Here is a 72,089-nt window from a genome sequence, read left to right on the forward strand (position 1 = left end):
TGATTGGGGAGTTATGTATACCAATATCAATTGTAACACATTATTTTTAATTCCTCTTTCATGACAGTTTATCAAAAGTTTCGGCTCGCAATTTGCGCTCGCATTATTTTTAAAGTATTTTTTAAAGTATATTAACCCATGCATCCTATTCATGATTACAAAATGTCCAGTTTTCTGACCCTGATATCAATTTCGCGACCTCATTGGGCTTATTAGATTAATAAGTGAGATAATAATATTTTCATTATTTCCTAATAATCGTTGTCCGTTTTTTTTTTTCAGAACGGAATATCGACAAGTTTCATCTCTCGACAAAAACAAAAATGTTCTTAAAATGTCCCGGTCGCAACTGGAAATATATGTATTGATAAAAATATCAACTTGCGCGTCGCACTCGCATCATTTATTAAGTGCGACCCATATCCAATTCGTAATTGCGCTTAAATTAAACTTTTTTTTAGATCGGAAAATCAAATATCTTTAGCTCGCGCATCGCGCTCTTATTGTTGATATTATGATAAAGAATGTAATTAGAATGTCCTGATTCTAGGTTTGAATCTAAACACACGCACGCATGTTTATTTTGATACGAATCTTGTTCCAGTTTCAGATCAGATTATCAAATTATTAATGTAGGAATGTTATCCACTTATCCATCCTTTTCCTGATTTACAAAACGTGAGATGTCGAATTTCGTTTCGTTTCGGCTCGCGCTTCGCGCTCACATCAAGTGTATAGTCATACCCCTATCCTGTTCGTGATTTTAAAAGGTGCTTAGAATGCCCTGTATTTAGCTGGGAATGTAAAAAATATTCAGCTCGCGCTTTGCGCTCACATTTTTTGATTGTTGAAATATGTAGGCTAAAAACAATTGTGTTTGTCGGTGTAATAGTATTCACTTTTTGAAAGCAGATTTTGTGCATTTTTATACATGACAATAAATTGTCTCGGATCTAAGATAACTTTAAAAAGACTGCATATGTTAATAGCAAAGTCGAGGCTCCCTTTATAACATTACTTTCTAATAGTTTTTCCACAAATTAATACATATCTTACAAAAGAGGAAGAAAACGGGAAGTTAGACAGGCACATGCAGACCAAGGGGCGAGGTGGTCTTGCTTCCCCCTTTAAAAAAGTACAAACAGAAGAAATATAAGTGAAATGGAAAGGGAAACTTAAAAAATGATATGGTGGAAAAGAAAAACAAGGGGGGATGCCGTGCTAATACGGCCCTCCTCTCCCTGCTGCTGGCTTACCCCTCCCAGTATTAAAGAGATATACAAACAGCACAAAAGAAATAGGAATAAACAAAGGAGATGAATGAAATGAGGTGAAATAGAATCAAGTAGGAAAAAAAATCGCGATAATGAACAGAAAATAATTGGCCAAGATTGTGAATGTGTAAGATTAGAAATATCAGTTTTAATTTTTGGACGAAATTGTGAATCCAGTGTCTAATCGCCTTTGCCTCCTCTTGTACCAATTAAAATATAAACTAAAAAAGAAAATGTAAATGGGCAATTCCAGGAGACCGAATGCGATCGCTACGCCCTATTGGCTGCGTAAAAAGGAAAAATTAAATAAATGCAAAGAAGAGTGGAAAAGAGGAAGAAGAGTGAAGAAATTGACAGACGGGGAGAATATCAGTGTTTCAGCTAGGTCAATTTTGTAAAAAATTAATGGTTCATTTCGCTTTTCATGCTTTTAATAGTTTAATTAAGAAGATTGTGCACGCTATTCATTTTTACGAAAAATACCTAGGTCTTTTCGTCTTTTCTTTTTCGTCCTTGATGTTTGAAAGAAGTTCGCGCTTCGCGCTCATATTTTATGTTTATGAGAAACATGTTCTGTGCACGACTTTTTTCAGGAAGGTCTTTTTTTAAGAGTCGTGGTGTAGTGGTTCTGACTCCCGCCTTGTAAACGGAGAGTCGTATGTTCGATTCCCACCGCGGTCTATATACCGTCCTTTGGCAAGACGTATTTTGCACACCTTGCCACTCTCGACCCAGGTGCTAAATGGGTACCCGGTTGGATGCGAAAGTTATTGTATGCTTGAATTTGCAAGTGCCACTTCGAGGCTGCGATGAATGCAAGGAATGCTTCCCAGGGTGTGGAAGTTGTGCACTTTTTATGCGGGATTGAAATGAATCATGGGGTAATAATATGCTGTAAATCGTTTTGAGCCGTTCTGAGAAAAGCGATATTTATAAACTTGCTATCATTTATTATTATTTCTTATCAATAAAATCTCATTCACGATCAAACAAAGTGCTTAAAATGCATTAGGAATATAAACTTGAATTTCAATTTGAAATCTTTACCTGTATTATTAATTTTGTTATGATATTTGTCCTATTCGTAAAGTCAAGCGCTGCCTATACTGTCCCTTTTTTTCGACCACAAATGGCTTTTGCTACTTGTGTACTCGTTCCATAAATATTACATTGGATGCACACATTCCTGAATCACTCCTCTTGCCTTCCTATTCCAATCCGAACGTTCCTGAAACAGTCCGCTTGCCTTCTTATTCCTGTCCGCACGTTCCGGAAACTGTCCGCTTGCCTTCTTATTCCAATCCGCAAGTTCCTGAAACATTCCGCATGGCTTCTTCTTTGCTACCTGAAGCTGACCTGATCGCGGATGGTTTCCGGAAGACGCGGAAGGGTTTAGGAAGGGCGGGACGCGCGTTTCCGTTTTACACCCTGGCGAAGGCATTTTCCGCAAAAATAGTCACAAAGCGACTAGTGAAGAGTCTACTCACGTCGCTGGTTGCATGCAGCTAGCGTGCGACACAGGCGAGTCCCATCTAGTCTACAACTGTAGACCCACATCTGCAGTGTGTGTATCACAGCTGATTCAAGGAGTCTGCATAGCAGACTAGGTCTACTAGAGCCTGAAATGGCTCGCTTCGCTCGCCCTTTCAGGCTGGTTTGCTTCGCAAACCAGCTGCAGATCCCACTTCACGAGCCATTCAGAGTCTGCATAGCAGACTAAGTCCCATCCCACACCACCGCATGCAATCTGCACAGTTACTGATCAGAGCATTTCATGTACAGAGAGCAGTCATATGAGTGAAATCCGAACATGCTTTTGCAGTTAGGTTTTTTTTATGAAAAGTTAAGAAAAAGTTTTTTTTCTAAATATAAATTATTAACTAAATGAATAGAATGACAGACAAAATAAAAATAAACAGATACATACAATAGAAAGAAAATTGAAGTTTGATGGAATGATACACTTAGATGCCGAAAGATAGATATAGAAGACTGATAAATAGATAGAGACATAGATAAATAGATAGAAGTAGAGAGAGAGAGAGAGAGAAAGACAGATATATAGACGGATAGAGAGAAAAAGACAGACATATGGATAGATAGAGAGAATTTGAGATCAAAGACTGAATTAAGTGAATGTTTACATACAAATAGAATCATAACACAATATAAAGTAAACATTATAAATATAAATATCAAATACAATACAAATTCATACAGATGCAAAAGAAATGTATCATAAATAAATACAAAGGGCCAAAAGTAATACAAAGTGTCACCAAAGAAGAAAAAAGCGGAATGAAAGATTAAGAAGAAAGAGGTGAGAGAAGGGAAAGAATTTGGGATAAGACAAAGAGAAGGGAAAGCAAGAGGGGGAATTTGAAAGAGAATAGGAGGCAACCTTCAGAAAAAAAACTCATTATGCAATACAAGACATTTAACAATGGTAACAAGTAAATAAAGTAGTAATTGAATCGAATCGAGCACAAAAAGGGAAAAGTAGAGCTGAGGAAATAGACTCCCGAAGGAAGTCGAGGCAGTGTTGATATTGCACATAAAAGAGAGACAGATGGATAGAGAGAGAATTTTAGAGATAGATGTTAGATGGATAGATAGATAGACAGATAGATAGGTAGATAGAGAATGAGAGAGACAGAGTAGATAGACAAATTAACATATAGATATATCATGTAGTTCCATAGATTGATTTATAAGATAGATAGTGGATAGACAGATATGATAGATATATAAGGATAGATATAATATGAAAAAAAGGTAATTATGTGTTTTATTTTTCAATATTTTAGCTATTATTCGTTTTCATTCATATAAACGATCATGTGCGATAAAGTAAAAAAAAAATCATGAAGCCAACGTATATAGTTCAGCGGAACAACCAAAATACAGAGACTGAAGCTTTTGGTCTATATTTTATGGAAGCAGGAGACCGTCAAAAACACGGATATACGTCGTGTCGTAATTCAATTTACTACACGACGTAAATAATTACGTAGTGTAGTAATTCGAATTACTACACGACGTAAATAATTACGTAGTGTAGTAATTCGAATTACTACACGACGCAATTCAGAATTACTGCCCAACGATTTAACGTCATGACGTTAAATGAATTAGTGTCGCTACATCAAATAATTAATGTCGTGTAGTAATTCGAATTACTACACGACGTAAACAATTACGTAGTGTAGTAATTCCAATTACTACACTACCTAAAGAATTACGTCGTGTAGTAAATAATTACTACACGACGTAATTCCGAATTACTGCTCAACTATTTAATGTCATGACGTTAAATCAACCAATGGGATCGTTCGTTATAAACCTACAAAGCAATGCCAGCGCGGGGGAACCATAGAGATGTATACTATACATCTCTATGGGGGGGGACTTGAATGCGGGGACTTTTGGATCGCGCGCCCAGCTGATTATGTAAACGTAGACGTAGACTCTTCACTAGTCGCTTTGTGGCTATTTTTCCGGAAAATGCCTTCGCCAGGGTGTAAAACGGAAACGCGCGGGCGGGACATCATCAGGACATCGTTAGGACAAGGTCCCAAAGGTGTCAGGAATTCAATATCCGCGTCGAAATTTTGGTCGAGACCAAAATTTAGATGCGGACAAATTTTGATTTCCCGAACACCAGGAAGGGTTTAGGACAGCGTGCGGACACTCCCAGGAATGTCCGGACAGGTTGCGGAAGGTTCGCGGATTGCAATTATTACATTCCGCGCCTTGTCCTGACGCTGTCCTGGCCCTAGTGGAAAAGGGGTATTAAGAAGACTATTATTATTTTAGAAGGAAGGAGAAGCGGGGCAGGGAAAGGACGCTGGGCCAATAGGAAAGACATTACTATTATCATTATTATCATTATTTTCTGCGTGAAGCGCAAGAAAAAGAAAAGGCGCCCCGCTTTGGTCTTTATTCCTTTATTATAGAGAAGATGGAGAAAATGCCTTCCCTATTCCACACTGATTTTCTTTTCCAATCGCTTTTCCTCATGTTTGTTCTTTTATTTGGGGGAAGTGAAATGTTCGCATGGCAACGCAGATGAAAATAGTCTAGTGCTAAACGATAATAAAATCGAATTGATGAGACAGATGCTCAGCTAAGGTTCGACATCCAAAATAGCATTAAATTGAACATTGGTTGGAGTTTCTTCATGAGCAATTGAAGAACCTGAAATGAGAGAGCATGCAATGAATAACCACGATCAATCGTTTTTAAGTCAGCTTAATGCTATATAACCTTCAACTTCAACATAATTATTCTGATACATCTATATTAAAAAGTCCGAATATACTGCCTTTGGATCCTGGATCGGGTTCAAATCACTTTTGTCACGGGACTTGGCCATGGAGGATCAGTATGTTGTTACTGTGTGTGCACAGGATTGTCAGTGGTCATCAGTCTCCTCAGTTGCATACCGATCAGGATGTGCATAAACTGTTTTGTGAAATTAAGCAAAACTTTAAAATGTCTTTCTTATTTTACATCCGATTTTGATGAAGTTGTTAGTGTTATGCTTATTGGATTTTTCTTTTTTTTATTCATTAAATCATTTTTTTTTATTGGGATATGGACTTGTCCTTTAAACAATGCACTATCCGAACGAAGGGAACAAGAACAATCATTATGAGAGGCTTGCTTGGTGTCGAAAATGGCATCAGTGGTATATTAAAGAAAGCCTATTTATTATTGTAAAATAATTACCAAAAAAAAAACACGCACATAAAAAAATGGGCTTACCTCTCTGGATACATGAACATTGTCCCCATTTATCACATCCTTCATGTATTTAACAATCTTATCATCATTTCTGGCATCCAGTGATCCTTCCTCTTGCAATGTCCGCCCAGCCGAGATGTTTAATCCCATAACTGAAGATTATTTAACGAAATAATCAACCCCAAAGTGTCACCGAGGGCACACCCCTGCTTGTAACTTCTCCTACCATTCCCGGAAAAGTTTGAGTGGCGTCGAAATAGAGTTTTGTCGTTTTCTTCTTCAAACAATCCTCGCGCACGGTTGAAGAGGTTATTCCAAAGTCACAGTGCTGTGCTTCAGAATACACTAGGCGTTTTTTGTACGGCCTGCCGACTGACTGAATCACTCGAGTTGAACTCGCTGTGGCATGCAAATGTATTTTTTAGAGGAGGCATTCGCAATTCGTGTTGCCGGCGTTTCCACTCTTGTTTGAAAAAAAATCTAAATCTTGCGAAAATATGGCACTCTTACGGCCGCGCAGTCTGTTCTTATGTAAACTGGCCAGGCTCGAATCCCCGATGACATAAAAACATAGGATATACCAGCGGAAAGATAAAAACCGGATCGTAAATTTGAATTGACATAAATGAGGACGAGGCGAGGGTAAGGTATCCATGTCGCAATTAACCCTGTTAATTGATTAAAAATTGACATGCCCATTAATCCTTCATGTCTAGTAGACAGTTGGAAATACCGTCACCTATTTCCGTCAAATTATTATGGGTAGATGACGTCTACTGAGAGGATTACAGGAAACGAACAAATCATACAATTTGTATAAGTTGTAAAATTACCTTGCAATAGTTCTTACCAATGGTGCAGTGAAGTACAAAAATTAGGGGGCAGAAAAGGGCGTAATTTGTTCTTAACAGTGGCAGTTTAGAGATTAGGAAGGCCCAGAAAACTCCGTATCGGCCGGTGGCGGATCCAGAGGGGGGAGGGGGGAGGGGTGCACATCCGGAACGTGCTCCCCCTCCCCTTGAGAGCAGAAACCCTGGATCCGTCACACCGAAACAATAATATATGTTCAGTTTTGTAGATGAGCGCGTGGAACCTACATGGGAAAATAGTCATTAGATATGATTTTGATATACGTAAATCACTATAGCTGTCCTGAAGTTTACGAAAAACATCAACTTTATACCACTGCCCACGACCAGCAAATCTCATAAACATAATAAATTAAATTTTATTCGGGCATAAATTTTTGTAGAAGAAGAGGGCTGTCTGTATAGTTAGTGTAAAATTGAAATATTCCATTGATAAAAGCATGGAGCTACTACAGAAAAGGAAGCACTCTCATATACTCTTACAACATATTTTATCATGAGCAATTTTTTATTTAGTTTGATAAAAACAGTTATATGCAAAAAAAAGGCGATAATGTAAATGGGTCAATCACACACTATTATACAATAAATGTTTTTTTTATATATGATGTAGGAAATATTCAAATGTTTTTCTCAATGTGTTTGAAGAACATATGTCATTATCATTATTGTAACCTATAATTGCGATCAAATTGCATGTTTTACGTTCAGCCGTTTGTTCAAATGATCTTGTTAATGTTGATATGACCTTCGAAAATACAAACCTTCCAACTGCTGATTATAAACAAATCCCCATTCAAAGGCATATTCATCGAGAGTTGGTGTTTGCGAATTTTTACCCTATTCTCAGAATACATGTGTCTCCATTTGTATCTTGATTAAATCATTTGATATACTTACTGAACATTTAAAAACTTCGTGGATCTTGTACCATGAACGTAAATTAAATTAGATTTAAGTAAAGTAAAGGAATATAAAGTAAAGTATAACGTGAGATAAGGATGAAGACAAGTGGGTATTTTCTCAAATGGCATGGACAGTGCGACATGGAAGTATAGCAACGTAAAGTTTTTTTTGCAGGAGTTTCTGCATTTTATTCATAAATCAATAACAAATAAAAAAAATTGATAAAATGACAATGACATAAATTAGTACATATTTGCATGACAATCTAAAAGTAAAATAATGTATAAGACTAAAAACTACATAAATGAAGCATGTAAAATAGTAAGGTGGGTAAAAATGCAGGGCCAGCTATAAGCAGGTAATTGCTTGAAACAATAGCAGCCATGAGGGAGGGCAACATGGGAACCGTAATAGGTTATAAATATAATTCGATAAAATGATGTCACGAAATAGAAAGTATGAAAGTTTAGATATTTAGTGGGGAGAGTAAAGTAAATAAAATTAAAAATAGTGTATTAAAGTAAAGTGACTCAGAGTAAAAAGTAAAATGAGAAGAAGTGAAGTGATTTGAAAAGGGAATTCAGACATGTGGTATTTTTTTTGTTGAATAATAATCATGGATTGTTAATCACCGACATGACTGAAGTAAAGCAAAGCCAAGTAAAATTATGTAAAGTTAAGTAAATCAGAGTAAAGTTGAGTGAAGCTGTGAAGTGAAGTTATGTGAAGCTAGATGAAGTGAAATGAAGTAAAGTAAAGTAAAGTGAATCTAACTGAAGCGAAGTGAAGAAAGTAAAGTGAAGTAAGATAAAGCGACGTAAAATAAAACTGAAGTAAAGCCAAGTGAGGTGACGTGAAGTAAGGTTGAGGTAAGTGAAGTTAAGTAAAAGTCCAGTAAAAGTAAAAATAAGTGAAGCATAGTGAAGTGAACTGAATTAACATTGTGAATTCAAGCTAGTGATTTGAAGTAACATACTTTAATATTAATCAAAATGAAGTGTGTATAAATAAAGAAGTGTAAAGGAAAGTACAAGGTATTATGAAATGCGGTTAATTGGAGTGAACTAAAGTGTAGTGAAGCGAATTGCAGTGAACTTAAATGAGAGTGAAGTAGTCTGCAAGAACAGACTCATATATGACACTTTAACCAATAACCGGTCTAGAGTAAAGACTAGAACCCGAAGACTCTGTATGTGTATAGAGTACATAGTTAATCTAGAACACAGTTAATCTAGTCTCCCTACTTCAGACTCTGCACTGTGCGTATTGTGAAAGACAAGGGTCTGTGCATGCAGATTAGAAGTGATGAGGAGTAAAGTTAGGAGTAAAGAAAGTGACACAAAGTCAGTAAACATGGTAAATTAAATCAATCTAATGTGAAGAAAAGTAAAAATGGAGTGAAATGACGAGAAGGAAGGTGAAATAAAGCAAGTAACATCAAAATGTAAAGTAAAATAAAATAAATAAAAGTGCAGTTTGAATAATCAGAAATGAAGAAAATTTCTAATACGAACCACTGTTATCAAGTTGTTTATCAATGTCGACGTCATCGAAGGAAAACAACGGTATGTAAAAAAAAAAAAAAGAACAAAGAGGGCAAATAAATTCCAGCCTCTTCTCCGAAGCATGCCTTGTAAATTATTTCATGTGGTGTTCATGGTGTTAGATACATTTCTAATCCCAAACCTGCCCCCCCCTTTCATGCCTTTTTTACCTGCATTATCCTTAGTTATTGAGATTTAAACCATTCTGGATCTCTGCCGGTATATGTACCTGGATCTATCACAAGTACTTTCAACTTTGCCATCCTTTGTTTTTCATATTATACATTGCAATACCAACGTTGATACCCAGATAGACTGACACATTTGATGGAAAGCCTTCAAGTCATTTCCCCAGACTTTTTGTAACTTTCTGCTCAGATCCCTGATTTTTTTTTTACATTTTGTTAACGCAAGTCAACTAAGTTTTTCCTTTTCTGCTTTATATGTTTACACGTGCATCTCTATAAGGGACCCTTTGTAAAACAGCGTTGGTATGTTATCATTGCTGAGTAGGGCAATCCCTCCGTCTTTTTACTGATCATCTTTGTTATGGTCAATATATATATTTATCATTGTTATCATTTTTGATTGATGGAAAATAAAAACAATACATTACAATGTCAGGAAGTGGAGTGGAATAGAAGCAGGCCAATTATTAATGTCAGGATTTGGATAAAAGCATGCTAAAACAATCCCGTATTGATGACTTGGCTAAAGACATGCAGTTATCATTATTGTACTCTGAAATGATATCTCAACAAGAAAAAGAGGGTATTGAAATGCTGAAAATGGCAATTTCTGAGAAATCAAGGCATTTTACTGGATAGAAGCTAAGAAGAGAAAGAAGAAAATGTAGAGTAGGAGGAGAAGATGATTACTATGATGATATTATGTAAAAAGCATTTTGCAAACACACAGTGAGCATGGTGATCAACTTATTGCCAATATATGAAAACATGAGACTGTTAAATCTTGTTCAAATAAGAGAGAGAGAGAGAGGGATTTTTCTTTTGAGAATTATGTCATTCAAATCTAAACTGAAGTCTTATCTTTTTTTAACAGTATTAGTTATTGGCACTTTGACACCCATCCAAACTTTCTTATTGCATTGACGCACAATGGCGACAATGCATTGTTCTTGTTCCGTATTCCTATTCCGTCGTCTTCTTCTTCTTCTTCTTCCACAAAATCCCATTTGTTTAACACATGGTTTTGTTAGCTCTACCCTGGCTCCGTCCCACATCCAAATTCATCCAAACTTTGTAAACATGTTGTCCAGCATCCCTAGTTGTGCACCTCGTCTTCCATTTTCCAAAATCACTCATGCATGACCATCAAGGCGCCATTTTGTAAATTTCAAGTCCATTTGCATACCATTACTAATCTCATCCTAACTCCCGCATCCTGCATGCTACAAACTTCTAACAAATTGCTATAGATAGTCAAAGAGTTGCTCCATCATTTGCGACGTATAACCTGACCTTCAAAATGCCATCTTCATGCCCTAAATTCAAATCCGAAATAGCCTTCCTTCAAAAACTTCATATTTATTGAAATGTAAAGTAAAAAAATCGTAAAATGGCCATAACTTTCTTGTTTTTATTCAATTCGAGCTCATATTATCAGGAATTAATACTGGCAACATGTCATACTTACGAATTAGTTTTCACGCATCATTGACCTTCCAGTATTGAAATAGCGCCCTCTAAAGTTTCAAAAACGCTTACCTTTGAATGCTCCTCATTGCGTCATGCATGGCCAAACCCGTACCCTTTTTTAGATTTAGGGTGTTCAAGATATGCCCTTTCATGCCATTTAGAAAAATATATACCTTACCACTGACGAAATATCTGAAAAATTCTCCCGAAAATCAGCAAAATACGCAAAAATGCACTTTAATGCCAGCACAACTTCAACTTGCTCTTATTTCCTTATTATTGAAGCTTATCCTTTCTAACGTGGAAGATATGAGTATTGATATATACTTTAACCGTTCGTCAACCTTTTGTAACGGAAACTGACATAGAGCTCACGTCAGCTTAAAATTATTGTGAAAAACTGTCATTTTTAATGTCTTTCTTTATATGGCATTTACTTCCGGTCTATTGGCTGCGCACAAATAAAAGTGGTATCAATGTCACCGCATTGGAATGTTCTTTCCACTGATACCAAATACGACATAGGTTACAACAGAAAATTTCAAGATAAGCCAATCTGCACACATGGTATACTACTCACAATGTACACATTATCAACATAGTCCAGGATAGGCCCCATAGACAAGGGGTCGAACCTTGTTTTTTTAGATATACAATGTTTTTTTATGGTTTCTTGTCAATTCGAGGGTGCTGATTCCGAATCTGAATGATGCCACTCTTGTAACCTTGAGCATTTTCCGCAAATTGGCAAAATCCAATATGGCCGCCAAAATATGCAAATTACCCATGAAAATCATAAAATTGCCCACACATTAGCTATAAAATGCATGTAGTTGTTGTGCAGAAGTGAAATACCAATTGGAAAAGCGATATTTCACAAAATATTTATTTCATTGATATTCAAAATGGCCGCCATAACCCCTGTATACTTTATTATGTAGAATATGAATGGGGAAAAGTTTTTTTTCAAACAAGAGCACTATTATTGCAGGTGATTGTGACCTGCGAGTGGACTACTGTCTGAAAACATGACTATTAACAAAACAAAATGTCATTTGTATGCTATCTAATGTGATAAATGCTGTATTATGATATTCAAAATGGCTGTCATATACCCCTTATACTGTGTACAATATATAAAAGGGGACAAATAATTTTCACAACCTTTGAATTCGTTTGACTTTAAAATGCCAATAACTGCGAAATATTGGTGTAACACTGTCTGACAAAAAGGATTTCTAACGAAACATATCATTTCCCTTGCAATTTCGGTAATTATGCTGCATGTTGACATTCAAAATGGCTGCTATAGGCCCTATCTGTATGATGAACAAAGCGAATGAAGAAACTAATTTTCACAAGAGTAAAAACAATAAAATGAATGTAATTGTAATCTACGAGCGAAATATTGTCTAAAAACATGTTTTCTGGCGAAACATATCATTTCCTTTTTCATGCATGAGATAAATGCTGGATTGTAAAATTCAAAATGGCCCCTATGGGCCCTTACAGTATTATCTAAAATGTAAATGGGGACAAATACTTTTGAAAGAATTAGGATTTGCCTGACTATGAAATCCATATAATTCTGTTGTATAAGGAAAATATTGTTTGAAAACGTGATTTTTTGTTAAATGAAATATAACATTTCCTCTCCCATGTAGGTGACAAATACTGTATTTTGACTTTCAAAACGGCCGCACAAGCCCCTACAAATTCTGTAACATGCATATAGGGAAACTAATCATCACCAGAATGAGAACCAAAAACGCACGTAACAATGTGATGTATAGGTAAAATTTGGTCTTGAACATGATTTCTGACTAAATACATCACATAATGGTTGAGAAGGTAATAAAGGCCTTACTTTGAAATTCAAAATTGCTGCCATAGCCCAAAGTAGTATGTACATTGTAACTGGGGACAGATAATTTTGACAACATTTTTACTATGAAAATGGCTTAATTTTGATGTAAGTGTTAAGTATGGTCTAAACCCAATGATTTTTAACGAAATATATCATAGCTTGTGTCATAAAGGTGATGAATGCAGCCTTTTAAAAATGAAAAATGGCCGCCATAGTCCCTTATCTTAATATGTAAAATTTGAATGGGGAAAGATAATTTCCACAAAGAAACATATTGCAGCCATTTTGAAATTTAAATATAGCATTTATCACCTAAATAACATAAGAAATGATCTATTTGGTTAGAAATCATATTTTCAGACGATATTTCACTCATACATGCAACACCATTTAGTCAAGCTAAGCCAAATTCTGTAAAAATTATATGTTCCCATTTACAAAGTACATAATAAGCCTACCGTTAGGGCCTGTAGCGGCCATTTTGACTTTCAAAATACATTATTTATCACCTACCTGGCAGAATGAATGATATATCTTGTTAGAAATTATGTTTTCAGACAATATTTTACTCTTAAATCACAATTATATGCATGTTATGGTGCTGACTCCTGTGAAAATTGGTTTCCCAGATCGATTGTACATAATACAGTCAATGTCTTTTGGCGGCCATTTTGAAAGTCAAAATACAATATTTAACACAAATATGAAATCCGAATAATATATTTCGTTGCAAATTATATTTGAAGACAGTATTCCACTAATTTACCACAAAAAATACGTTTTAGTGCTCACCTTGTGATTGTTTTTGTCCTCTCTCACATCGTAGATCATAATTTTAGGGCCTTTGGCGGCCATATTAATATCAAAATACAGGGTTTATCACATACATGGCATGTTAAATAATAAATTTCGTTAACAATAATGTTTTTAGTCAGTATTCCACTCGTTTATCTTAACAAAATGGATTTTAGTGCTCACTCTTGTGATTTTTTTGTGTCACCATTCACATTGTACATAATAGTGTTAGGGCTTTTGGAGGCCATTTTGACTTTCAAAATACATTATTTATCACCTACCTGGCAGAATGAATGATATATCTTGTTAGAAATTATGTTTTCAGACAATATTTTACTCTTAAATCACAATTATATGCATGTTATGGTGCTGACTCCTGTGAAAATTGGTTTCCCAGATCGATTGTACATAATACAGTCAATGTCTTTTGGCGGCCATTTTGAAAGTCAAAATACAATATTTAACACAAATATGAAATCCGAATAATATATTTCGTTGCAAATTATATTTGAAGACAGTATTCCACTAATTTACCACAAAAAAATACGTTTTAGTGCTCACCTTGTGATTGTTTTTGTCCTCTCTCACATCGTAGATCATAATTTTAGGGCCTTTGGCGGCCATAAATAATAAATTTCGTTAACAATAATGTTTTTAGTCAGTATTCCACTCGTTTATCTTAACAAAATGGATTTTAGTGCTCACTCTTGTGATTTTTTTGTGTCACCATTCACATTGTACATAATAGTGTTAGGGCTTTTGGAGGCCATTTTGACTTTCAAAATACATTATTTATCACCTACCTGGCAGAATGAATGATATATCTTGTTAGAAATTATGTTTTCAGACAATATTTTACTCTTAAATCACAATTATATGCATGTTATGGTGCTGACTCCTGTGAAAATTGGTTTCCCAGATCGATTGTACATAATACAGTCAATGTCTTTTGGCGGCCATTTTGAAAGTCAAAATACAATATTTAACACAAATATGAAATCCGAATAATATATTTCGTTGCAAATTATATTTGAAGACAGTATTCCACTAATTTACCACAAAAAAATACGTTTTAGTGCTCACCTTGTGATTGTTTTTGTCCTCTCTCACATCGTAGATCATAATTTTAGGGCCTTTGGCGGCCATAAATAATAAATTTCGTTAACAATAATGTTTTTAGTCAGTATTCCACTCGTTTATCTTAACAAAATGGATTTTAGTGCTCACTCTTGTGATTTTTTTGTGTCACCATTCACATTGTACATAATAGTGTTAGGGCTTTTGGAGGCCATTTTGAATATCAAAATACAGGATTTATCACATAACTGACATAACAAATGATATATATCGTTAGCAATCATGTTTTTAGACATTGCTTCACTCATAGATCATAATTACTTGCATTTTAGTGCTCAATTTTGTAAAAATTAATTTTCCCCAATCATATTGTACAGGGGTCTATGATGGCGGCCATTTTGATATCAAGAAATAAATATTTTGACAAAAATAATTTTTTCAGATATTATTTCACTCCGGCAGCACAATTGCATGTACTTTATAGCCAATGTGTGGACATTTTTATGATTTTCATGGGTAATTTGAATATTTTGGCGGCCATATTGGATTTTGCCAATTTGCAGAAAATGCTCAAGGTTACACGAGTGGCATCATTCAGATTCGGAATCAGCACCCTCAAATTGACAAGAAACCATCAAAAAACATTGTATATATAAAAAAACAAGGTTCGACCCCTTCTATCCTGGACTAACATCAGAATTGTACACAATGTCTATGGCATAACGTATTATGCATGCACATCGTTCTGCTATGTACTTTACACTGAGTTACGTTTATGAACTGTCAGGGAAATTTGTATGCTTATTCATATCACTCTCGCTCTTTGTCTTTCTCTCCCTTCTCTCTCTTTGTTGAGCGGCCATGGTCTTAGAATGGACGAAATCTGTTTGACTCGAGAATGTAACTTCCTATGGAGGGCAAAATGTACCAAAATCCACTTTGATTAACATGTAATTTTTCTTAGTCCTCCCTGCCTCTGCTCCTCATCCAAATTGATTCCAATTTGGTAGACATGTTGTCCATGATGCATTATTGTGTACCTCTTATTTCATTTTCTAAAATCATTCATGCATGACAGTGCATGCACCATTTTGAGTGAGTGACATCATCATCTCTCTCATTTGCATGTAACTGGCTCGTTCATATAACTGTTTTGTTAGAAATAAGCGAAACTTTGAAATGTCATAACTTTCTTATTTTAAATCCGATTTTGATGAAATTTTCAGCATTGCGCTTGTCTGATTTTTCCCTATTGATTCAAATCAACATTTTTCTGAGGTAGACTTGACTTTTCAATCAGACGCGTCAATGCATGCACATCGTTCTGAAACGATTGCAGTTCTAGTTCTTTCTTTTCTTGTGCGCCTCGCAGGGGCGGAAATCTCTCCCAAAAGGTAGGGGGGACAAGGGGCTGGAAAATTTGACAAGCAAAAAAAAAAAAAAAAGGGTTATCATCCCAAAAGTAAGGTCATCTCGTCCTAAAATACATGTTTTATTTCGTTTTTCAATGATGTATTTCTTACCATCATAAAAGACCACAAATAGTAGGGGGGACATTTATTGTGTCCCCCCTACTATTTTGAGTAGGGGGGGGGCACGTCCCCCCTGTCCCCCCTGGGATTTCCGCCCATGGCGCCTCGGAATAGAATATTTCTAGATAGATGGCGCTATATAAATGCCTATTTTTATTATTATCATTATTATTCTGTGAAACTAGAAAGTAGAAAAAATACGTCCAAATTCGACTTCAAATTGTAAATTTTTGGAAGAGATGAGCAGCAAGAATGAGCTTTCCTCTTTTCAGAGCACTAATTAAAATGATATTCAGAAAATAACCATATACCTTACATTTTCCTAGTCCCTTTATCTTCTTTTTGGTTCTTGGTCGTAGAACTTTTGGGGGCCAGGGCCCAAAACCATTCCATTTGTACGCCAGTGCCACGTATGTGGAGTCCGGGGCGGAGCCTCTCCCATTACCTCTCGAGATTCATTCAGCCATTATTAAAACTTGCCGTTATTTTCAATGAAATCGCGGGTATATAATTACAAAACATATTACTTCAGAGAGGGCACAACATGGGAAATGAGGGGGGAAAGCGGCACGAGCGAGCGAAGCGAACGAGAAAACTGTTGTTGTGAATTTTAAAAATATAATTACAGGGCATGTGTAGCCTTGCGCAGTTCTTGGGCGGTAGGTCAGGAACCTCTCAAAGTTTAAAATTTCCTGATTGGGAATGTTATTGCTGAAATTTAGCAAGCTTTTATGGACTTTATACGCCATCCTATTCTTTCTTCCCCTTCTTTATTTTCAATCCTCGGCAGCCCGAGTGTGTACCTAAATTCTTGTCTTTTTCATTTTCTTTTTTCTTCATAATTCGACTTTTCCCCTTTAGCTTTTTAGCCAATTTCATTCTACCTCATTTTCCAATTCTTTTTGCCTTTTTTCTATTTCCCGCCATAAAATCGAGTTCCAATTTGCCATCTCTTAATCTATGTCATCTATCTCACTCATTTATTAGTATTTCGGAACAATAATCTTTATCACCTGTTCTTTTCTTCATTTTCGTCCCCTTTCCTTCCGTTTTCCCCTTCTTTTTTTGTGATGTCCTTCCTTTCCTCCCTTTTCCGACTTTACTCCTTTTCTACCAGTCATGCGTCTGCCTTTTTGTTACTTTTCCTTTCCCTCTTCACACAAGATTGTCAACGAAGAATGGAAGCATTAATCATTTCGACAGTGTGTACAATCATACACGTGCCCTCCCACCCTCGCAAACACACATTATGATATTTCACAAAAAAAGACAATAAAAACATCGATTAGAATGATTCCATCAGAATGATTCCATGTATGAAAATGTAAACTCATAAATCATTATTTTCTCCACCACACTTATGGAGAATATGTACTGGGTTAATGGTATATACTTTCGCTTCTCGACATCCAAGACACCGGAGCCATAACTTCCACCATTTTCATTGGTTGTGTCGATACCGCCTTGGTGTTCGCCAGCCAATCAGCAGAGATCAACGAAAGGAGACCTCCACCTTTATGTAGCCATTTCGATCCCATATTTCTCACAATCACGCATACAGCTAGGCGCCACATGCCAGAAGTTTGTCAAAAGACAAAAAGGCCAATCAGAATCCGTCGTCGAAAAACGTTGCATTTTATTACGATCTGCATGCTCTATAACTACATCAGCGAGCGGGCTTGGTAACTTCGGGACGAATAAAGTCGACGTTCTGTGCAGAACGTTATTACAAAATACCTCCCCTTAAATCATCAGAAAGTTTTGCTAACGCGATGAACTTTTAGTCCTACTATAGCAAAATATTGCCAATCTCGCATATTTGTCTCAACATTCAGTTGCCGCTAGATCTACAAAAATGGCAAGTATACTCTAAGACCTACTCGGAGAATGTAGACATAATGCCTTCGTATGCCTTTCATACGAATTGATAAAGAGCGAAATGATATTCCTTTGATTTACAATGCTATGTATGTTTAAATTGTCACTTCCCACTCTATATTTTGGTGTTAATTGTTTCTGATGTTAGATATTTTGTATTTTGCATTTTTGATGTTGTTTGTTGTTGTTGTTCATAGTTATCTTGACATGTATTTTAAACTGCAGGGCGCCTTTGTAAAGCAGTTTTAAGAACTGAACAGGCCTACCCTGCAGTATAAAATAAATAAAACAAAATAAATAAATGAATAATAAATAAATAATGCCAGTTGATAATTATGGTTAAGATTCGCATACCCAAGCATGACTTTTTGATTATGTAGCGTCACCCATTTTTGCATAAAGCTTTTATGTCACAATCGTACATTTAATATATTTCTGCAAGAATTATTACCCTTCTAAGATCAAATGACTATGATAATTGGACATCACGATCTATATTGATTTTTGATGGTAACTTTGAAAGACGTTTCAATTTCAAGCGTTTACTTTTCATGTGTAAAAAGGACATTTAAACGTTGTCTGTAACCATACAATATATATATAAAAATTACAAGGATCGAGTTAAATTGGCAATAAAACTTTGATGCATAATTTTACAAAATCTATAGCGTGTTTACACATGATGTAGACAACATCAAAATTAGGCTCTGAAAAGAAACAGAGCTTGAAATGATAAGTACCTCTGTGATTGAATTCAATTTAGACCCCTGTTACACATGCGTCGGCTTTCAAAGCCGGCCCCGGAGGCGGCCTCACGCCTGCAATTTGAAGCCGCCTCAAAATCATCAAACCCCTGTTACACATAGTCTCGGGCCCGCAATTTTGCGTCTACACATAGGCCGGCCTCACGTCGCCTTTTCACGAGCTGACGTTGGGGCGCACTTCATGTAAACAAACGCTTAATATTTTCGCGCGGTTTGCAGGTCTTTTTAATTGCATTGGATCTCATCGACATCGCGACCGATCCGTACACATATCTTACCTCCATATTTTGTTTATATAATTGCATTATGAAGGTTAAGAATATCGTAACTATTATTTCTGATCGAAGGAGGGAATTTCGACGTGCTCAAAAAAGGCGATTCCGGGAGTTTGAAGCACGTCGTCGGCGAGTACGGTACTATTTTTTGTTATGTGCTATAACGTTTGCCTGCACCGTGGAAAGGAGTGTGTGGATGAAGGAGCGATCTGGACATTTCTGGGAGAGGATAGTGGAAGGGAGATTCACGGCAAGAGATTTTCGTGAAAATTTCCGTGTGAACAAGTCGACATTTGATTTTCTGTGTGGTGAGCTAGCACCGGCTATTCGTCGCCAAAACACACGATGGCGTAAAGCAGTTTGTGTCAGAAAGAGAGTTGCCATAACTCTGTGGCGTTTATCCACAAACTGCGAGTATCGAACAATCGGGCATCTTTTTGGGGTAGCGAGATGTACCGCCAATGTCATCGTCAACGACACCTGCCTTGTAATTGTACAAGAACTAATGAGAAGATATATTACCTTTCCTTCTGGAGATAGATTACGGGCAACTGTTCAGGGGTTCGAGGACATGGGGTTTCCCCAAGTTGCAGGTGCCATTGATGGAACCCATATCCCTATAATTGGACCTGTTAATTACCATGCTGATTATCATAATCGAAAGGGATGGTACTCTGTCATTCTCCAGGCAGTTTGTGACCATAAGTACATGTTCACAGATATCATGGTAGGATGGCCAGGACGCTGCCACGATGCCCGGGTGCTGGCAAACTCTTCTTTTCACCGAAGAGCGGAAAATGGAGAACTGCTTCCAAATGTACGTTTACTTTTAAATCTAATTTATAAAACTTGAATTAAATTTCATTTTATTATTAAAGATTTAAGCCACAAAAGATTATGATAGACTACAATCATTTAAAATCTCATAGATCTACAAGTCAATAGTAACATGCACATTTCATTTTTTTAAAGGGATAATATAAACAAAGGATTTAAAACAATAAATAAACCTAGAGAAATCAAGCCTAGAATAAGGGTAGATCTTCTTTTAAAATTTCATAAGTAATAATAGGCTACCATTAGTTTGCTCCACCTATTCATCTAAAAACACTGAGGTTTGTGTGATTTTGATATTTCATCAGCAGGGCCATAGCCAGTGTTTGATGTTTGGGGGGCACATACATGTAATTGATCAACGTCCTGGGGAGGGGTCTATAAGGATGGGTGTGTGATCTTGGGGGGGGGGGGGGGGGGGCACGTGCCCCCCCCCCCCTGGCTACGGGCCTGCATGTTCATCAGCATGATCAATGTGTATTTTAATGAATTAATTTTAATATATATTTTTCTAAACATCTTCATGATATTAAAATAGACCTCTACTTAGTATTGATGTTATTAATATTATTAAATGATTATATTTCATTATTATCATTTTCAATACATTGTTTTTGACCAGATGACAAGAAACATCAATGGCCAAGATGTTCCGCTGATGATACTTGGGGACCCTGCCTACCCACTGCTGCCATGGCTAATGAAAGGTTTTGCCGATAATGGTCGTCTGACTGAAGATCAGACTAACTTTAACTACAGGCTCAGCAGGGCGAGAATGGTCATCGAAGGTAGTTTTGGTAGACTGAAGGGGCGATGGAGATGCTTATTGAAGCGCAATGACAGCGCTCTTGAGAACGTAACTAATATTGTTGGAGCGTGTTGTACCTTGCATAACCTTTGTCAGATGCAGTCCGATGAGCCAGATGACGAGTGGCTTGATGTTGCTCATGAATTACGAGAGTTTCAGCCACCTTGTCCTTTGCCAAATCAAAGGCCTGCACCATCAGCATCTGTAGTGCGTGATGCTCTTGTTCAGTATGTTAGGTAACTTTTTTTATGCATTTCTTCAACCACTGTTAATGATATTCCACAGGTGTAAACAGAGCCTCAAATGAACTCATTCATTCGGTTAGTCAATGACCCCCCCCCCCCCCCAACCCCCGCCCTCATGATTGAAAATGTTATGTAGCCTCTGTTTTGTAATGTAAAACAGTTATCAAGAATAGAGTTTTCTCTCTTGGACATTTCTCTTTGTTTTTCCTTTTTAATTATTAATTTATGTTAATCATTCATAATAGACTATTGAGAAAATGCAAATCTGTTATTTTTTTATAATCCATTTTAAAGTAGATGGTTGGCCTTTTTGTAATGAATAATCTTTTTTTTTTTTAATAATATGCTTTTATTTCACCAAGTCATTTGTTTCATATTTTACTATACAGAGTGATGAAAAAGTAGTAAATTTAAGGTAGGCCTATGGCAGATAAGATTATCAGGGCCAGAAGATTGTCAATTAATTAGAATGATTTTTTTTTCTTCTTTGTATCAGTCTCTTTCCCAATCCATGGATACAGTAAGACTGGGTTTATGTTATTGTCAACCATAGCTGGGGGCTTTAGGTATGCATAGCAGAGGTTAATGTATGCACTGACATAGCAATGCATCTGACCAGTAGCATAGCACACTGCAATCTTCTTTTCATCTTGTGTTTCTTCCCTGTTATGACTGACATAAGTTTAAGTGTTTTAAAACCGAATATTCAAATTCAAATTCATTTGCCTATATGATCTACAAGTGATGAACACATTTTAACCATCTTATCCTGTGCCCATTCAAAAGCCAGTTTTGTGTTATGTTATTTCATTTGAGGTAAAATGCAGTTGTATTGTTATTTTTTCAAGCAAATATAGTGCCAGAAGCATTATTTTTTTTCTTGTTGTCCATGTGACTTTCTTGCTATTTCATCAATGCGATAATTTATATCAATCATTAATCTTAAAAGATGCACTTTAAACTTGACACCAGCATGCCTCATCATGGGAAGATGAATTAATTTTGTTTAGGGTTATGTAGGTCAAAGGACACAGAGGTTAATACACATGAAACATTACCTATTTGTAGTTCTTTTATCATAATATCTTGTACTATTTGCTTCTTGTATTCAATGTGCTAACAAGTATTCATTTGGAGAGGAATTTCAAACAAAGGTTACAGAGGTAAATGTATAATGTATATAAAACAATACCAGATAAACATGATTTATCTTCAAACCCATGTGGATAAGTAGTAATTGCTTGGGGGCAGGCGCAAGTGGTCATTATCTCTTTAGCTATGTGATTATATTGGATTGTATTCAACCACTATGAAATAGCTGTTTTGTACATATATGTCGTTTTTTCTTCTCTAACCACTTTTAGTTCAAAATTGTTAGGTATTTTCTGTGTATATGTTAAATACAACATGCCTCCGATAATGAATAAAAAGAAGAAAAAACATCAAGAATTCAGCTAAGGGTCTATCCTATTATTTCTGTATTATAACACTCTAAAAGCAAACCAATCTAAATTGGAATCAAATGGGGACATATTTGTTTCTATTCTTATTTAGAATAGATTCTATTCATCTTTTTCCTTCAGATTCTCTTCAATTCTGAGAATTTGAATAGAAACTAATATGTCCCCATTTGATTCCTATTCATATTTGATTAGTTTGTTTAGAAAACACATTAAGTACATGTCAGTGGCAGACACAGAAATCTTGGGGGGGGGGGGGGTACCCCAGGTGTTATAGTTTGTCTTGTTGATGTCCATTTTTTTCTGGGGGGGGGGGGGCTGGAACATGTATCATTGTCCATTTAACATTGTAGAATCAAAAGGTAATATTTTTTATTTAAAAAAAATTTAAACAAATTATGAAGTATAAAGATACAGAATTTAAACAAAAAGTTTCATAGTACATGTACCAAAAAGGCAATTTAGGTCACTATATTACAACATTATTTTGACTGACATGGGGTGTAATATAGAATTTTGTTGGGCCTGTAAATGCTTAAATATTCCAAGAGGGACTATTTTTCTGCAAAGCATGTAGTGTTTGGAAAATGTGATGTTTTCCAAAGAGGAGAAATTAATACCCGAGATGCCAAGATATGTTATCTTTCAACTCTTGCAAGATGACATATGGCACCTCTATTATTATATTCTCTTAGGATTAAATCACACTTTCCTTGACTCTATAAGCTTTGCAAATACATGTATATATAAGATAGTCTTTTTTGTTAAAGAGCCGATTTGCTTTGAACGATCAAAATAACATCCATATTTTGTTTGCATTGTTTCGCAAATCCCCATGAAAAGCATGCTCAGCCAATCATTTGACTGGATCTAGGTAGACAATGTATTAACAGAGGTAAAGGTATAGGGTTAGGTCACACATGCAATCAGGCAAGAAGACTGGAAATATACCAAACAAATTATTTATTATTCAGAGAATAATGAACACGTACATAAAAAGTAAAACATAAAAGTGCAATATTTGCATAATGCATTCACAAAGTGCAATTTTCTTTACATAGTAACTGAAAAGTTATAAAATATACCACAATTATGTCCTGAGTTTAAATTAGTTGGCACTATCGAAAGGCAGACTTTGGTAACGTTTTATTGCCAATATACAGTTTCTTTCTTAATAAATACAAAGAAAAGGGGGGAAAAGTTTTTGAAAAGTACTGCAAATGCAATGATGACAAACAAAAATGTAGACATGTGTGATAAAATAGCAAATAGACTTTGAAACTTTGTGTGAATGCATATGTATATAACCCATCTTATACATGTAATTGCAAGATAACAAGTACTGACAAAAACAAACAGTTAAAAAATATAATACTTTACACTTTCAAGTTGTGACTCAACTTTCTTTGGCAATATCACATTGGTACAAAATGAGGGTTGGCAGCGTTTGATATAGATCTTATTTAAGAACAATAAAACATAGTCATTTGAAAGGTATGTATATAATAGAAGATCAAAATAAAAATGGAATGTTTATATATATATACTGTATATGTACAAAAGTTCACATGTAGAAATGTGTGCTTAAATAGCAAACAGACTTTGTAACTTTGTGTGAATGCATATACCTGTTTTATACATGTACAGAAATTGCAAGATAACAAGTACTAACAAAAAGAGCAGTTAAAAAATATAATACTTTACACTTTCAAGTTGTGACTCAACTTTCTTTGGCAATATCAAATTGGTACAAAATGAGGGCTGGCAGCATTTGATATAGATCTTATTTAAGAACAATAAAACAGTCATTCGAAAAGGTATGTATATAATAGAAGACAAAATAAAAATGGAATGTTTATATATACTGTAGATGTACAAAAGTTCACATGTAGAAATGTGTGCTTAAATAGCAAATAGACTTTGTAACTTTGTGTGAATGCATATGTATATAACCTGTTTTATACATGTACAGTAATTGCAAGATAACAGGTACTGACAAAAATGAGCAGTAAAAAGATATAATACTTTACACTTTCAAGTTGTGACTCAACTTTCTTTGGCAATATCAAATTGGTACAAAATGAGGGTTGGCAGCGGTTGATATAGATCTTATTTAAGAACAACAATAAAACATAGTCCATTCAAAAGTTATGCATAGAATAGAAGAAAAAATAAAAATGAATGTTTATATACAGATGTACAAAAGTTCCAATAGCAAGTAAATGGTTACTTGATGTAAAAAAGAACTACATAAAAACAAAGTTATATGTTTATAAAAATCTATAAGTGCTAAGAACAAAAAGTACTAACATCTACAATTTACATGTAAATTCCCTTGCCCTTGGCAATGATTCTGGCAGCACTGAGATGGATGGCTAAGTAAAAACAAGGGTTTCAGCATGGCAAGAGTACAGGTGAATGATATGCAGCAACAAGTACTGAGGAAAGAAATTGTGATGAACAAAAATCCTGAAAAGTGTCATCTCATATGACAAATACATGTTTACCACCGTGGGAATTCCAAACACACACACTCCTCCACTTGAAGAATGCATTATGTTTGTAACAATTACAGTGGAGTGTAATCGTGATTGTAGGGCCAGGAATTTGGAGACCGCTCTGGACCGGACTGGGAGTTGTTTCCCTGTTGCTGCCACATTGAAGTTGACGACTGCCGCATACCAGCCATTAAGGCCTGAAGCATTTGGAGTTGATGCTGTCTATCACGTTCTTTTTCTTGCTCTCTATGCTCCCTCTCTTCTCTTCTCCTCCTCTCCTTCTCCTCTAGTTTTTTTTCTTCAGTACGCTGTGCCTTCATTAGGAGCTCACGCTCCCACTCCATTTGGCGCTGCATGAACCGATCCTCCCTAGCATTGAAGGCATTTGTACTGTCCTCCTCCAGTGTCTTTATCTCCTTGGCTATCAGTCCGAAGGACTCCTGCAGCTTTGATTTCTTCCGCTTTTCCCCTGTTATGAAGTAGGTAGTATAAAATACATCGTAAATAAAAAAAAATCAATCAAATGTGATAGCGGTAAGAAAGGTATACAATCATTTTATTTCTTTCAACTTGTTACACACATACTTTTCTGTATTTGACATAAGGCATGCAATATCACACTTCTAATAGCTAATACAACAAATCAAGTGAGAAAACCTTGAGTTGCAAAAAAAAATCATACTGCATGAAAGCAACATCAACGGGATGTAAAAGGCCCCTTTTCTTGAAAATTTGCTGAATCGAATTCAAATATCATATGAACTATAAATAAGCAAATGTATGGAAACAATCTGTTTATATTACCAGTTGCCTTACGTCCATTAGCAGATGATGTTGAAGGTCCCTCTAGATCCTCCGGTGGAAAATTGCCAACTAAAGAAAATGAGGGATAGAAAAGCGATTACAATAAGTGACTACAATAATAAACATTTCATTTTTATGCATAAAATGAAGGGGAACTAATTTTTATGTTGTTATGTGTCACTGAAGTAAAAACATTTTAAAACAAAGGCTAACTTTCAATACATTTTTATTTTATTAAATTCAAATCAGTTCCTTTCATATTACTCAGTATAAAATGATACATCAAGACAATATAATGATACCAATAATGTTTATTTTAAATGCTCACACTGAGAGGGTAAGAGCCAAAAAGGATTAGTCTTTATAATTACACATGTATATACAAATAAACATGTATATGTGATTACAAATGAAAAAAGGAAGAGGAATCCTTTACCCAATTCTGTTGGTGCTTCCACATCATTTTCCTCCAGTTCATCATCCGTTATACTTCTATCTTCTTCGGCTCCATCCTCCTCCTCCTCTCTCGGCAGTGAATCAGAGTCCACCGAGTCTAGCGACTCAGATTGATCCTCCTCCTCTGGTTGCGACGCCAGAATGGCAACTGGTGCAGTCTCTGGTCTGCCCCCAAAGATCTCCTGCAGTTCGCTATAGAATTTACATGTAATTCTCCCCCTGCCTGATCGATTGTTATTGTCCTCCGTCTTTCGGAAGGACGCTCTTAGTTGTTTAATTTTCCGCTTGATTTGGTCCTCTGCCCTTTCGAACCCCCTTTCTTTCATCAATTGGCATATCTTACGAAATACCGTTTTGTTCCTTACTGTGCCATCCATCTGTTCTTGAATGTTTTTCTCCCGCCAAATATTCAGGAGGCACAGCGTCTCCACATCTTCCCACAGACTCCCTCTCCCTGTTGGTGCCATTTTGATCTAAAATGAGAGAACAAATACAAATACAAATTAATAATGGTAACCACAAAGATTACGATGTGGTAAAATTATTATATAAAATTATGTGTAACATCTATTAATCACCTTTTAGGATTTTTGATCTTGTCAACAACTTCTCTTGTCAGGGGACAGTTGACATGAATATCATCAAAAATTCAAATTTAATGATTCAGATTGATCGACCACCTAGATATATGAAGGCCCTTCTCCCCCTGCTATGTAACATTTGATGATCGATGGACAAATTATTCCGCTAAAGTTCCATATGTACCCATCACTAAAATTGAATAAAACAATTGAAAAATATGGGTATGACTTAGAATGACATAACTAATATAAATAAAGTATACAAAATATGGGAAATCACTTTCTAAAATAACTATCTAGAAATCCATATAGTATACAAAATATGGGAAATAATATTCTAAAAATCTATCAAGTCCATCAAGATAAACTCCTACAGCTCGGCAACTAACACGTGGCCAGCCGCTGATCTCTGAATACCGGTGGAAGAAGAACTTATTCATACTTTATTTACAAGTTTCTTTTGTTATCATATCACGTGTTAATCTGTTAATGTATACAATTTTTAATACAATTTGCTTCTAGTGATAATTTTAGAGACGGTTTAATGATCATTTAGAGATGGTAGGCCTAGAGTGTTAATTATAGAGACAGTTAATACTATAATAGTAAGGTACGCAGAGTCTGTTACAGCTAGGGTTAGGGTTCGCAGACCCCGGCGTCCATCCTAGAGTACGCGGCCTCCTGATGACTTTGGTTGGTTAGGGATAGGACTTCGAAGTTAGAGTTGTGTATATTATTGTACTGTAATCTGTATTAACATTGTTTTATGCACTCACCGCTAGAATCTACTTATTTTAGTCTACTTCTTTTTTGTGGGGATTTTACAGGCAGACACTATTTTATATGTAGATCTAGACCCTACTCATTTGTTTCAATGTCTAGCGACATATTTCATGTCCAATTTCTGACTATGTGCGACTCCGACTGAGTGGATTATTGGCATTTGAAATAATTAATGGCAATTGTCTAGTTTCATGTCTCATGGCCTGGCCTGCCCCTGGCCATGCCTTCAAAATCAAAGTTAAATACTTCATCAAGTTCATGCCTCATGATCATGATGACTTTGTTTGAGGCATAAGATGATGTATTAACTCTGACAGTCTGACTCCGAGTCTGATGATGATGAGTCATAATTTCATAATCATATGAGAAAAATTATGACGGCTCATGATGTATGGCACTCCTGTCCAGGCTATTGTTTTTAGTCTGTCTATTAGTATTGATAAATTATCATCGCCAACAAAAAAATAATGATCATTCTTCAGATGGTGCAATCACAGTAGCGATGTATTTAAAAACATCGAAATAAACAGGAAATGATCAGACGATCGAAAATCATAATTCCCAAACCCACAGAAATATAGGGATGGGACTGAATTACAAGTCACCATCACTCATCAGTTCTGTTCGGAGAAAATACCAGGAATAAACGGTTTAAACTTTTAGCCCACCAGTACAGAATATGTCGTGTCTTAGTGCAGGCTGCTGGATATGAGGAAATTAAAATTTAAAGCAATAAATGATGAAAAACAATGTAATTTTACGCTCGGGGCGAGGCTTACCTATAATATATACTGCATGCCTGGTCCAAATGGCAAAAGCGCGCCCGGCCGATGCATTGTTGATGATGACAGGTCGCGTCACTTCCGCTTATAAGCCGGCGCCGAGTCCACTTTGGTGTTACACCTACCGATTGCGGGACTGAGTCCGGACTCGGGCCGGCCTCAAACCACATCCAGAGGTGGACTGAGTCCACCTGGCCTCAGTCCGGCCTCAGTCCGGCTTTTCAAAAAAAGTTGATGTTACACATACGTCGAGCCGCCTCCGGGGCCGGCCTCAGTCCACTTGCAAACGTATGTGTAACAGGGGTCTTAGTTATAAAGTCAAATTATGATTGTGTATACCAAATTATTGACCATTATACACTGCCTGAGAAAAAACAAATAAGACCATCAAAGTAAAACAAAGGAGGGTACATTATGTTGATGGTGATGGTGGTATCCATGGTGATGATTATAGTGATGCTGGATGTGATGATGATAGTGATGATGATGAGGTAATTGAGATGATCTTCATGATGATTATCAAACTGAATGATGACATTTGACATGTTCGAGGTGGTCATACCGGCGGTCAGGCCCCACTTGGTCGTGAAAATGATATGATATAACCATTGATGGTGTTTGAAACGGGAGATTCCTACGTTGATATTGACTATAATGCCGATGAGATTGGCACGTCACAATATTTTACTTTTACTCTCGTCGTTTTATATCGAATTTTAACAGATTATGTGTTCGCTATTCAAGTACGGACTCGCAGCATGTTTGTTACCAGGTAGGCTTTTCAAACATATTATTTCGATTCTTGCATGATCTTTATGAAGGAATCTAGTGAAAAAGATTTTTTCTTGAGCTAAGTATTAACACTTGAATTAATTTCATGACAAATAGGCCTGCTTCGTTTTATAAATATGTGATGAAAATGCAAGACTGTGGAACATGAATAACTGGCTCGAAACCCAATGACGGAACTTTGGTATGAATGATGAATCCTCCCTTATAATATTACACACGTTGTATTCGGGAAGACATGTAGATAGATAGATTAATTGAAATGTCCGTTATGCATATATTGTGCGTCCCAGTTTGATTCCTCCCAAGTTAAAATCATCTAAGCATTGAACTCGTGATGGGGACTGTACTATGCACATTACATGGTTTGTTCGGCTAGGGTTCCATGACATTTACTCCGGCGACAATTAGTCCGCTTTAAATCCCAAACACTGATCGAATGACGAACTTAAAGGGATGGTCCGGGCTGAAAATATTTATATCTTAATACAGTCACTGAACAAAATGCCGAAAATTTCATCAAAATCGGATAACAAATAATAAAGTTATTGAAGTTTAAAGTTTAGCAATATTTTGTGGAAACAGTCGTCATGGATATGTGATGTTACATATCCACTTTCCGTTTTCTTATGTTCTTACATAAAATCATAATTTTTTTCATTATTTCATACTTGTGTGAATAATATGTCTCCCTTATAATGAAATAAGTTGCAGCAATAAATATATAATGCACTAAATCAGTTGTCAATCCAATTTTTCTAGTTCTTGGAGGATTTTGAATAAACCTCATTTCATATAATAAAAAACAAAAGAACAAGTGGGGATGTGACATCATCAGCCCACCTAATGAATATTCATGACGAATGTTTTCACAAAATATTGCTTAACTTTAAAATTCAAAAACTTTGTTATTTGTTATCTGATTTTGATAAAATTTTCGGCATTTTGCTCAGTGAATTCTACTCTATTTATTAAGCTATAAATACTTTCAGCCCGGACCATCCCTTTGAACCCTGGGTTTAACATTATACCCTACCCTAAACCTAACCCTAACATATAACCATATTGCAACCCCAACCCGGATAAATTGTCACAGGAGCAAATGTCGTGTCAACTTCATGCTAATCAATGTCACTTTTATCCTACCGTTTTGAGTAACTGGAATCGAATCGGCTCAATCATCAGCCCGAATGCAACATATTCTGAGTGACATGAATTAAGATTTCCAGGTACTTTACCTCGAATCAGAGTTAATCCCAGCTAAATAACGAAGTTTAAAAAAATGTAAAATTCAGTTTGAATACAATATACTAGTAGACATTACATTAAAATCCGACGGTATCGGCAATACTTTGAATTTATTTTCAACTAATTATTTCAGTTATACTTGGTTCATCGAATGGATCAACTGCGTGTCCAGATGGCTTAGGTCTGAATTACACCTTACCAATGTTTCTTGAATGCCGGAAGAAACTTCATCCCAATGGAAGTATGGTGCAGACTATTCCAAAGATCATTCGCGTTTCATCTACTGAGGACTCGTGTCCCACCAGGAATGATAACTCACAAACCTTTGGTCACCGAGTTTGTAGATTTCCAGGTAAGCTGGTCCCCTTTCGACCCCATGGCTCATATTCTGAGCTCAGGTTTAAGTTATACACTAGACCCCGTTGATCTGATCAGTCATAACTATGGAAAGCCGGCAACATCAACACCTATTGCATGTTTGTTCGAAATATTTGTCTAGATATGCTGTAAACTCATATACACTCATTGATTTCTTGAAAATTCAGTGCACGGTCTTCTATTTGTAATTTTTTACAAAGTACATTGTGCAAAGATCTTGTACAAACAATTATGACATCAATCAACAATTATTACCATACAGTTCGGGTTAATCAGATAATAGTTGGATTTATAAAGCGCTTTTTGCCAGAGGATACAAAGCGCTGCTATTATTACCCCGGCTTTAGCTCGAGCTACCATCACCGGCGCTCAGTGCATGCAAGGAATTACTCCTGCCGGGTACCCATTCACCTCACCTGGGTCGAGTGCAGCACAGTGTGGATAAATTTCTTGCTGAAGGAAAATACGCCATGGCTACGATTCGAACACACGACCCTCTGTTTCAAAGGCGAGAGTCAGAACCACTAGACCACGACGCACTAGATCAATCGTAACTCTTTGTAAGACGTGCCCCTGGTCTATCAGTACAGCTTTAATCTATTAGCTCAATTGACACTCAAATAATTCAGAACTATCTAGTAGTAGTAACCAAAATTGTTTCCTTCAGCAGTAACGTGAAACATATGAGCACAGCAAACATTTGTATTTTACAATGTATTTTTCTTAAAGCAATTTTTGCTTCCCATAAATTTAGCACATGGTTAGACCACAGTCCAAGTTTAACCAGATTTCAGTAAGCATCTTGGCAGCGATTTTAAGGACCCCTCACACCTAACCGAATTGCCTGAAATATGCCTTGCGATGGCTGGCGAAAGGCATTTTTTACAAAATCGTTTTCAATGGTATCTAATGGTAAATTATATTTACCCTTCGTGTTTGGGTTCGTACATCTTCTGAACTAACAGCTGCGATTATTCAAATTCGCGCGGAAATTTTGAACATGCTTAAAATTTCCCGACGAATTTAAAAATCGTTTGTTATCTGTTTGAATTCGCATCTCTTATTTAGTCTGCGGTAATCGTTCGTTTATCGTTCGTGTGTTTTTGTTGCGCATAGTCCCTCTTCGCGCTTTTGCGAAAGTGGACCGATCTCGAAAGAACCCGTAACGAAGCAACACGATGACACAACGAACAAATTTGCCTGATCTATTCCCTCGTCTTCGTTTCTAATCGCACGCCATATCAAACAATTGGTGACTGTTCCTTCGTCTTATTGGGTTATATCAACCCTTCGCACGCCTTCGGAAGCAATTTTCTCAAAGAGGTGAACCGAAAAATCGATATCCTTTGAATGTCATATTTCTCCTTCGCTTACCGTTCGTTGATAAAATTTGTCAATAGTTACTGATCGCATGATCTGAAGGAAATTTTATTTGAATTTCGTTGAATTCGCGTGCATTTCGTTCATTTTACCATTCGTCACCCTTCGTCCGCCTACATTCGGTCAGGTGTGAGGGGGCTTTAAGACTTAGAGTATAAAGGACAGAGTGGTTTTTATTTGCATTAATTAGTTGTAAAATCAGTTTCTGAACCTCGGAAATTTGTCAAAAAAACATTAATTTTGGAGGGTTTATTTCCAATGGGTCTAATGCCACTTGGTCTAATTACCAACTCGTCTACTAATCATTTGGTCAATCATCAATTCGTCCACTATCCACATGGTCTAATTGCCATTTCGTCTGATAACCAGTTGGTCCAATAGCCATTTAGTCAGTAAATCATTTGGTCTAATTGGAAAAGTGTTAATTGGGCGAAAAGAATGAAAAGAAAATGGGTACTAGACCAACTGGTTATTAGACGAAATGGTCATAGGCGAACTGGTGATTAGAAGACGTGATGATTGGAGCAAACGGTTACTGGACTGAATGGTTGTTAGACGAAATGGCATTAGACTAAATGAAGGTTGATGAGCATAATGGTGAGTGGACGAGTTGGCAGTGGACGAATTGGCAATTTACTATTGGGAGGTTGGAACCTATATTTTTTTAGCACTAGGTCTGAACATAGACCAGTATCATCGTTTGATACCTCATCTTCACTGTTTATGTATCTTGCAAAATTATTGGCAAAAAGAAGCTGCTGAAAACTGCTTATCTAATAAAAGAGAGCCAATGGAGTAAATTAGAAAGTCAAAAAGGGGCCTAAGCTTTCGATCCTAGCAGAATCTTCGTCGGAGGCAAAATGACAAACATATAAAGTGGAACAACCATAATATGGACCACAAACAAGCTACAGCAACACTAGAAACAAGGAGACAAAGGGGGCATTAGTGAGTAGAAATAAGGAAACACTAAAATACAAATACAGAAAATCAAACATATATGGATAAAACAAGACAAATTAGATAAGGAGGATCACATGGGAGTGATACAACAGCAGAATAGGAGATCAATGGCAAAAAGAAGCTGCTGAAAACTGCTTATCTAATAAAAGAGAGCCAATGGAGTAAATTAGAAAGTCAAAAAGGGGCCTAAGCTTTCGATCCTAGCAGAATCTTCGTCGGAGGCAAAATGACAAACATATAAAGTGGAACAACCATAATATTATTATTGTAACAGCATTTATGTCATTCAATTTTCTGAGAACACGAAACAGACTTTGAGGCCCACGTATGTCCGTGGCCTTTACAGTGTAGTATGACGCCATGTTCAGGTAGTAGGTACTATGTTGAACGAAATACAGCAGTGAAGACGAGGGTTCACAAAAAGCAGCAATATGCGTAAAAATACAATTCGAGATAACTTTGAAAAATTAAGAGGATAAATTGTCCTATAGTTTTATTTGTAGAGAAACCCCGAAGTGTTTAGAGAGGAAAATTACTTTGTTAAGCTACTTGGGAACATATCTATTGTGATATGAATGCATTGAGAAGTAAATCGGTGTGTTGTCGTTCAAGTAGGGCTGAATTTTGAGACCACATTGCTCAGAATGATGGACTGTGGGTAATGAACCTTGCCAGATCGGAGTCATTGAGGAATTGAGGTGGGGCTATAGGGCTGTTGGTTCGTGCGCCCTTTAAAACATGTCTTTGAGCTAGCTTTGGAAATATAAACCAGCCTCTAATTTCATTTGGATAGAGAAAGTAAAATATGTTAAGAGGGAAAGTTAATGTCTAATTATACTTGTTACAATAATCTTCGTAGTACGAATCGTACTCAGAGTGTAACATGGAAATATCAGTCGTTTTTTTAACGTTAGGAGACTAGAAAGTGGATCAAGAAAGTCAAGTATTTGATAATAATAAGATACTTACAAAGAAAATTTGTACTAAAAAAAAAATTCCTGCAGCAGAGTCTCGAGAACACATGTAATCTTACATGTATATGTGTAGAATTACAGAAAATTGGCATTTGGTGTATGTTAATTAAAAAATTTATTGTATTAAAACTGTTCCCCCTTTTTTTAAACAGACCTGTTTTGTAAAATTGTAGAAAAATTAAAAAAAGCCTTTCCTGTTATAAAGATTTACAGAAAGATTTTGTTATTTCTTTCTGTAAAATCTGTTTTTTTAATTTGTCTTCTGCTTTTCTAACAGTGTAAGATACATCATAATGTTCGTTTATCCGATGGATTGTTATACCGAAAATGAAATAATTTCAGACGTTCATTGAGGTGTAATTATTGCTCTCCCTCATCATGCTCATTGGATTTACACAGTATAAATGAAATCGTTTCCAAAGTGGAATATAAAGCAAATAACCGCATTCCTGCATTGGTTTCAGATAATATGTTAAACTACTATTTCTTCAGCGATGTGCATGCATCTGTCATCGATTTTCAGCTTCCCTTCGAAGAAATCCACATCCAATTTACCTCTGAATTGACTTTTTTGTTGTTGTAAATTATAAGACTTTATTTACATCTTCTTTCTTTGGTTATCGGCACTTACTTCTTAGATGACTAGGTATGTGAAAAGGAGCACAATGATCTATGAAGATGTAATCATAATTTGTCTTTTTACAATTCATTTCCGGTGTATTTATTTCATGAGAATTACCAATTTTATGTAATGTGTGGAATGAAATTCACCAGTCACATTCATCGGAATATATTTCATTTTCCCCAACAGATCATTAAGGGTATTATGTCGCGTACAGTATAGGCCTTGTGATGTTTGCAGTGTTTAATTTCATTATACAGTATTGACTCCATTATCATTGTATACATACGTATCTGCGATGCGAATAGGCCTACATGTAATGAATGGACCTATCTGCCACAAAATGTCACGTATTTCGTATCAAATATGGATTCCGTTTACCAAAACCCCATTATGGAAAAAGGGTTAAAGTACTTTAGAATCAAATAATTATCGATTTGCCTAGTGGTCATGCACAAACAGTTATTTCATTTACATTAGTAGTTCAAACCAATGAAGCAACACGATCAACGTCTTGAAAACAAAACCCTAAAAGCAAAAACTTTTGAAAATCGACAATCATAAGCCAAATCGGCAAACTCCCGTTCAGTGGCGTACCGTGGGTCACGGCATGGGGGGGGGGGGCACCTGCAACATTTTTTAGTCACTTAGTGAGCGCGCAAAGCGCTCTCAGTTGCCACAAAATGCCGCAAAATGTCACGTATTTCGTATCAAATATGGATTCCGTTTACCAAAACCCCATTATGGAAAAAGGGTTAAAGTACTTTAGAATCAAATAATTGAATGATTTGCCTAGTGGTCATGGTGATAAGCACAAACAGTTATTTCATTTACATTAGTAGTTCAAACCAATGAAGCAGCACGATCAACGTCTTGAAAACAAAACCCTCAAAGCAAAAACTTTTGAAAATCGACAATCATAAGCCAAATCGGCAAACTCCCGTTCAGTGGCGTACCGTGGGTCACGGCATGGGGGGGGGGGGGGCACCTGCAACATTTTTGAGTCACTTAGTGAGCGCGCAAAGCGCTCTCAGTTGCCACAAAATGCCGCAAAATGTCACGTATTTCGTATCAAATATGGATTCCGTTTACCAAAACCCCATTATGGAAAAAGGGTTAAAGTACTTTAGAATCAAATAATTGAATGATTTGCCTAGTGGTCATGGTGATAAGCACAAACAGTTATTTCATTTACATTAGTAGTTCAAACCAATGAAGCAGCACGATCAACGTCTTGAAAACAAAACCCTCAAAGCAAAAACTTTTGAAAATCGACAATCATAAGCCAAATCGGCAAACTCCCGTTCAGTGGCGTACCGTGGGTCACGGCATGGGGGGGGGGGGGGGGGCACCTGCAACATTTTGAGTCACTTAGTGAGCGCGCAAAGCGCTCTCAGTTGCCACAAAGTGCCACAAAATGTCACGTATTTCGTATCAAATATGGATTCCGTTTATCAAAACCCCTTTATGGAAAAGGGGTTAAAGTACTTTAGAATCAAATAATTGATCGATTTGCCTAGTGGTCATGGTAATAAGCACAAACAGTTATTTCATTTACATTAGTAGTTCAAACCAATGAAGCAACACAATCAACGTCTTGAAAACAAAACCCTCAAAGCAAAAACTTTTGAAAATCGACAATCATAAGCAAAATCGGCAAACTCCCGTTCAGTGGCGTACCGTGGGTCACGGCATGGGGGGGGGGGGGGGGCACCTGCAAAAAATTTGAGTCACTTAGTGAGCACGCGAAGCGCGCTCAGGTGCCAGGAATGCACTAATAGAGACAGTCTAAGGACAGTGCCATTAAACGGATATGTATCTCACTGATCAAATAATGCAAGCGCGAAGCGCGAGATGAAAATTCTTGGTATTCAGACCTAAAAAGGGACATTATAACCATTTTGTTATATCATGATACGTGCATGTCTCGTTAAACATTGCGAGCACGCAGCGCTAGCTAAAATTGTTGTATATATTGACCCAAAACGGAGATTTTAAGGACTATATTTTAGGAATCCATTAGCATTATACATATCTCACCAGTAATCTAATGCGAGTGCCAAGCGCTTGCTAAATTTGTTAGAATTACATCTAAACGCATGAAGCACTTGTAGTCATTGTAATTATGATTAACGTACGCATGTCACTAATGAAATATTGCGAGCGCGAGCTGAAAATCTATGAAATTCAGACATGAAGAGGGGCATTTTAAGGCTTATTTGTAGAATTCACTAAGACCATACGTATTTCACTAACCAAATGATGCGAGCGCGAAGCACGAGCTGACATTTTTGTTTATGTTGACCCCTAAACAGGGAGATTTTAAGGACTCTATTTTAGGAATCCATTAAGAGAATACATATCTCACCATAGTCATCTAATGCGAGTGCCAAGCGCTTGCTAAATTTGTTAGACTTACATATGAAGCACTTGTAGTCATTGTAATCATGATTAACATACGCATCTCACTAATCAAATATTGCGAGCGGGAAGCGCGAGCTGAAAATTTAGGAAATTCAGACCTGAAGAGGGGCATTTTAAGGCTTGTTTGTAGGAATTCACTAAGATCATACGTATTTCACTAATTAAATGATGCGAGCGCTCCCGATATTTCAAAAGGTCATTAATCATAAAAACGAAGAAATTACATGTACCACTAATGTTCGCTATTTTGGTAAGTCAGAAAATGAAAAGTAGGAATTGCTGCATTTCCCGAAGTTTTGTTAATCCGACAATAATATTGAGTTTGATATTCGGAAGGTTCTTGATAATGACAATAGATTAGCATTCCGTACTTCAAAGGTTCGTCTGTCCGAGAATGAAGTAAGTCTCGGGAGTACGGAGATGGCTCATTAGCTATGGGAACCTTACTTTTTTCGGATTATCAAACTTGCAGAATAATAAGGCTTATTGTGTTTTCGAATCCTACGAATAAACGATTACTTCCTGTATTAAAACATTTGGACCACTAAACCTTCCAAATATGGAATATTTTACATCTAAGTATAGCTCTGTGCGTCATGTTGCAAGTCTTCATTGGTGGCAAACGACTGGCATGGTGTGGGTGTCTCCACAAACAGGCCGAGAAATTCCTCTTTTGAAAGCGAAAAGGTACTCAACAAAGCGGGTGCCTTTGATTTCTATTCTTTTTTTTTCAAGCGGAGGTGGAATTGCCGAGTGGTCCAAGGTGCATGACTAGACACATGGGAGTCCGCGGTTCGATCCTCGGTTAGGGAAATAGTAAAGCTTGCAAAAAATTACCATGGAAGATATCCACGAAAGGTGTTCGCACACTAGGTGGTCGTCTGCGTCAGCCTAGCTTGACTAAGTAACCGTTGCGGACCGTATGTCTGTCGCAATATAGCCGTAGAATACCGTACTGCACCCGCTGCGGACTGTTTACATCAAACGATAGCCTCCACAGTATTCCTGTCCAGAACGGTCAAGATGGTCTGTTAACTGTCCTCGACATATTCTGAAATCTACTCTCATGTGGAAGTACATAACATAATGGAGAGAGATGATAATTTTGTCCTGACTATCTGAATCGTTTGCATTGAAAACGAATATCAATCACTTCATTCTAATTTTGGTTTTGATTCAGATTGTGATGAAGATCTATGTGAAAACGGCTGGTGTTTGGAGACTATGAAAAGTTACAAATGCATCTGCTTTGCTGGATTTCAAAGACCCCTCTGCAGTGGCGTACCTAGGATTTTTCACAGGGTGGGGGGGGGGGGCAAATTCGTCCGCCAAAAAAATTGACAAGCATAAAAAAAAAGGTCTTCAACCACAAATAAAGAATTTCGTACCAGAAAAAAAATTGACAAGCCAAAAAAAAAAAGGTCTTCAAGACTCGTTAGGGGGCAAGGATATGTCCCTTGCATGGGTTGTGACTCGTCAGGGGGGGGGGCAGTCTGCACCCTCTGCCCCCCCCCCGTAGGTACGCTAGTGCCCCTCTGCAATTGCAATGAAGACTAAGTGACCGTTGTGGACCGTATGTCTGTCGCAATATAGCCGTAGAATACCGTACTACACCCGCTGCGGACTGTTTACATCAAACGATAGCCTCCACAGTATTCCTGTCCAGAACGGTCAAGATGGTCTGTTAACTGTCCTCGACATATTCTAAAATCTACTCTCGTGTGGAAGTACATAACATAATGGAGAGAGATGATAATTTTGTCATGACTATCTGAATCGTTTGCATTGAAAACGAATATCAATCACTTCGGCTAATTTTGGTTTTGATTCAGATTGTGATGAAGATCTCTGTGAAAACGGCTGGTGTTTGGAGACTATGAAAAGTTACAAATGCATCTGCTTTGCTGGATTTCAAGGACCCCTCTGCAATGAACGTGAGAAAATATAAAACTGATTCAACGAATTCTAATATATTTCACATATTTTTTTTTACATAAAGTGATGTTTAGCGTAATTGATTTAAAATCAATGATCACTGAAAAACTAACGTGCTTAGTCATATAATTTCGTTGTCAAAATAAAAAAAAAGTCATGTCAGGACAAATAATAATATATCGTGATTGTAATTTTTTGTTCATATTTCTAGCTGCAGAATCACTATTGACTGACGAAATGATGATGACAAAGACGGGAGAAACGAGCACAGCAGACCTGGTGACCACTGATACGCCCTCAAGGACAACACATCTAGCGGAATCCCTTGAAAGTCCATCCGGTGAGATGAAAACGTCATAGTTTTAGAAGATCGAGGCCTTCAAATGAGATCCGGTTCCCGTCATATAGAGTGTTGTGATAGATCAAACTTAAACTCCAACCGAGAAAGTGGGAAGTTCATATCAAGAATGATATTTTTTGTGTCATTCTAGGCCTAAATAAATTCTTTATGTAAATACTTATGTAAGGATAATATGTAGTCATTATTTTAACTTTCTTATGGCGTATATTTATTATCTTAGGTTGTATAGAATATTTATGTGAGAACGGCTGGTGTTTGGAGACTATGGAGAGCTACAAATGTTACTGTTTTGCTGGATTCCACGGGACCCATTGCAATGAACGTGAGGAAAAATTATATTTCAATTCAATTAAACATTTATTTCTTCCGATTGACATTACGCAGGTTACATCCAATTTCATATTATGAAATAAATCAATACTACTGTATAGTAATATAACAATGTATGTAATTAAGTTTCTATGTACATGGAAGGAGGTGTAAAAAAAACGCAGAAGGCAGCAGGTGCTTGACTGTGCCGGGATAGGCCTACGCCTGTAAAAATATACAACTAAACAACGAATACAAAAAGAAAGGGCTAATACATAGAAGGTAAAGAAATAGAAGAGAGGGGAAGAAAAGAGCTATAGAAGCGAGCATGAAGTAGAAGAAGAAGAACGGGCATGAATTACTTCGCATGATACAAGATGAATATACATGAATAAAATAGTACAACAGGCATTTATGATACAAAGTAGCAACACGAAGATCGAGTAATCTACAAAGTACGAATCATGCCGCACCATAAATTAAGGCTTGCCGTATTATTACGTTGGCTCGCAAAACAATGACAATAAAAGCAAGAAAACTTTACGGACATTTTTTTTGGGGGGTATGAAACACCCTTGGTAGTAATTCCAAGTTGCATAGCTAATCATAACACCATTCAGGAAAATTAATTATCCGTACCCGTATTTGCACAGCTGTAAAACATTCAAGCTGACAATGTCAATATGCTCCATTCCCACAATACCTCAAAATTTAGATAAGCAAAGAATCTCTTTACAATTGGTTGAACTTTTTAGTATTTTAGAGACATTTACGTTAATTGCAATTGAATGACCTATACCAAATTAATGCATTATTAGTTCAGTAATCGTTGAAAAAATCATTGTCTTCTAATTTTGCATGATTCCTGGGGTTCTCGTTTTGTAAAACAAATCGTCAAGACACACAAACATTCACATGAACGACCCAACAAACACGTATGCAAAAACACACACCCATACTCTCACCCTCACAGACAAACGCACTTACACATGCAGTACAAACATTATTTTTGCAATTTTAATTGTAAGTGAGCCAGTGGACGTGAGGTTGTGCTTGTGTGGGTGTGGCCAATATAAGAGTTCATGTAGGCCTATTACTGATCTATCAAGATGGCTGGTAACCATAACCTGGGGGGTGTTTCATAAAGCTGTTCGTAAGATACGAATGACTTTACGCACGACTTGTGATCCTTTCTTGTGCTATGTGATATCCCTATATGTAATTGAGCTATGACCTAAGAACATGTTCAAGTCGTGCGTAAAATCGTTCGTAACTTTACGAACGGCTTTATGAAACAGCCACCAGGGGCGGATCCAGGAATTTTCAAAGCATTTACCCGAAGAAAATTTGACAAGAAACAAAGAAAAAGGCAACACTTGTGTATGAAGGACATATTGCAATTAAAAATATATGCTGTGACTTTCAAGGGGGGGGGGGCACGAGCCGGATGTGCCCCCTCCCCCTGGATCCGTCAGTGACCGAAACATTTGATGACAGGAATTAATGTGGGGTTTCCTTCGATTTTTTTTTTCCAGGTACAGCAGATAATTCGAGCTGTCAAGATATTTTCGGATGGTATGAAGGCAATCTTTATTGTTACTTTGATGAGAGAGTCAACTTTTCTCGAGCACTGACGAACTGTCGGAACATCAACTGGAAAGATCAGGAAGACGATCATTCTCCTGGTTTTTCCGATCTAGTGTCCATTCACAGTGATGGGGAGACGAACATTATTTTGGACTTGTGCAAAGGAAAAGTAAGTACAATACGCCCCTGAAATAATTGTTAGGCTCATTTCAAGATAATTTGAATTGTGGGCGCGCCGTGGTCGAGTGGTTCTGACTCTAGCCTTTCAAACAGAGGGTCGTGGGTTCGAATCCTAGCCATGGCGTGTTTTCCTTCAGCAAGACACTATGCTCCAATCGACCCTTGCGAGGTGAATGGGTCCCCGGCAGGATTAATTCATTGAATGCACGAGCACTGAAAGGCAGCTCGAACTAAATCCGGTGTAATAATAATAGTAACAATACTAACAGTAATAGTAAGAATAGATAGATAGATGGCGCTATACAAAATGCATATTATCATTATTATTGTATTTGTATGTATTTCCTGTCTATCTCATGTGTATTCGGGAGTCGTAACGTTTAATCATATTGATAGAAAAATTTGAATTGAATTCATTAGATTTCCATTAGTATTTTTAAACAAAGTCAAAGTTTGTGGTGTGTATTGACCATCAACCAATCCCGTAGCACCCTCCGGAAGCAATTGCGTTTGACGCACCCCCACAGGGGCCGCGGAAGCGGGGGGCTGGGGGGGCTTCAGCCCCCCCCCCCAACTTTTTTTTCCAAAACCGTGTACAAAAACGTAAAAATGACCATAGGATTGTGATTTTTTGCATGATCAGCCCCCCACTTTTGGCTCAGCCCCCCACTTTGAAAACCGTTCCGCGGCCCCTGCGGCCCAAACAACAACAAACAAACGCAAGTTACAAATGTGTATGGTCTGCATTGACCATCAACCAATCCCGTATGGCCCTTTGGAAGTAATTCCGTTTGAGGCACCCCCAACAACAACAAACAAACGCACGTTAAAAATGTGCCCGTCTGATTGGTTGATAATCCCGCTGCGATTCGTTTTAGGAGTTGTGTTAGATTGCAATTCTTCTGCAACGTGCCAATGGCGCGTGGGTGTTTCACAAAGCTAGGTTTAAGTTTCGAGTGACTTTAAGAACTACGGGTGATCCTTTCTTAAAGGACAAGTCCACCCCAACAAAAAGTTGATTTGAAAAAAAGGAGAAAAATCCAACAAGCAAAACACTGAAAACTTCATCAAAATTGGATGTAAAATAAGAAAGTTATGACATTTCAAAGTTTCGCTTAATTTCACAAAACAGTTATATGCACATCCTCGTAGGTATGCAAATTGGCAGACTGATGACGTCATCCACTCACTATTTCTTTTGTATTTTATTAAATGAAATATGAAATATTCTTATTTTCTCCTCCTTGTCAAGTGAAACAAAGTTTTATTTCTCCCTGAACATGTAGAATTACCATTATTTTAACAGTTTATGGTTAAGTTAAGTTGGTCCTTTCTTGTCAAATCTGTGTAAAAATTGAAATATGTTTGTTTGATTTTTCTCTATCGACTCAAATCAACAATTTTTTTGGGGTGGACTTGACCTTTAAGAATATTTTGTGAACTTCATACTTATCCACGGTAGTGTTGATTATTTAAAAGTCAATATTTAATTTTGTATATAGTGTATATACATTTGTGTTACAGTGTTTATATCTTTATAAATTTATAGGATTTTGCTGATTATTTTACTCTACTTATATCATATTACCCGTGTATAAGATTTTGATAGGGGGTCTACATCTTACAAGCTTTGCTTTTCAGTAGGCCCCTCCACTTTTTTCATTTCATTGTAAAAATGATTTATTACGAAATGTACTTTGAGGATTTGTGGAATATGAATATATCAATTAAATATAACAAAATAAATAAAATAAAATAAGTAGCAAATCAACTCCAAGGGAAATCTTGTGTTGTATCACGTACCACAAGAAAGGACCCCCAGTCGTCGTTAAGTCGCTAGTAACCTACGAACACTTTATGAAACACACAACAGATGCCTAGGGTATACAGAGTATGCAAAATCGAAATGATATCACATTGCGTTTTTTCTAATGTAAAATTATGAATGTTCTGTTATGATGCATTTGTCATAGAGTGTGTAAATCAATATGCGTTTTCAATGCCTCGGCTCAGAATAAGTGATCAGAAATTGAACAAGAAAAGCGTTGTGTTAATCCCCTTTTTTGTTGCTCATCTGAATTTGCTTGAAGAAAGGCTAGGTGTGATGGGAGTCCTGATCATTATTTCTTTCTTAAAAAGGTAAAAAAAAATTATGCTTGAAGAGTAAATTGGTCAGTCTGTTGGCCGCCTTCCCTACGCAATCTCGAATCCGACATTTTGTAGGCCTACGTCAATGCAAATTTCTTCTATATATAGGCTTGCCAAAATCAGAATCAATGGATAGGACTTTATCAACCAACCCCAGAAGGTGCCTTTGAATGGTCGGATGGAACGGAGGTGAACTACACTGCATGGTTTCCTTTGCAACCGGATAATAACATCCCTCATCTCCCAAATTCTTCAGAAGACTGTGCTTATATTTGGAAGAAGAAATATCTCACTTCTTCTAGTGAGCCCAAATCCTTGAACGACTCCGCTGTAAAATTCACGAAGCAATATATAGGACCAGGAAAGTGGAACGATAACGAATGTTCCGCTACTATGGCCTACGTTTGCAAGATAACCTTCCTATGTCCTAGGCCTTGGGTGTTTTTCCAGGGTAATTGTTATCGTTATTATCATGGGGAGCACGTCAGCTTTACTCAAGCCGTGACGAATTGCAGGAACACTGACAAGTCCAAAGGCCAACCTGATCTCGTATCTATCCACAGCGACGAGGAAATGAACTTCGTTGCCAGTCTCTGTATAAAGGTAACTTTACATGATAGGGGGGCACTTCCATTGACGAGTGGATACCATGCGCGACCATGGGGTCTCGAAAAGCACCCTAGATTAAACAAGTATTTTCCATGAAAATGCACCCCTTAACAAGTATTGGCGTATGAAACCCTACCCTTAATAAGTTTTGGAAGCAAAACGATACCCTTGGCAAGTATTCTCTGAATTGAACCCCTAAACAAGTCCCGGGGGGGGGGGCACTTACATTGACGAGTGGATACCATGCGCGACCAAAAAGACACGTAAAAATATGTCTTTTTCAAGATAATAACGGTGTCAAAAACATTATAATGGAAAAAGGGTATCTATTTCGCCAGGAAAGCTACGTGTTTAGAATTTGCGAGGGTATAAAAATCAAGACTAAAATGTTTTATAAAGGATGTACTCTTTGCTCCAGGAGTCAATACTACGTGTTTAGAGTATATGATTTGCGTGAGTTGGGCTGTTCTAAACCCAATGATGTAGGTAAAGGTAAAACCGACGACCGACGTCCGTGACATACCGCTGTACTTGTTTATGGGTTCAAATCAGGGAATACTTCCCAATAGTATCGCATTGTTTCCAATACTTGTTAAGGGTAGGGTTTCACACGCCAATACTTGTTAAGGGTGCAATTTCAGAATATGGAAAATACGTGTTTAGGGTGCTTTTTGAGATCTCATGGTCGCGCATGGTATCCACTCGTGAATGGAAGTGCCCCCCCCCCCCCGGGAAACAAGTACAGCGATATTTTAATTGTTACATGTCACGGACTTCGGTCGTGGGTTTCACCTTTAGCTACATCATTGGGTTTAGTACGGCCCCACCTCCCATACCTCGTGCAAATCGGACTCTAAACACGTAGTATTGACTGTTGGGCAAAAGTACATCCTTTATTAAAGATTTTAGTCTTTTTTATACCCTCGAAAAATTTGACCATAAACACGTAGCTTTCCGAGCTAAATAGATACCCCTTTTCATTATTGTAGTGTTTTTGACACCACGTTACGTACGTAACGTGCCCTGTCTTGAAAAGGACATCCTTTTTACGTGTTTTTTTTTGGGTCACGCATGGTATCCACTCGTCAATACAAGTGCCCCCGGAATATGATCCAATAACCTTTAAGTTTATGTCCACTTCTTAGAAGTACAATGACTTTGTCGTCATGGTGACATAAGATAGTTTGCCAAGTCGACTACTAGAAAGTTTCATAACTCGGATGCAGATCAAGCATGGTCCATTAGGTGGAAGGATAGTGAAACATTTCCTCAACACTTTCCGCGATCGGCTGTTCGAAGAAGAGCTGTTAGCTTTATGTTTACAAAATTATGTATTTCATAAGGACTAAAAGATGGTACAAGCGCAAAGCGCTATTAGACCTGAAAAAAAGGGAACATTCCTTTTTTTTTAATCATGAGCATGGTGCTTATCCATCAGCGTCAGCCGAAATTTTCTGTATAGTGACCTGAAAAATGTTGGTATCAATAACGCATAAAGCATTTTAACTTATTTGATGCAAGATAAAAGAGTGATTGGGAAGAAAATGCCTCGGTCAAGGGCCATACAGGGAATCGAACCCCGGACTTTCATGATGTAGTCAGGTGCCTTAGACATCTGCCACGGCACTTTGCCACCTCGTATTAAAGGGAATCGATTGATGCAAGCGCAAAAAGCAAGCTGAAATTATTTATACTGACCTGAAAAGGGGACAATTAACGGGATTAAGGACTGTTTGTAATCATAAACATGATTCATATCGTAGACAGCGGGGGTGGGAGTGCATCCCCAATTTTCTGAGAGGGGGATGCGGTGTGCAATCATCTCCCAGGTTTCAAGGTGGGGAAAACCCCCGATATTCTTTATATGATATGAAGTTATTATCAGTATCATAATCATTATAAATTTCATTGCTATTAGAACCACCATTAGTCCGGGAGCCAATTTTTATCTTCATATAGCAATAAAGTATGTATTCCCTTAGTAAGGAAACGCACGTCTGGCTGGTCGTTAGTGGTGGGTGTGGTCAGGAGGGCGTTGAAAAAGAAAAAGAAAAAAAAATAGGCTAGCCTAGCTGAAAAAGAAACATCATGAAATCGGTGGGACATTGTCTTGCTTATTATTAGGGTCATTGAAAAATAATGCCAGACATAACTGAAAAGTTTATCAATCTTAAGGGTTTGACCTTTATACTAGCGTAATGCAAAAGTAAAACAGCGATGTATTATCTACATGTGTTTAGTGTCACACTTCAGACCCGGCGTTTGTGTTGAGAACCCGATGCACCAAAACTTCTGCATGCAGATGCAGAAATGGGCTGCTGATTGGGTTTGGGTGAGAATGTTAGAGGGCAGGGGTTGAGGGGGAAGGGTCGGGGATGGAAGAACATAAGGGACATGGTATGGTTCCATGACAATTGCTCCGTCGACATTTGCTCCGCCGACAATTGCTACGCAAAATACGACAACTGCTCCGCCGACAATTGCTCCGGACAGTTGCTCCGCCGACATTTGCTCCGCCGACAATTGCTACGCAAAATACGACAACTGCTCCGCCGACAATTGCTCCGGACAGTTGCTCCGCCGACAGTTGCTCCGTCGACACTTGCTCCGCCGATATTTGCTCCGTCGACACTTGCTCCACCGATATTTGCTCCGTCGACATCTGCTCCGCCGATAATTGCTCCGCCGACATCTGCTCCGATTATACGACAATTGCTCCGCCGTCATGTGCTCAGATAACAAAATTGCACGAACATCTTACAAATTGTTCTGTTCTTATTTATTTATTTATTTATTTCATTCTCCCCCAATCATCACAGCTTTCTGCTTAAAAAAAAAACAAATTGTTCTCCCTGCCGCTGACACTTGACAAATTGTAACGCAGATTGTGAATCTGGATTTTTGTTCATATATTATTATCATTGGTTTCACTCCGGTCTTGAGCGGGGAGAGAATGTGGGGGGGGGGGGGGGTGCTGGACACAATATCTCTTCTGCTTTCCAGCAACTTATACACCATACATTCGTGCGGGCTCCCCTCTCCTCTCTCTCGTTTTGTTCTTTCACGCCATTTATTTTCATTATCAGCATTATAATTTTTATCAATATTTTTATTACGTCTTGGGCCTTATCTACCCTTGCACCTTTTTTCTTTCAATTTGTTTCAATGATCATCACTGGCGTACAGATGGGGGAGGGGCGTTCTAGGGGTCACGGATCCCCCATTCTCCCTATCAATGGAAAAAACGAATAAAGGAAAGGAAAATAAATGTCATCCTTGTCTGGCCACCTCCATTTTTTGTTGTTGGCTCATTACGCTACTGGTGAGTCACTATAAAATTAGACTTCGGTTGTATTTTGTTCTATTCTGTGCAATAGCGACAATATAAATATATTTTGATAAATGAATATATGTATGTATCTCTCTCATAACGTCTAAACAAATAAAGTTGTTTTTAAAAGACAATAATATATATACCAGTAATATATATTATTGTATTTTAAAAACAACATTATTTGTTTAGACGTTATGAGAGAGATACATACATATATCCATTTATTAAAATATATTCATATTGTCGCTATTGTCCCTTTTCTGGTAAATATATCCAAAATATTCAATTAGCGCATCATGCTCTCATTTCTTTTACGAGATATCTCCCCCCAGGTATGCTTCATGTTTACAATAAAAAAAATGCGTAGAAATAGAAAGGGGAGATTTATACGCATTTTTTTTAAATTGTAAACATGAAGCATACCTCGGGGGGGGGGGGATCTCGTAAAAGAAATGAGAGTGCGATGCGCTAATTGAATATTTTAATTATCCTTTTTCTATCAGTGAAGAATACAATCATGATCAACATAAAACACAAAATCAACTCACTATTATATATATTATCATATTTATCTAAAAACCTACGGTGTATATGACATGATGTGGATGTGGAGACCAGAGCACTGTGTATACGAGAAGATATGGAAACCAGAGTGGAGGGGTGAGTCGAGAAGGTGACACGACATGTAGCCTTTCACAAGTTGGTATTTTCGTGAATATTAATTTTTACTTACTGAATGTCTTGGTCATGTTTGTGAGGGACAAAATTTGCCGACAGTAAACATTTTGCATGACTACAGTACAGGTTTTCGACAAATAAGTTGGGGTACCGTTGAATTTCACCTGGAGCAAATATCTCCACTCCGGAGCATATTTAGCCAGAGCGATTTTGACGCTAAGAATGGGGTATATCTATGTTTTTTTGTACTGTCATAATTATTACAAGAGCACGCGTATTTTTTTTCATTTTAATCACCAGTCACGTAATAACACTTATATACACAAAATGCCACTCCCATGAATAAGAATATCTATCCCTCCTTTGTGCTTATCCCTCTTATTCTATTTCTTTCTATGTTATGTATCAGGGGCCGAAGCCCCCCACTTTTTTTTTCCAAAACCGTGTACAAAAACGTAAAAAAGATCATATGATTGTGATTTTTAGCATGGTCAGCCCCCCATTTTGAAAACCGTTCCGCGGCCCCTGTGTATGTCATGCAAGCATTGTTTAAATTTACTTTGCAATATATTATAATATACAAAAATGGAAATTGACGTCTTCAGCCTGTGCTACAATTGTTATGCGCATGAAAGTACGAATAAATAAATAAATAAATAGTCGTCGCATTATCGGAGCAATTTACGGCGGAGCCATTTTCGGCGGAGCAGATGTCGGTGGAGCAAATATTGACGGAGCAGATTTTGGCGGAGCAGATATCGGCGGTGGAGCAAATATCGGCGGAGCAATTGTCGTATAATCAGAGCAGATGTCGGCGGAGCAATTTTCGGCGGAGCAGATGTCGACGGAGCAAATATCGGCGGAGCAAGTGTCGACGGAGCAAATATCAGCGGAGCAAGTGTCGACGGAGCAACTGTCGGCGGAGCAACTGTCCGGAGCAATTGTCGGCGGAGCAGTTGTCGTATTTTGCGTAGCAATTGTCGGCGGAGCAGATGTCGGCGGAGCAATTGTCGGGTCACCCATGGTATATCTAGCTTGATGGAGGGAGGGGGTCCTTAAAAATGACAAAAGCAAAAAAAAAACTAACACCATTAGGAAATTAACCCCCTACGTTGGTCATATAATTACAATGGAAAGGGCCTAATCTTTTTGTCAACAAGGGGGTACTACACTGATCATGCAGCTGGGATTTGGTATCTGTATTTTTCTCCCTTGACCCCCTGCTAAAACCTATTTGTTTTCGTTTCAATATCATGCGATTGATCATAGAGACCGCTATAGGACTCCGACATAGGTTGTCGGTCTTACGGCCAAGATGATGCTAACTTATAAGCCCTGCGCACACTGCGATTCGTTGCGATCGAACTTTCAAAGAAATTGCAATGACACTTGATATATATGAACATTTCAACCAATATAATTTTAGTAATCAGAATTCAGAATTGTGATGGGATTACTGAAATCATAATTCAGTCAAGTTCGAGCCTCCCTGTAGGTATAAAATCAAAATCAATTCCAAATCGGAATGAAGTCTCCATCGCATGCGACTTAAAGCCGAATTGGACTTAACTCCGAACACAGGGCTTACCGGAAAGCAAAATTATTATTATTTTTTTATTCCTAGCATTATGCCGAACTTCAAATAAAATAACTGTGCTCCTTGGAAATGTCTCCACATCTTTTCCAGACCTTCCATAAATTGACATGCCTCTGATAACTGTCCTCCTCATCGGGATACCACCCAGTCTTCCCTTTACCTCATCCCTTTGATGTGGAGGAAGGTTCATATCTAGGTTTGAACAAGGGCTGAATGTAAGATGATTGTGGCCGGGTGGCTGAGTCAACATGGACAAGGAGATTATCATAACATAAAAAGGGGGAGGGTAAGAGACCCGCGGAAGCTAAATCAAGATGATCGGTATACAGTTCCTTGATAATGATAGATGTCTACACAGTACGCAACGGTGACAACAGTAGAAAATTAGTAAAATCACTCTTAAAAGTACACCCACATCACCCCCACCACAACCATTCCCCCCTTTATCAATGCTTATGCGATCTGCAATCAGATCAAGGTTTCAGCACAAAATAGATATCTGCTGAAAAGGGTTTGAATTTAGACTTCACAAACGAAATGGTTCTGAAAAAAAAAAAAATTCCAAGTACCATTAATTTGCACATTTTTTTTTCGCTCGGTCGCAACGATCACTCGCAAACAAAAAAACAAATAGGTTTTTTTGCAGGGGACAGTGGAGACGGGATGATAAAATAGATCAGCTGCATGGTCGGTAAAGTACCCTCCTGCTGCCCAAGATATAGGCCATTTCCATTGTATTGATATGACCAGTGTGTATTAATTACCCCAATCCAAAATCTCAAGCCCCCGGCAGAAGCCCCCACCAAAAGTTCTATTCTAGAACCTCGCTTAGGGCTTTGCACAATTTCGGGGGTTTATTTCCTAAATGTGACGATCTTTCAGACTTTTCTCCCCCTTTTAGGGGGTAGGGCATTCTATTGGTCATTTTTTAAGGAACCCCAACCTCCCCCAAGCTAGATATACCATTTCCCCAATGTGTTCTTCCTCCCCGACCCTTCCCCCTCCAACACCCCCACCCAACCACCAACCATTAGCCCATTTCTGCAACTGCATGCAGACGTCTGTGTGCATCCGGGTTTCGGCACAAACAAAATATTAAGGGTCTAAGTGCGACACTAAACACTTGGAGATCACGGGTCAGATGCATAGAAAGTAGAAATTGCTTTTGCTAAGCTCTTGCTTGGCTTTTGCTTGATTCTGTATGCATAAAAATGAGCGAGCAAATTATTTTGCTACATTAATCGCTGACTGACTGCTAGCAATTCCTGCCGTTAAGCTTTTGCTAAAGAGCGTATGCATACAGCCAGCATTTCGCTTGTGCGTTTAGGCACTCACTGGGGTTTTTTCAAGCTCTGTCGGAGCAGCTTGAGCGTTTGCTTGATCAGGGTATTCGCGTTTTTAAAAAAAATCATGTTTTTACACTTGAGAGAGAACCCGAAGGTGTACCGTAACGCACATGTCCTTGTTTTCTTCTTAATAAGTGCAAACCAAATGCCACATTTATAAATTTATCAAAAAGAAACGAGTTAGTTTGACACCACGTCTGAGGAAAAGATATTATAGGAAAGAAGCAGTAATTTGCACTGCCACACTCTTGTGTCCGAGTCCTGCCTTTTCTGTGAGTCGTGTTTGCACCAGCGTGACGTCTCTTTTGTTCAAACCGCAAGCAATTGCTTCCTGAAGGCAAGAAAAGGGTCCAAGCACTAGCAAGGGGTTATGCATATGAAATAAAGCAATTGCTGAAGCATGATATTTTGCTTGTACACATGTAAAAGTTAGGGTTAGGGTTATTGCTATTGCTTGTGCTTGAAGTAATTGCTGGCAAGCAATTGCTACTTTTTATGCATCTGACCCAATACATTGCTATTTGACTAATGCATTCCGCTAATTTTTTTGGTTGCGTGTGGCCGCTAATCCCCACCACCAAAATATCTAGCATCATATTTTTAATGACCCTGACAATAAGCAAGACAATATCGATATCCCAGCGAGTTCATGAGGTTTCTTTTTCAGCAAGGCCAGCCTAATTTTGGGGTCCTTTTCAACGCCCTCCTGACCACACCCACCACTAACGACCATCCAGACGCCCATTTCTTTACTACGGGGTATCCCTACTATATTGCAATGAAGATGAAAATTAATAACCTATTTAAAGCCCCCTCACACCTGACCGAATGTAGGCGGACGAAGGGTGACGAATGGGAAAAATGCACGAATTGTCAACGAATTCAAATAAAATTTCCGTCAAATCATGCGATCAGTAACTATTGTCAAATCTTATTAACGAACAGTAGGCGAAGGATAAATATGACATGCGAAAGATATCGATTTTTCGGTTCACCTCTTTGAGTAAATTGCAGCCGAAGGCGAGCGAAGGGTTAATATAACCCAATAAGACGAACGAACAGTGAGCAATGGTTTGATATGGCGTGCGATTAGAAACGAAGACGAGGGAATAGATTGGGTGTTTATGTACGTTTGTGTCATCGTGTTGCTTCGTTAAGGGTTCTTTCGAGATCGGTCCACTTTGGCAAAAGTGCGATGAGGGACTACGCGCGACAATAACACACGAACGATAAACGAATGATTAAATAAGAGATGCGAATTCAAATAGATGACCAACGATTTTTCAATTCGTCGGGAAATTTTTAACATGTTCAAAATTTCCGCGCGAATTTGAATAATCGCAGCTGTTAGTTCAGAAGGTGTACGAACCCAAACACGAAGGGTAAATATAATTTACTTTCAGTTACCATTGAAAACGATTTTTAAAAATATGCCTTTCGCCAGCCATCACAAGGCATATTTCAGGCGATTCGGTTAGGTGTGAGCATGGACCTACTAGTAATAGGTCCATGGTGTGAGGGAGTCTTTAGCTAGGCAAACACCGCTGGCTTCTCGGGGGAAGACTTATGGGCCGTTGCAAGAAACTTGCGGTCAATTGCAAGTCTATTTTCAGTCCCTAAATCATTCATATATCTTGCAAATGTAAATTTGTGATTGATTGCTGGTCTGCTTTTTGAACAAGGAGTTTAATCTGAATTGCTATGGTTAAAAGCGATCAATCAACTGTAAAATTGCAACAGAATATTTGCGATTGATTGCAAATATTTTCTTGCAACACCCCCTTAGAGTCGCACTCAAATGTCGACGCGTACACGATATGAAACGCGCAATCTTATTGAACGATACGCAGTAGTAGGCGTCCTCTTCGCATGATCTCACCAATACGGCCATGCATTTTGTAATACATGCAACTAGGCATTTGAGTGCGACTCTACGTCATGATTGAATCTTTGTGAAACACCCCCAGTACTATAAAGTATTATCCAATTCGTCTCCAGACCTGGAAAGTTCTATGACTATGTCGTCACCATGGTCACGGAGCACGGAGACATAAGGTATCTTGCGCGGCGACTCTCTAATGTTAAATCACACCAAGTCCGACAAATCGAAATGTCATGGTAAATCGACCTGGGAAAACAATTAATGTTGCCATGGTAACTAAACATTCCTTTAGAATCTGAATTGGGAAGGGTCCTTAAGTTACCATCATGCCATATGAATGTTTTTTTTACATGTCAACATGGCAACATGCGCCACCATATCTATTTACAGTTTTAACAAGTCTACAGCTGTTTAGACGACTAATGGTAAAACAAAATGCCTTGCCATCTCGTTAATCTTACGGCTATTTAAATTTTCACTTATCAGCCGATATTATTTCGTTTTATAAAAGGTTTGGTGGGGCTGCAGGGCATGGATCGGTCTGTACAGACCCGATAAAGATGGACCATTTCTTTGGTCCGATGGGACGTCAGTCAACTTCACCGCATGGGCTGAAAACTACCCACATAAGTGGTATACTGAAGGCATTTCGTGTGTACTCCTGAGAATGACGACATCGAGGATGGACGTGAGTAGCTGGGAGGAGGACGTGAGTAACTGGGAGGACACGCAATGCGGTTGGCGATATACCCACATTTGCAAGATTCAATTAAAAATGTAAAACCTTCATGAATACCTGAAAAGGAAAGCTGCGTCCCATTCGTAAACGATACCACGTATGGGCATGTTTAAAGGCGACCACACACCTTACGACTGGTCGGCGACTCGATTTCAGAATAAAATGTAGTAGAATTTGATGCTAATATTGAGACTTGGAATATCTTACTGTGTAATGTTCTAAATCATCGTACGAATACCTATGTTCAAATCTGTGACTATGCTATCATCCTCCTTAGAATAAAAGCGAATTCAATATCTAGTCGTAATGACGTCATAGCAGTCGTACGATTGACTACGATTTGAAACCAATCTGGCCTTTACTCAAAAATAAAAGCTTGCAATCTTTCAAAATGGTTATATTAGTATTCTTTCAATTGATTTCAACCTCAAATAAAATGATATGTTCCATTCACATTTTCAGAAAATAAGCAAAATGCGATTCGTTCCAAAATCGGATCGCGAACAGTCGTAAGGTGTGCGGTGGCCTTAAGATGACGACGATAAAAAATAATTTTACAAATTCTTTCCTTTTCAACTCCAAATATTATACAAAAGCACTGATGCGGCTAATCACTTACCATGCTTATATTCATGTAAACAGTAAGATCAAGCATAGCACACTCGTTCGAGAATAAAATATTAATTTGATTAGGCTGTAAACGTGTATTATCAAACTTTGTATTTCATTCAGTAACATTTTCAATTAGTCTATTTATACATAAATACATAAGTTTGTAGTTTTAAGTTTGCTTTATATATATATATATATATATATATATATATATATATATATATGTGTGTGTGTGAGGGTGTGTATGTAAGTGTGTGTGGGGGTGTGTGTTGGGGCGGGGTGGGGTGGGAGAGGGAGGGGGAAGTTTGGTGTTTAAGCATTTTTATAATAGCTGATTTCATTGTTTTCTTTTAAGATATATATGATTTATGATTATATTAAGTTAGTGAAAAAAGTGAAAATATGAAATGTAAAGTATTATATGTGATTTGAAATGTAAAATTGAAATGTTATGTACCTATTTGTTCATGAAATCAGAATAAAAACAGTATAAAAAAAAGTGTGTGTGTGTGTGTATGTGGGTTCTTGAGGGTGTGTGTTTTAAGATATATATGATTCATGATTATATTAAGTTAGTGAAAAAAGTGAAAATATGAAATGTAAAGTATTATATGTGATTTGAAATGTTAAATTGAAATGTTATGTAACTATTTGTTCATGAAATCAGAATAAAAACAGTATTCAAAACAAAAAAAAGTGTGTGTGTGTGCATATACATAAATATATACACTGTAAAAATTAAGTGCTGATTTTCTAGTACTACTTTAAACTAGAAAATCAGCACTCGTAGTGCAATCACTAAACAAGCACTGTAAGTGCTAAATCAGCACTTCATTTATTACAGTGTATATATATATTTGTGTGTACATCTACTTTGTATTTAAAAGGGTCCCAACGAAAATCAGAGTTTGTGCTGATTGGGCCACCCTTAAAAAAGGAAATGAATAAATAAATAAATAAATAAAATAAATAAATAAATAAATAGGTTAGGTCTACTCAGGTTCGAGACCTTATAGCCCGGATGAACTCTGGTGTAAACTGTGGTCTACCATGTCTACACTCATGCATTAGATATGAATAGCTAATTTTGACGGGAGAAATTATTAATTTCTTTTCGCGCAAGTTTGGCACTCATTAGGATAGTGCACAGTAAATGGGGGAAAACGGTTATCGTAAAACATACCTTTTTGTAAAAAACGCCTCATTCATGCAGTACATGAATATTCATTAATAGCAAGAAGATTATACCTGTAGATGTGTTTTGGTAAATTTGAATGTGTGTGTGTTTAATATTGTTTTAGCTTAGGATGTTGTAAAATAGTTCATGTTTGACTTCTTTGTTGAAGCAAAAGAGCAACAATAAACAATTACTCAAGTGAAAATTCTGTGGTTTTTTTGCCTACGTTATTGCAAAACATTCGCGCTGTTTTATTTATTGGGAGGCACCGATCGAATCTATACATATAATTTATGCTAACTTGTAAATTGAACTGTATAAAAGATTAAACCAATCTGGTTTACTAAATGCTATACCAAATGATGCTTCTGGTTTTGATTATGCACTGCGCTTAAAATGTTCACATTTTATCATTTTAAAATGATTTTCCTTGAAATTAATCAATACTTTATGTTTATTATGTTTATTGATAGTTCGTTTACTGAATTTACTGTTTCATGGATTTAATTACTATATACTTATTGTAAGTAACTCGCATATTTTTCTAACATTCACAGAGCAACGTTGAATCATGTGTACATTTTATCCAGTTAAGTTTAATGCTGTTCATTTTCCTTTTTGCTTTTCAATATTCATATTCCTTGAATATCACTTTTCCTCACAATAGTCACAAATAATGTCTTGTTATAAAAGGCCTTGTATAGTTGCGCGTGAGTTTCGGGTAATTTTTATGGGCAGCCGTGAGGTCCAAAGTTAAACGACCAGGTTAGTGGTGCGTAAGCTAGCTAATAGCTTTAGCCGGTCAATTGTTTTCCTAGTCTTTCAAAAAACAAAGCTACCAAGAAATTATACAAGTGAATACCAAATATGCAATTTACCAAAATGTGCGGTAACATTACCGCGGATAAAGCATGTTAATCTCATCCCAACTTTTGCAAACCCGTTGCATTGCGCATGGCTTTAAGAAGACAGCGTTATAGGAAAGACACACATGTATACCAGGGCCCGTATTCTATAAACGAAATAAGCATGCTTAAGTAAAAAATCTAATCATTTTGTCTTATTTTCTGTCTAAGCCAAAATTCTTAGCCAAAACGCGTATTCCATAAAGAATTGGCTAATAATTTTGCGCGACCGAGACAGATATACTGATATAGGATGAATGGCTATAAGCAACTTTTCATAAAACTGCAGAGTCTGTATTCCATAAATACAACATGGCTAAGATTTTTGCCCTAACTTCAAGACAGTTTTCTTTATCCTGAAACGTGAATTAAGCGTGAGTCTCCTATTTCTGCTATTAGCGTAACTTTCTCTCCTTCTATGCCTTCAGTGAAATTTGCCTTAGCTTTTTTCTCAGCCTCCATCTTGATACGCGATTTTTGCTTTAACACATAAAACGCATAGACTTTTTTACCGCGGAGCAGCTGTTACGTTCGCGACAAAGTTGCGTGACGTTGCAATTTTCTCATGACGTCATATAATTTGAGACTCTGGCTTAGCCATATCGTCTCCCTTTGCTCGTTAAATTAATGAATTAAATAATAGAGGAGAACATGCTAAAAAATTAAAGAGGAAAAGAAAGAATAAAGACTAAGTACTATCAAGTAGTCAGACAAAGATCGTGTACTGTTACTTTGTATTACCCCTATTATTCAATTGAGACAAAATTGGTCGTCCCTCGCCCCCGACCAAGAAATCATGACGCCGCCTTTTGCATACTCACACACGTACAATTTGAAATTTCGCATGTAAAACTACTACCAACCATTTTGAAAGTTGTGAATTTCTTTGGGGAGAAATTTGAAACAAAGAATATTGTGCTGTCCTAAAAATTCCTACATTTTATTATAAAAAAAACCCTTTAACTCTGTAGTGAGTATCTGATCTTACTCTGATTCAAATAATCCTTTTCAATATTACAATTTCTTATCTTTTATGAAGTTCTATCACTTGTTAAGTTTCTTAGTGGCTTTGTACTTTGAAAGAAACTTAGGCTATGCACCTAATCATTTGTCATTCCAATATTTTTTGGGTCTTGTACGAAAAATTTGAATGAATATTCATAAAGACATGCCCAGAACGCTTTCACCGGAATAATGCATATCTTTAAAATGCCATAACTTTGTTATTCCTTGTCAGATTTGATCAAATTGTCAGTGTTTTGTTTGTCTGATTTTTCTTAATGTGTTCAAATAATACCAGAGGTTACCGGGTGGGCGTGTTTCATAAGCTGAGCGGCTTACGACTGGTGAACTATTTTTACGCGCAAAATAATCACCATTAAACATTTTTAATGGTGAATAACATTTACCTCAAGAAAGGATCACCTGTCATTCAACTGTTTTATGAAACGGCCACCAGGGGCCCGTTTCATAAAGGACTTGCAACTGTTGTAACTTTGCCATTATGGCAACTACCATGGTAACAGGGCTCAGCAGCCAATCAGAATCAAGGGTTCCATGGTAAATTGTCATAGCGGCAAAGTTACAACAGTTTCAAGTCCTTTATGAAACGGGGCCCTGATGTAGTCCCCATCTTTTTGCTCTATGCCCTCAAGGAAGTCCAAAAGGTATTTCTTTAAGACCAAGTCAAACGCATTCAGGTCAATAACTGGTTGTCCCGAATAAAAGAGAGAGAGAGAGAGATAAAAACAAACTTGCATAACCGTCAGTATCCATTAAAAAAATGGACGTAACCTCTCATGATATGTACATTTTCCAATAATATTTCATTAATGTTTAATGCACAATACAGACAGTAAGTGATTGAATAAGTAGTTTAAGATTTTATCATTGAAGTTCACTATCTATTGTTAATTTGATTATCTTTGTAAGTTCTAGCAAGTAAAATTGATGGAATAAATTGATGTATAATAAATTGAATCATTATCCATGGACGACTAATTGTGTACAAAGCTACTGTATCACTAAATATCCTGCCTGAGTTTCACGTCACATGATTAAGGTCAAAGGTCATTTAGGATCAACAAACTTTGGCCATGTTGTATGGGCGGCCATAAGGGCCAAAATTAACGTCATCTTAAACAAACAAAACACAGTAAAAACTTACAAAGGACATAAACAAACAAACAAAAACTTCGTATGGTGAAAGGTCTATGTCAAACAAACAAAGGACGATCACAAACGAACAAAGGACGATTACAAACGAACAAAGGACGATCACAAACGAACAAAGGACGATTACAAACGAACAAAGGACGATTACAAACGAACAAAGGACGATCACAGACAAACAAAGGACAATTAAAAACAAACAACCGATACTTGCAAACAAACAAAAAAATGATGATTAAAAACAAACAAAGGACGACCAAAAAGAAACGAGAAACAAGTTTGAAAAAAACGACGATTGGGCCGGGCAACAAAGAATATACCGATTCCAAATAAAGAAAGGATGTTTCGAAACATCGAATAAGGATGATGAGAAATGAACAAAGGACGTTGAGAAAAGGACAAAGGACGATCAGAAAAGAACTGGACATATTAGGACAGTAGAGGGTGTCCTACACGATAAGCGCTAGCTGCAGATATGAGCGCTGTATTCTGTTAAGTGTTTTCGATTGTTAATGCCAATGGAGGCCATCATCACAAGCAACATTATAGAAAACGTACTGCCAGACTTATTTCAGCTTTACAAGATGGCAGAGATATAGATGACAATATAAGTCCAAAGTCTTTTTTCCAGACCCGGATAATTAAAACTGGTAGAATAAATGTCTTTGTTGTTGTTTTAACTTATACGGTGCTTATTGTGAATATATGCGCTAAAAGTAAATTGAGAATCAAGCGTAGTCTTTTCTCCAGATCCAGTTACTTAAAACTAAAAACTAAAAACCCTATAGTAATGCGTTCATATGGCACAAAAGTTAAAAGTCTTTTTTCCAGACCCGGTTGTTCAAAAAATATAATACAAGTCCAAAGTCTTTTTTCCAGACCCGGTTAATTCAAAAATTATAATATAAGTCCAAAGTATATTTTTCCAGACCCTGTTAATTCCAAACTTATAATATAAGTCGACCCGTTTATTTCAAAAAATATAATACAAGTCCAAAGTTTTTTTTCGAGACCCGGTTGTTTAAAAAATTATAACAAAAGTGCAAAGTCGTTTTTCCAGACCCGGTTAAAAATTATAATATACGATCTTATTAATGTTGAACAAAATGTAAATATAGCATAAACTTTCCACCAGACCCAGTTTAAAAAAAATTCATTCAAAATCAAAACAACAACAACCAAGAACAGACACCGCAATCTTTTCAACATTGAATAGCATCGAAATATGGTGTAGTCTTTGTTTCAGCCCCGATATTTTAAAATAGAAAATCATAAAGAACAGTATTAACAAAGACCCAACAATCTCATTGATGTTGAATAACTTGAAAATATAGCGTAGTCTTTCTTCAAGACCCAGTTATTTAAAAACAACAAATCATGAAAAAGATATATATTAATAGTAAAACAAAGGCCCACAATCTTATTCATGTTGAATGACATGGAAATATGGTGTAATCTTTCCACCAGACCCAGTTATTTCAAAGAAGGAAATTATAGGAAACAAAAAGAACAAACAGACAATATTGATAAAGACCCAGATTATCCTTGATGTAGAATAACGATGTTGAATTATCTTGGGTTATAAAGCACGTTTCCTTCAAATATGAATAATTACGCCTATCATTATTTTTTCGCTTTTTGTGGTACACGTTATCACAGGGTTTTTGTAGTTTGGAAGATGCTGGGGTCCAAGTTTTAAGATTAATTGTTTCGCGTAATTTGTATTTTTAAGAGAACTGGGTGTGGGGTAAAGACAACACTCTAAACCCAACCATTTTAACTGGGTTTAATTTTAAAGATTGATCTTAGCTTTGATTTTTTTTCATTTTTTGTTTATCTTTTAAATAACCGGGTCTAGACAAAAGACTAACAATAATACTCATGTTATTCCACAGGAATAAGAATATGACAAATACTAATGTTTTTAAGATTGTTTAAATTATTTTTTAAATGACTGGGTCTCGATAAAGACAACGTTCTTAACATGTGCTTTTCTACATGGTCTTAATTTGGATGATTGTTGGTTCTAAAGGCGACCGCACACCTTACGACTGGTCTGCGACCCGATTTTGGAAAAAAAATCGCTTTTTGCTCATTTTCTGAAGATGTGAATGGAACATATCATTTTATTTGAGGTTAAAATTAATTGAAATATTAATATTATAGCCATTTTGAAAGATTACAAGCCCTTGTTTTGGAGTAAAGTCCAAATTAGTTTCAAATCGTAGCCAATCGTACGACTGCTATGACGTCATTACGACTAGATATTAAATTCGCTTTTATTCTAAGAAGAATGATAATATAGTCACAAATTTGATCATAGGTATTCGTAAGATGATTTAGAACATTACAGAGTAAGATATTCCAAGTCTCAGTATTAGCATCAAATTCCACTACATTTTATTCTAAAATCGGGTCGCAGACCAGTCGTAAGGTGTGCGGTCGCCTTTAGATTCGTTGTTGGGGTTGGGTTTTATTGCTTTTTTATTCTTGAAATAACTGTGTCTGGAGGAAAGTCTACAGTCGATCTTCATGTTATTCCACGGTAATGAGATTATTGGGTATTCGTTTTAGAATATTTGTAAAAACTATTTTTTTTTTCAAATAATAACCGAGTCTGGAGAAAGGATGTTTGCTTTACCCATGCATTATTACAATGTTTTGAAGGGATCTCAGTATTATTTTAAAAAAAAAATGGGTGTGGGGTAAAAACATTTTTTTTTTACTGGGTGTTACTTTTGAAGATTGGTCTTAGATTTGAATTTTTTTAGATTCATTCTTTTAAATAACCGGGTCTAGAGGAAAGAGTACGTTTTAAAACCCGTGTTATTCCACAAGAAAAAGAATATGATAGGGTCTTACATTAGAAGTTTTTTTGTATTTTTTTTAATGATTAGGTCTGGAATAAAGACAACGCTCTACACCTCTTTTTAAAACAGGTTCTTAGGTTGAAGGATTGTTTGGTCTTAGATTTTGATTTTTTTTAATTAATACTATAAATGTGTTATTTTGAGAAAAAAAAATAATTGGCTGAAAGGCTACGCTATATGTCCATGTTATCCACCATTAATACGATTATGGGGTCTCTATACTGTTTTGTTGTTGTTGTATTGTTATTTATAATTTTTGAATAAAGGGTTTGGAGAAAAGACTAAGCTCGATTTTCATTTTTATTCCACTGGATTATCATTATGGTATCTTAGTTTGGACCTATAATTTTTTAATAACCGGGTCTGGAAAAAAAAAGACTTTGGAATTAAATTATAATTTTTGAAACAACCGGATCTGGAAAAAAAGACTTTGGACTTATATTATAACTTTTGAAACAACCGGGTCTGGAAAAATAACTTTGGACTTATATTATAATTTTTGAAACAACCGGGTCTGAAAAAAGACTTTGGACTTATATTATAATCTTTGAATTAACTGGGTCTGGAAAAAAGACTTTGCACTTTTGTGCTATATGAATAAGGTTTTAGTTTTTAGTTATAAGAAGCCGGGTCTGGAGAAAAGACTACCTTTGATTCTCAATTTACTCTTAGGGCATATATTCACAATAAGCACCGCATAAGTTAAAACAACAACAAAGACATATATTCCACCAGTTTTAATTAACTGGGTCTGGAGAAAAGACTAAGCTCGATTCTCATTTTTATTCCACTGGATTGGCTTCATTGGCATTAACAATCGAAAACACTTAACAGAAATACAGCGCTCATATCTGCAGCTAGCGCTATATAAGCTGTATGGTGTCGAGTAGGACACCCTCTACTGTCCTATTATGTCCAGTTCTTTTCTGATCGTCCTTCGTCCTTTTCTAAACGTCCTTTGTTCATTTCTCATCATCCTTATACGATTTTCGAAACATCCTTTCTTTATTTGGAATCAGTATTGATAAATTCTTTGTGATTGTGCTTTGATTGCCCGGCCCAATCGTCCTTTGTTTTAACTTGTTTCTCGTTTGTTTTTGGTCGTCCTTTGTTTGTTTTTAATCATCCTTTGTTTGTTTGTTTGTTTGTTTGCAAGTATCCTTTGTTTGTTTTTAATTGTCCTTTGTTTATCTGTGATCGTCCTTTGTTCGTTTGTAATCGTCCTTTATTCGTTTGTGATCGTCCTTTGTTCGTTTGTAATCGTCCTTTGTTCGTTTGTGATCGTCCTTTGTTTGTTTGACATAGACCTTTCACCGTACGAAGTTTTGTTTGTTTGTTTATGTCCTTTGTCTGTTTTTACTGTGTTTTGCTTGTTTAAGATGACGTTAATTTTGGCCCTTATGGCCGCCCATACCCACGGCCCACCACCGCATGCAAACTACAGCCACTGTTCAGTGGCTACGTATACCCTTCATCATGTTCATGTACAGAGCTAGCTAGAGAGCAGTCGTACAAATTATATATACGAACATGTTTTACAGTGGCGTCATACACAAGGAGGTGAAAAACCTAGAATTCGGGCAATAGCCAAAATTAATTTAGTGAGCGGTAATAATAATTATAAGACAAGAAAATAATACAAAACGAAGGAGAATCTACATCATCTAGAAGTCCAGTTGTTTCCACTCATAATTGTTTCAAAATGATTCTAAACGATGAATTAAAATATACTAGTTCTAGCTACTACTCCTACTACCACCGATACTACTACAACAACAACTACTACTACTACTACTACTACTACTACTACTACTACTACTACTACTATATACTACTCACTAATAATAATAATGTAATATTGATACTAGTGATGATGATAAGAAGAAGAAAAAGATGAAGAAGAAGACCGAATGAGAAGAACAAAAAATATAATACTTAAATGATTAATAATACTATAACTACTACTACTACTACTACTACTACTACCACTACTACTACTACTGCTACTACTACTACTACTGTTCATAACAATGACGCTATCAATAATAATAATGATAATAATAGTAATAATAGTTACAATAATAATAGTAATGAAAATAATATTGATAACAAACTATGCAAATTATGATTAACAATCTTATAAAAGTTTCAAAATGATATGCTAATGATATAGTATACTACTACTACTACTAATCATCATGATAAAAATATGATAATAATAAAAATAGCAATAACAATAATAAATGTAAATATAACTACATTAACTACTACATGGCTATGACGACTACTACTACGACGACGACGGCGACCAACAACGGTGACGGAATGTCATCCTCTTCTTCCATGACATTCGTGTTGAACCTGTATAGTTTTTTGTTTTGAAACAATTTTTTTAATTTCAATATATTCATAATCAAACATATCATACATGTATTACAAAACATTACAAGACGAAATAAATATTGCAAATAATTATTGAAGGTAACATTATTTTGATCACACTTACTGAAAATTACATAACATAAGACTAATATGACAAAACATTGTTTAATACATGTACATACTTGGAAAAGAAAAAAAGTAATAATAAAAATGAAATATACGCATCCATTCGTTACTCTAAATCAACCTGTTCCCATTTCTGGAGATGAATTGCCAAGGTATTCCTCTCTTGTGCAATCCTATATTCCTCTACCTTATATTTTCTACAATGTTTTATTATGATTCCAACAGCTGGCAAAACAGCTTCCTGCCTTGCAGAATAAATATCTTTTTTTTAACTATTAAAATTACTGTATTTAAACATTTTATCCTATTTGAACTTGAGTCCCTAACAAAGTGTATTCCATGGAGAGATTCTCCAATTCTTTTAACCTTAATTTATGTCCAATATTTTTCCAAAGTGCTTGAACATTCGGGCAACTTTTAAATAAGTGATCAAGAGTTTCAACTTCTTGGTAACAAAACGAACATTTGTTAGATGAAATATAACCTATTGTATGAAGTTTATCATTTGTGTAAATAACCCCGTGCAGCTGTTTAAACTGAAATTTCCTAAATTTACAATGCACTGTAGAAAAACGCGGTCTCATGAAAATATGCCGAATTTGATTTACGTTTAAACTTGAAAAAATACGATTGATTTATGCATGTCATCCGTCTTTTTTAAACCGTTAATAATATATATATATATATTTGTTTTGAACTAATCTTGTCTAGAGATACATTTTTCCCAATAGTACTGTTGTAAAGAGATATGGTCGTCATGGGACTGATTACTTTGTAATGGATTAATCCTGAATGAACGTTACCATCCAATTGGCAGAGCATCATAATACCATGATATTTTTAAAATATCATTAGAGTCCAAACCGCAGTTTGAAAAGTAAGATACTGGCCTTAAGTGGCCGTTTCCATCAATCAAATAAATAAGTTTAAATATGTTATGAGTATAGAGTTTTATATCAAATACCATTTTGCTATCAATAAATACATGTTTGTTATTAAATTTTATAGTGTTTGAAACACAATCCTTCTCCTTTGTCCTACATTCTTCCATTCATTGCCAAACTCTTAACATTTCAAGATAGAATGTTGGTAACTTTGCTCTGATCTTGGCGGTATTATAATTACATTGAAAAATGATCACCACCAATTGATTTACATAAACTATTGAACAGCGTTTTCCATTTCATCTGATTGTTACAATATGTTAATCTTTTCATCCACATTACACGTTGTACTTAAATAAAAATTTGTTACTCGTAAACCTCCATTTTCATAGTTTTGATACATTGTGCTTCTTTTTTTATTTTATCTTGTCCATTCCAAATGAATTAGAATGTGATTCTTTCTATTTCCACATAAACCCACTTCGGGGCCACAATCAAAGATGAGACATAAATCAGTTTTGAAAGTGCATACGTTTTTAGAAGATGAATTTTCCCTAATATGGTCAAATCTCTTTGCTTCCACAAACTCAATAGCTATTTTATTTTGCTTAATATTTCTTTGTAGTTCATTTCTTCTTTGACCTTCACATCCATGGTAAAATATATTCCCAAAATCTTCACTTCTTTAACCATACTCCATCCTTTTGGGACAGAGTCCTGGTTTGTACTGGTTAATTCCTAATCTCATTACATTTCTTTTATCCTTGTTTAATATGAGACCACTTAATTTACCAAAAACATCAAAAAGTAATTCAAGTCTTTCTAAGGACCGTTCATCTCGTACAAAAATCGACACATCATCAGCATACAGCACTTGTTTAACTTCATTCTGAGCCAATAAAATACCCCTAACCCCTGTATAATTTGTTATAACATTTGCAAGTAATTCAATATATAAAATAAAAATGTAAGGCGAGATGGGATCTCCCTGTCTTACTTCCCTCTGTTTATCAAAATAACCAGTTGTGAAGCCACCATTCATAACACAACTACATGCTCCACTATACAAAGTTTTGATCCACTGTCTAAAAGATACACCAAATCCAAACATTTCTAATACATTTCGTATAAACTCATGCGATACAGAGTCAAATGCTTTTTCAAAATCCACCGCTAATAAAGATCTTTTTATATTGTTATTCAAAGCCTGAAACAAAATATCATCAATATAAAGACGAACTGCTTCGCCTATATTTCGATTATTAATGTATCCATAAACCTGGTCAACCTGTATAATTTCGGGGAGAATCTCTTTAATTCTTTTGGCAAGAACTATAGTTTTTTAATTACCTACTTTTTCAATTAGAGTGATTTCTCCATTTCTGTGATGCAGACAACTCACCTTTTTCAAAAGTTTTATTTAAACAATCAACCAATAGGTCATCAATTACACACCAAAACGTGGAGTAGAATTCTGTTTGGGGATTCATTAAGTTGCATGCTTTTCAAAGCCTCAAAACATTCACTTTTGCTTAATTTACCTTCACATCTATTTTTTATTGTCTTCTGATAATTAAGTAATACCTTGGATGAAAGGGATTTTTTCAGTAAATTTTCAACATCATTGCAAACTCTTACAAGAATATAAGGAACTGTAGAATAATTTGATGATTCTTAGAATTTCATCTTTGTCGCTATGTATCTGATTATCTTCACCTATTAATTTATGAATCTCAGATTTACGTTTGTTTGATAACACAAGTTGTTCAAAAATGCAAAATTCTTTCCCCCTTTTTCACTCCAGGCCCCGCGTGACCTTACTTTGAGACCATCAAGGCCAAAGTCAGATAACTTCTTAAGGAGTTCTCTTTTTTCCTCCAAATTCTTCCGCAAAACATCAGTTATTCACAGCAATTTGCTGTTCTAATGGGGTGTTGCAAGAAACTTGCGATTGAACGCAAATCGAACGCAACTCCCAAAATTGAGCGTAAGTCCTCCGATTAAACGCAAATCTGCAATTGAACGCAAGTTACGTTCAATCCTGTTGCAAGAAGAAGTTGCGTTTGATCAATTAAACGTAGATCAAGCGCAAGCTTTGCAATTGATTGCAAATCGAACGTAACTTATGTAAGATTTTGGAGGATGCGCAAAATTTGCGTTCGATTTACGTTCAATTGATTGTCCATAGGCTTGTGTACTAAAAATTCTGCAAATTTTTTTTTTTTGTATTTTGTTTTGAAAACTTGTGTAAATTATGCCATTTTCAATTTTCCATGGGTTTTTTTTCAAGAAAAACTTGAAATAATGTTATTTTCAATCTTTATAGGCCTCTTCAGCAATCATGCCATTATTTTCACACAATTTCAGTACATTCTCTCCTAATATCATTTTAAAGTGTGTCAATCACCAAAAATATTCTGCTCTTGTTATCAGAGGTCATGGAATATTCAAATTGTGATTTCTGAAATAATTTGTATGAAGAAATGTTGAAAAAATAATAACTCTCCATAGGCACAAAAGCCACTCTTTATTAAAACACTTCATGCACTGGCAAATGCTTATCAATATTTCTGAGCGTTTGCAGTAAATACAACTCAGAATATGTTTTGCAAGAGCACTAAATTGCTTAAATGCTTTCATTCATACATATCATAATGAATAACATGCCCAATTAAGTTTTTTTAGTTTGATTTTCAAATAAAACATGCATTTCAGGAGATTGCTACACTTCAAAATCTGAAGCTCTCTTGTTTCTCTCTCTTTAATCATGAGATTGCATCGTAGATATATATCACACTTGCATACAGGGATGAGGTCGAGGCTGATTCTTCCGAGTCATGAGGCAGCTTGAGAGAACTTCCCATAGATTCTGTACAGTGACTCGGACCAAGGCCAGCAAAATATTGCCTCGAGGTCAGCATTGACTACATCCCTGCTTGGACTTGAAAAGATCCATTGATCTGTGCACAAAAAAGAACACTGCTCAAGACATTCATTATTGATGGACCTTTTATTTTCATTTTTCAATGTTTCTTGCTCCCGAGGAATTACTTCTGAGATTCAGTTATATTCAGTTAAATTTCATATCATCTACATCAAGTGTTTCACCACAGAATGTCTTGTTTGAAATTGATGTGTATCATGCAGAAGACCACAGTTCTTAAGGTTGGCATGAAGAATCCATAGAAGTCCAGTCAGGAAAGCCACAAGCGTCTCTGCTTGAAGGAACAAATCTGGTTTCCAGAAGCAGTCTAATTTGAGATGAATTTGGAGAGCTCCATGGAGTGAAGTTTTTAAACAAGCAACGCCCTCATTCTGTAGTCCACTCTTATAATGATGTTACTACACAGGGGCCGCGGAACAGTTTTCAAAGTGGGGGGGGGGGGGGCTGAGCCAAAAGTGGGGGGGGGGGGGCTGACCATGCTAAAAATCACAATCATATGGTCATTTTTATGTTTTTGTACACGGTTTTGGAAAAAAGTGGGGGGGGGGGGGGCTGAAGCCCCCCAGCCCCCCCCCCCCCGGTTCCGCGGCCCCTGCTACAGACAGGAGCAGCTCTGAATTCAGTTCTGATAATCAACCTGTTCATAAAAAATAATAATATGGGAAATAATGCAAGCCCATAACTATACATAGCTTGGGTTAGTTCAAATTTTGTCCTTTCAGTGCATGAACGCCCTTAGCAAAACATTTGTGTGCACCCATCGGTGCAGAAATGCCCCTATGTCTGCTGGTAAGGGCGTTGTTTGCACCCAAATGATGATATGATAGAGGGATAGTGGCTTACTCCTGAGACCATAGTAATTGGCAATTTGCCATGAAGTAATCTAAAAAAGTGTGAACTGATTGTTTTTCCCCAAATAAAAGAATCATGGAAATTAAAATATGCAATAAATTAAATCAATGAAAGCAAAATACACACTTTCATACAGTACACCTTGGATGAGCACAACCACCCCTCCCCTCCCCCCATCAATGGGATGTCTTCATTGCTGAGAAGTCCAGTCAAGATAGAGATTTGTGTTAGCCTTTTTTCATTTTGCATTATCCTTGGGTCAATGTGTACAGATTTCACCCTCATCCCCATTACGATCATGGTGAATTATTAATAATAATACAGTTTACATGTAACCTACCATTCAAGAGTTGATAAAATGAATCAATCAGCTGGTTGCAAGAACACACATTGTAGCAGACACAGTTATGGTGGTTCTGAGGTTCCAGACTTCTTTGTCATAACTGTAGTAAGCAATTAAAAGCAAAAAGCAAAGAGATAAAACATATTCATGAAATTAATATACAAGTTAAGCTCAGTTGCCAGTGTGTTAATCATAATAGTAGTCCAAGGGTGTTTTGATTAAAGTCACTTCTGGCCTGGGGAGGGGCACTATGGTTCCTCAGCCATTGGCGGCGCAATTAAAAAAATTATGAAATCCTACCTTTTGCTTTAATTTACTAAAAAAAAGCTCGTAATAGAATGCCAAACTTTGGTGTACATATTCTTTTCTAGAGCAATCCTAACAACTTTACTTTCAAAAAATCTGGTATCAAAATAAATTCCTTTCTATTCATGTTTTTTTATAAATATTTTTTCTTAACTTCTTAAATTTTTTTAATATTATTTTCAAGACAAAGTTCATCAGTGACATTAAATTACTATTGTCAATAAAAAAAAATTACCCAGTTATGAATATTGACTTTTTAGATGTAATCATATTTCTGTCTGACATGTACTTAAACAAACATAATGTTGCAAAATTTCCTGACCCTGTACCTGGGAAAGGCAAATTTAGTATCAAAAGTTGTGTGAGACTTGAAAGTAAAACGTCAGTCAGCGGTGCGGAAATAAAATTTTGAGTGGCAGATTTATTCTGAAAAATGTCAAGGGGGACCATATGCCATATGCCCCCCCCCCCCCACCCCCGAGTATTGTGCTTGATGTGGAAAGATGTAAAAAAAAAATCATGATTATGCATTCAATATTAATAATGAGACACCCTTTAACTGAAAGCACCTGGAAAAGCACTGTAATCATCCATTAAACAATTTAAAGTGAAAAAAATATGTCATCTATATAGCACCTCATGTGCTTGCATAAAAACCAAGAGTCAGCTACATAGTAGCCCGGGGGGGGGGGGGGGGGGTACTCACGAGATAAGGCATATGGGGATATGCCGCAGGAATGGGTCGCCTTTTTTGAAGAAATCCCTAAACATGGCGTATGGTTTTATGCTGGAAAATCCCTAAGCATGGCCCAATTTTTAGATAATGTCCTTAAACATGGGTCCATATTCTACTCCAATGTCTTAGGTGCAAATCCAAAATGACCTTACATTTTGGGCGATAACCTTTTTTTTTTTTTGCTTGTCAAGTTTTCCAGGCGAAAATGTGCCCCCCCCCCCTTTTGGAAATCCTGGATCCGCCCCTGTAATGAATCCCTAATAATGGGTACCTTTTTAGCCAAAATGACCTGTAAATATGGGTACGGGTTTCGAACTTACAGCCGTACACCTTTGTCCAAACCAAATCTAAATACCTCCCCCCCCCCGGCATAGTAGATCTACATATTGAATCAAAAAAATAAATGTATTTACATGTATATCTTTTTATATTTATATGAGATGGATATTAAAAATGTGACTCATACGGCACATCATTACAAATCAACGACACAAATAGACTGTCCTTGCTAAGAACCTCTTGTGCAATCTGCCCGTAAGAATATTAAAAAAAGAGCCCTGGGCGGGCAACATCCTATTCAATGTTAAAACTTCCCCAAGAATGTGGCAGATGTGGCCAATAGATTCTGAAAAGTAGCCCAATACATGTAGACCCCCTATACCTTTGTTTTTTTTTCTTGTCTGGCGAGATATACGGAGTCTGGAGAACCCCCCCCCCCCCCAAATAGAAAAAAAAAAAAATAATAAATATATTTTTTTTATCCTCCAAAGACAAAAGTCGACACAGCAAAATTTTCACTTTATCCCAGGCCAGGCCAAGGAAAGTCATAAAAAGGGAGGTTAACGGTAGACTACCTCGAGCGAAGTTCGTGCAGGCTCCACTCCACTTCACTACCGCTACACTACGCTCCACCTACCCGAACTTCGAGACCGTGAACTCTATCTGATATTCCGAGTGACAAAGGTGGGATTTTATGGGGGGGGGGGAATATAAAATTCATGCAACATCACGATCTTTAAAAACAATTAAATTTAATATTCTTACTTTACACCAAGTTTCACTTCTTTTCCATGCTTCTATCAGTCTAAAAATGGGTGATTTAGAGCCAACATGAAGTTCCTCACACGTATAAATAATTTGCTGCCGATTTCAAAACATTGCATGCACGTGCGATAATAGCGAATTAGTTATTTGTGTGAGGAACTTCATGTTGGCTCTAAATCACTCAATTTAGACTGATAGAAGCATGGAAAAGAAGTGAAACTTGGTGAAAAGTAAGAATATTAGTTTTAATTGTTTTTAAAGATAGTGATGTTGCATGAATTTTATATTCCCCCCCCATTAAATCCCACCTTTGTCACTCGGAATATCAGATAGAGTTCAGTCTCGAAGTTCGGGTAGGTGGAGCGTAGTGTAGCAGTAGTGAAGTGGAGTAGGGCCTGCACGAACTTCGCTCGAGGTAACGTTAGACAGACTCTTAAAAAAAGAGAGTCAAATGGAGAGGAATCTTTTTTTGGGGAAATGTCTAGAGTGTAATGGAAGTCTTTAATTTATATTTACTGGATGGCTATTCGCCGTTGAAACCGATATATAACTTTAAAAATCATTTCAAATAGGAACAAAAATAATCTTTAAAGGTCATTTTCGATGTTTCATACATAATTAGAGCCTACACATTTACTTGCTTCTGGGTGATTTTTAACAGCACTGCACCGGCAATGACAATGACAATGACAATGACAATGAAAATGACAATGACAATGATTTTATTTCTTTGACGGCCCCTCCTGGGGGCATAGAAGAAATATAACAACTTACAACAATGGCAATAATAGGCATAAGAAAAAAATACCAAGGTAAC

At 36.7% G+C, this 72,089-nt stretch overlaps 3 protein-coding genes and 2 long non-coding RNA genes across 7 annotated transcripts in view; 2 read left to right on the top strand and 3 right to left on the bottom strand.

The window, feature by feature from the left end:
* Positions 1–6,541, bottom strand: part of LOC135157201 (ornithine decarboxylase-like) — a 16,818-nt gene extending 10,277 nt beyond the window's left edge. For both annotated transcript variants that reach the window (XM_064112107.1, XM_064112108.1), the window contains exon 1: positions 6,042–6,541. In XM_064112107.1, the coding sequence (XP_063968177.1) occupies positions 6,042–6,170 (129 nt within the window). In that variant the 5' untranslated portion in view covers positions 6,171–6,541. The remainder of the gene's footprint in view (positions 1–6,041) is intronic.
* A 12,587-nt stretch (positions 6,542–19,128) lies between these two features.
* LOC129274826 (uncharacterized) lies at positions 19,129–22,521 on the top strand. The gene is made up of 2 exons (XR_010296235.1): positions 19,129–20,002; positions 20,642–22,521. It is a non-coding gene; the product is annotated as an uncharacterized LOC129274826 (long non-coding RNA).
* Positions 22,522–23,478: 957 nt separating this feature from the next.
* LOC129267727 (trichohyalin-like) lies at positions 23,479–28,709 on the bottom strand. Of its 2 annotated transcripts, XM_064112048.1 has the most exons (4): positions 28,434–28,619; positions 26,271–26,763; positions 25,835–25,903; positions 23,479–25,499 (listed from the first exon to the last, which is right to left on the bottom strand). In XM_064112048.1, the coding sequence occupies exons 2-4, from the start codon at positions 26,755–26,757 to the stop codon at positions 25,102–25,104; spliced, it is 954 nt and encodes a 317-aa protein (XP_063968118.1). In that variant the 5' UTR covers positions 26,758–26,763; positions 28,434–28,619; the 3' UTR covers positions 23,479–25,101. The 2 variants fall into 2 exon arrangements, with proteins under 2 accessions (XP_063968118.1, XP_063968119.1); XM_064112049.1 differs by having other exon boundaries at positions 26,271–28,709.
* A 1,965-nt stretch (positions 28,710–30,674) lies between these two features.
* LOC135157243 (neurogenic locus notch homolog protein 1-like) lies at positions 30,675–41,596 on the top strand. The gene is made up of 5 exons (XM_064112213.1): positions 30,675–30,825; positions 39,047–39,148; positions 39,361–39,489; positions 39,731–39,832; positions 41,355–41,596. The coding sequence occupies exons 1-5, from the start codon at positions 30,675–30,677 to the stop codon at positions 41,594–41,596; spliced, it is 726 nt and encodes a 241-aa protein (XP_063968283.1).
* A 26,970-nt stretch (positions 41,597–68,566) lies between these two features.
* LOC135157269 (uncharacterized) overlaps positions 68,567–72,089 on the bottom strand; it is a 5,137-nt gene continuing 1,614 nt past the window's right edge. The window contains exons 2-3 of the long non-coding RNA XR_010296283.1: positions 69,184–69,286; positions 68,567–68,628 (exon numbers count right to left, since the gene is read on the bottom strand). This is a non-coding gene — a long non-coding RNA (uncharacterized LOC135157269). The remainder of the gene's footprint in view (positions 68,629–69,183; positions 69,287–72,089) is intronic.

The sequence above is a fragment of the Lytechinus pictus genome, chromosome 17 (assembly GCF_037042905.1).
Source record: "Lytechinus pictus isolate F3 Inbred chromosome 17, Lp3.0, whole genome shotgun sequence".
In the NCBI taxonomy this organism is placed as follows: Eukaryota; Metazoa; Echinodermata; class Echinoidea; order Temnopleuroida; family Toxopneustidae; genus Lytechinus; species Lytechinus pictus.

Bases quoted from the DNA above. Each gene is read 5' to 3' on its own strand.
- LOC129267727 (XM_064112049.1), bottom strand. From the start codon at position 26,757: ATGGCACCAACAGGGAGAGGGAGTCTGTGGGAAGATGTGGAGACGCTG. The intron at 25,904-26,270 runs GTAAAGGATTCC...CATTTTCTTTAG, and splicing joins GGAAGCACCAACAGAATTGG to TTGGCAATTTTCCACCGGAG. The intron at 25,500-25,834 runs GTAATATAAACA...ACTTCATAACAG, and splicing joins TAATGGACGTAAGGCAACTG to GGGAAAAGCGGAAGAAATCA.
- LOC135157243 (XM_064112213.1), top strand. From the start codon at position 30,675: ATGTTTCTTGAATGCCGGAAGAAACTTCATCCCAATGGAAGTATGGTG. The intron at 39,149-39,360 runs GTGAGAAAATAT...TCATATTTCTAG, and splicing joins AGGACCCCTCTGCAATGAAC to CTGCAGAATCACTATTGACT. The intron at 39,490-39,730 runs GTGAGATGAAAA...TTATTATCTTAG, and splicing joins ATCCCTTGAAAGTCCATCCG to GTTGTATAGAATATTTATGT.